This window comes from Zea mays, chromosome 6, assembly GCF_902167145.1.
Source record: "Zea mays cultivar B73 chromosome 6, Zm-B73-REFERENCE-NAM-5.0, whole genome shotgun sequence".
In the NCBI taxonomy this organism is placed as follows: domain Eukaryota; kingdom Viridiplantae; phylum Streptophyta; class Magnoliopsida; order Poales; family Poaceae; genus Zea; species Zea mays.
In genome coordinates, this window is record NC_050101.1 from 7,847,138 (window position 1) to 7,919,226 (window position 72,089).

General features: G+C 47.7%; 1 protein-coding gene and 2 long non-coding RNA genes across 3 annotated transcripts; 1 reads left to right on the forward strand and 2 right to left on the reverse strand.

Moving 5' to 3' along the window:
* Nucleotides 1-10,367: 10,367 nt before the first annotated feature.
* On the reverse strand, nt 10,368-11,687 carry LOC109940298 (uncharacterized). The gene is made up of 3 exons (XR_002262985.3): nt 11,554-11,687; nt 11,076-11,374; nt 10,368-10,490 (listed from the first exon to the last, which is right to left on the reverse strand). It is a non-coding gene; the product is annotated as an uncharacterized lncRNA (long non-coding RNA).
* Nucleotides 11,688-16,702: 5,015 nt separating this feature from the next.
* Nucleotides 16,703-19,238, reverse strand: LOC100279108 (uncharacterized). Its single transcript, NR_169293.1, has 4 exons — nt 19,145-19,238; nt 18,667-18,965; nt 17,959-18,081; nt 16,703-16,913 (listed from the first exon to the last, which is right to left on the reverse strand). It is a non-coding gene; the product is annotated as an uncharacterized lncRNA (long non-coding RNA).
* Nucleotides 19,239-23,108: 3,870 nt separating this feature from the next.
* LOC100384671 (uncharacterized) lies at nt 23,109-26,041 on the forward strand. The gene has a single exon (NM_001357546.1). It carries the CDS (start codon nt 23,210-23,212, stop codon nt 25,802-25,804), a length of 2,595 nt encoding a protein of 864 aa, NP_001344475.1. The 5' UTR covers nt 23,109-23,209; the 3' UTR covers nt 25,805-26,041.
* Nucleotides 26,042-72,089: the final 46,048 nt, after the last annotated feature.

The window sequence follows — 72,089 nt, forward strand, 5'->3', positions numbered from 1 at the left end:
AAATTTCTATTTCTATTTCCAAATTCAACTCAGATTTTAGGTTTAAAATTCAAAATAAATTGAAAGTCAAAACTCCATTATGAATGTGACAATATCTTATTAGTTAATTAATTTCCCTATTTAGACAAATGCTTTCAAATATAAAGCTCATACACACTAAAATAGAGAATAGGTATTTGAAAAATATCATTTCTAGTTTGTACTTTTCTTTAGTGAATAGTTATAAATATATTTCAATAAAGTAACAAATTTATATGGAGATTAATTTAAATCTTTATTGGAAACATAATTATGTTATGTGGTGTTGTCCCACATGTAAGAAAAATTTTTATTGGAGGATTTTCTAGCACCAGAAACCATTAGAGGGTTTATTTACTATTATTTTATTTATTTATTTTCAAATTTTTCAAAATGAGATTTTAGGTGCTACACTGGTCGACGGGATGATCCCATTGAATCATTGCTCGGACTTGAGTTGGAGGTGCCGGTTGTGCTTCTTCCTCCATTACATGTTCATCTTGTGCTCCCCCTTGATCACACGCCTCCTCTTGATGAACCTGTTCATCATCTTGAGTTGGGGGATGCGCCATTGTTGAGGAAGAAGGTTGATCTTGTTCATTTTGTTCCTGTGGCCGCATATCTCCAATCGCCATGGTTCGTATTGCGGCCGTCGGAACATCTTCTTCATCTACATCATCAAGATCAACAACTTGCTCTCTTGGAGAGCCATTAGTCTCATCATATACAACATCGCTAGAGACTTCAACCAAACCCGATGATTTGTTGAAGACCCTATACGCCTTTGTATTTGAATCATAACCTAACAAAAACCCTTCTACAGCTTTGGGAGCAAATTTAGAATTCCTACCCTTCTTCACTAGAATGTAGCATTTACTCCCAAAAACTCGAAAATACGAAACATTGGGTTTGTTACTGGTTAGTAGCTCGTATGACGTCTTCTTGAGGAGGCGATCAAGGTAGACCCTGTTGATGGCGTGGCAAGCCGTGTTCACGGCTTCCGACCAAAAGCGCTCTGAGGTCTTGAACTCTCCGAGCATCGTCCTCGCCATGTCTATAAGCGTCCTGTTCTTCCTCTCTACCACACCATTTTGCTGTGGTGTGTAGGGAGCGGAGAACTCGTGCTTGATCCCTTCCTCCTCAAGGTACTCCTCCACTTGAAGGTTCTTGAACTCGGACCCATTGTCACTTCTTATCTCCTCCACTTGAAGCGTTTGAGGGTCTTTTGAGTTTCAGACTTATCCTGCAAAAAAAACACCTAAGTGAAGCGGGAAAAGTCATCAACAATAACTAGACCATACTTACTTCCTCCTATGCTTAGATAGGCGACGGGTCCGAAGAGGTCCATATGTAGCAGCTCCAGGGGTCTTGATGTGGTCATCACATTCTTGCTGTGATGCACTCCTCCCACTTGTTTACCTGCTTGACAAGCTGCACAAGGTCTATCTTTTTTCGAAATGCACGTTAGTTAAACCTATCACGTGTTCTCCCTTTAGAAGCTTGTGAAGGTTCTTCATCCCCACATGTGCTAAACGGCGATGCCACAGCCAGCCCATGCAAGTCTTAGCAATTAAGCATGCATTTAGACCGGCCTCCTCTTTTGCAAAATCAACTAAATAAAGTTTGCCATCTAGTACACCCTTAAAAGCTAGTGAACCATCAAACCTTCTAAAGACAGACACATCTATATTTGTGAATAAACAATTATATCCCATATTGCACAATTGACTAACAGATAACAAATTATATCCAAGAGACTCAACTAAAAACACATTAGAAATCGAGTGCTCGGATGAAATAGCAATTTTCCCTAACCCTTTCACTTTGCCTTGGTTCCCATCACCGAATATGATTGAATCTTGGGAATCCTTGTTCTTGACGTAGGAGGTGAACATCTTCTTCTCCCCCGTCATGTGGTTTGTGCATCCGCTATCGATAATCCAGCTTGAACCCCCGGATGCATAAACCTGCAAGGCAAATTTAGGCTTGGGTTTTAGGTACCCAACTCTTGTTGGGTCCTACAAGGTTAGTCACAATGGTTTTAGGGACCCAAATGCAAGTTTTATCTCCCTTGCATCTTGCCCCTATATTCCTAGCAATCACCTTCCTATCCTTTCTACAAATAGCGAAGGAAGCATTTAAAGCATGATATATTGTAGAAGGTTCATTAATTTTCCTAGGAACATTAACAACATTTCTTCTAGGCATATGAACAACATATCTCCTAGACATATCTCTACCATGCATATAGGAAGAACTAGAAGCAAACATGGCATGAGAGTCAAAAGCATCATAGGCATTACAACTCCTATAAGACTGTCTTCTATCATTGTACATAAAAGCATGGTTCCTTTTAGCACTACTAGCCATAGGGGCCTTCCCTTTCTCCTTGGCGGAGATGGGAGCCTTATGGCTCGTTAAGTCCTTGGCTTCCCTCTTGAAGCCAAGTCCATCCTTAATTGAGGGGTGTCTACCAATCGTGTAGGCATCCCTTGCAAATTTCAGTTTTTCAAATTCACTCTTGCTAGTCTTAAGTTGGGCATTAAGACTAGCCACTTCATCATTTAATTTGGAAATTTGTAATACCCAAAAGTATTGTTTCGGATTTCTAATAAACAAAACAAAAATTTGAACAAGGATATCGTGATAATACAAATTATCTCACATATTAAGTCACATCTCCTAAAATAAATATAGCTTATAATAAAGGATTCAATGATCTTAAATAAGTTAAGTTATTTTTTTGGATAATGTGTTTAGAGATATTCTATGAGATGGTTAGGTTAAGCTAACCCTTAGCTTGGAGTTGTGTCTGTGCATTTAAAGTTAAACTCAAACTTTGATGAGTAGCTGAATCTAAATGAAATTTGAATTTGAATTTAAATAGAGATGAGAGAATAAAAATCAGAAAAACATAAAAATAATAAAAGGAAACCTAACTGGGCCGCCAGGGATAGATTTTGGCCCACTACCCCTTTTCCCTCGCGCGCCCTCAGCCCTGGACTGACCGACATGGCGTCCCCACTGTCAGGCGCTTATCACTCACACACGCACGCACGCGTGAATGTCTCGCCGATCGGTGGGCCCGGCGCGTCAAGACCTCCCCTTCCAACGGAGTATCGCGCATGGCGGGCAGGGCCGTTGCGAACCTCGCGCCGCTTGGACCGGGGAGTGGGGTTGAGGCTCCCCTCTACCTAGGGATAAGACCCCGGGGCACTTCTCCTTGAACCCCAAGTCCCAGCCGCCGCCTACTCTTCCCCTCTGCTTTGCTCTGCTCTACCTCGCTGGCGGCGGCGCGCAGATCGCTGTCCTCGCCCATGCTGATTCGCCCCTGCCCCCTCTCCTCATCACCTGTCGCGGGCCTCGTGGGCGTGCTGCCGAAGCTCCTATGCATGCCATCCTCTTCCGCTAGAACGTGCGCGCCCCTCCTGTGTTCGGTTCTTGGCCATCGGGACCGCGGGTCACCGTCGTTCGGCGTCTGCTACTTCGTTGTGGGGACATACGATCGTCTGTGGTCTTCGCAAGTTCACCTGGATGGTCCTCGTCGGCATCCCGTGCATGAACGATGGCTGGCTTGGCCGGAATTGCTCGCCGGGAGTGGAAGGCCGCCGCGGCTCCGCCATTTCCGGGAATCTCCGTCCTTGCCGCGCCCATCTTCGGTGAGTCGCTTCCCATATAGATCGTTGTGTTATTCCTTTTGCAGAACGCTACTCGGGGTGGGTAGTGGGTCACTGTAACGCCTTGTGGCGGTGCTCCGGTGAGCTCGCCGTCGTCGGCTAATCGCGCCGCCGCGATTGAGTTCGGATTGGGGGGAAGGCGCTGAGCCATTGATCCGCAAACGAACGTCCCAGATTAGAGGTGAGGGTATCGCTTCACGTGCGGAATCAGATCTGTTGGATCGTGATCGGATGGCCTCGTATGGATCACGATTATGTAAAATATGTGTCGTAGATCTTAGATCCATGGGCTAGCAGCACTTACGGATCCAGATCTAATCTGATCTGTTGATTTAGAATCGAACGGCCCTGAGATCCCGATACCCCTTCGTCGTTACAAATTCACAAAAAAGACCCCGTAGTTTTATAGAATGAACCCGCCGTCCACCCGTGACATTGGGTTGGGTCTCAGATTTCTTGCGCAAAAGTCCCTGCTGTTGCCTGTTTTAGTGCGCCCAGTCCAAGGAGTTAAGAAATCAGATAAAAGGTTTTAGAAAATGATTTTTAATGCAAAAATAAAGGCTAGAATTTGTTTAATTCATAAGAAATTCATATGAAGTGCAAATTAATCCATTCCAATTCCTATAATCCTATAATAATGTTGTTTAGCACCCTGTATCTTTCTTTTGACATGGAAATGGTATTAAAATCTATCTCTTAATTAATCTCGTAACAAATACATAAAACCTTAGGAAATTCATAACTCCTCCGTTATAACTCCGATTTGATTCGTTCCAGTTGTGTTAGTCTCGTATAAATATTTACTACGAAATAATAGCATTTATTATACCATGCCCCATTCTTTTATAATTAGATCTTTGTTTAACCTATGTTGGTTAGTCTCGTTAAACTACTTATCATTATAATCTACTAGAATATAATCTATGGTCAATTTATAACTTATATTTAAGTTGAGATAATTATTTATAATATAATCTATCATATAACCAATTTATAATATAGTTTAATATTTTAATCACACAGATTTCCTATATAATCATAACCCTTTAATTGTAACTCTGATCTTAGTGGTTCTCGAACCCGCGATCTCGTAGCAACGCATAGATCATTATTATGCAGGTTGTCCTTATGTTTGGTGTGTTGTTAATTTTGTCTATACCATGTATGTTTGTATTGCTACGACTGGCGTGAGGTCACAAGGATCTGAAGAATCACTCTGGTAACTGAAATCTCAAGTCCCAGGCAAGTTGTGCCCTTGATCACTTTCATTTACCCAATAATATTCTTTATTATCACTATTCAATGCATAGGTTTAATTTTGATGGGACCCAATAGGTCACCCTAGATTGATTATCCTTTTTACCTTGTTTATCCATGAATCACCTGGGTAGTTATGCTATTGCTCTATATGGTTTTGGGATTAATATTTTATTATATCCATGTTCCAATTATTCTGTTATGTTATTTATGTTCATGATAAGATCATTATATTAATTGGAACATGGAGCGACCACCCGGGAAAACAGTGCTACCACAAGGGTTTAATGGGACGCCCTTGGCTGATTAACTAGGAAAGCTAATGGAGGTCTTCCTTACCCGAAAGGGGCAAGGGCAGTAGGGGAGTGGTCACTGTAGGGAGGTCCTTGGGTTGATTTTGCTGCGATGGCGGTCAGGCGAGGGATTCCTGCACTGGAGCTTCCTATAAACTGTAGCGGGATTTCTGAAGCTAGTGGAACTTTGTAAAGGCCTCGTAGTGTTACCCTGCCTCGCTTCCTTGGTAGAGGTGTATGGGATTCATGACCCCTTGGCAGATGGGTAACACGGCTTGTGGGTAAAGATGCGCAACCTCTGCAGAGTGTAAAACTAGTATACTAGCCGTGCTCACGGTCATGAGCGGCTCGGACCCTCACATGATTAATTTATGGAACCTAAATTCAATTTGTCATTTGCATTTGCATGGGATTATTTATTAATTTTGTTCTATTACTTTTATTAAGGTTTGGTATTTACTTACACCTAGTAATTGCTAATAAAAGTTTGACCAACATTAAAAGCAATGCTCAGCTTTAACCATTTTCTTTGATAAGCCTTACACTTCATGAGCTCCCACCTTTGGCGAGTTCATGCACATTATTCCCCACAACTTGTTGAGCGATGAACGTATGTGAGCTCACTCTTGCTGTCTCACACCCCCCCCCCACAGGAGAAGAGCAGGTGGTTCAGGAGGAGCCACAAGGCGAGGAGTATGACCTGATCTAGGTGGCGTTCTCAGTTGACATTGGCGCCAACGATCCTTAGTTCATTTTATGTTTATTCTTTTATTTTGTAATAAGTCTTCCGCTATGTAATAAATACTCTGATGTTTTATGACATTTATCTCTATACACTCTATTATTATATATGTTGTCTTCTTGGCGCATGTATGAGATGCACCTGGCTTTGTTCCTTAAAGCCGGGTGTGACAGAAGTGGTATCAGAGGAAATGTTGACTGTAGGACGAAACCTAGATAGAAATGGACATAACCATTACCTACTTACCATACTCTGATTCTTTCTATACTTATCTTGATCCTTTTCACCTTCTACTGTTCTACTCTGATTAATCTTACCTTTGCTACCCTGATTCTTTCCTAAACTCTTCGTAATCTTTTCTCATCTATATCCGCTTTACTCTGGTTATTCTTACATTTTCCTTCTGAAGAAAAAGTGGATTTCACACTTTGAAATCTTGTGCCTAAAGTGATTTTAGGAATAGGAAACCTACTCTTAGGAACAAAAACAAAACTATTTTTATAATTATCCATACGCTTGAGTGTTTGTTCTTATGACACTTGTTTGATTTGGATCTTTGATTGAGTGTGATTAGTTGTGGAGTAATGTCCACAATTACATCTGCACATACATATAGGCATAAACAGAATTCCTAAGATAACTAAACAACTTAGATTATCCTCTATTAAAACGTATCTATTTCATAGAGATCCCTCTTATCTTAAAAGATACTCTCTTACCTTAATAGACTCATCTCATCTCGAAAGGATTCTCTCTTATCTTAATAAATCTAACTAATCTCAAAAGATTCTATCTTATTCTTAGGGACTCATCTTGTCCTAATAAGCATACTTATCGCCACCACTTTGTTTATCTCGTAATGGTGTGATCGACATATCTATTCTAAAATAAGATCTTATCTAGATTAATCTAGTCATGCCTAGACCCCATTCAACCTAAACTGATCCAAAATTAATTAGGTCTTATTTAGTCAAATCTAGTTATACTAAACTAATCTAGTTTCCATCTAATCTGAACTAACCCAATGTGACCCACTCAAACAGGTTAGTTAATACTTGTAACATGGATTAGACCCTATCCACCTGTTCTAACGTGATTCACGCGGCACTAAATTAAGAGTAACCAACCAACTTGGCCTTATGCAACTACCTTAACCATCTGAAGGTTGTATAACTCCTCTGTTTTAATTTAAATAGAAAATTCTGATCTACCTCAATTATTAACTAAACCATATTCCTATAAATGGGGATTAAACCTAAATTGATGTTTTAGACCAACTTGTTCGTGAAAGCACGACCTAGCCTATGTTATAGGTTGCCCAACCCAGTTATCCCAAAAGCAAAGTGAAACTCTGTTTAACCTACCTACCCCATGTACCCGCAATTGTCATCCCAACTAATATGATGGCATTTAACACCACGACCGATAGTCCCTAAATTAAGAAGGTTAGCCTCGACAATGAAGGATATGAGTAGAAACAGATCTTCAGATAAATAAAGATTTACCCCCGGAATAAGAGTCTCCATTACTTATCTTCCTTTTTCCTCCAAAACTTCTCTACACTTACCTTATAGCTAAAATCTGATGTACCCTTGTTTTTTTTATGCCACACCTGTTAATGGCATGAAAATTTTATGTGTATAAAAATATAATAGGAAGTTCCACTTAAAAAAATAATAAATACTAGAATTTCATAAAGATAAAGTCAGCTTGATATGCTCAACTAACTGGTATTCTCAATGATGGATAATATTGATGAGGTGACCGACAAGAGGATGATAGCTTTGGGAGCAATAGAAAAGGACAAGATCATGGTAGCCAGGGCCTACAACAAGAAGGTCAAAGCAAAATCATTTCAAGTAGGGGACCTGGTGTGGAAGACCATTCTGCCTCTAAGGAATAAAGACCGGAAGTTCGGGAAATGGTCGCCAAGCTGGGAGGGTCCTTATAAAGTAAAACATGTGATGTCTGGCAACGCCTATTTGCTACAAACATTACAAGGCAAGGATTTGCCTAAGGCTTTGAATGGGCGTTTCCTCAAACAGTACCATCCTAGTATGTGGCAAGATGCCTAAGAGAACCGATGTAATCACATCGAGTTAGTTGCTTTTGGTTTGCTCAGCTCCACCAAAAGGCAGGGGGCATATGTTGAGCACCGTTTTGAGCCTGGCGGACGGTTCGGCCCTGAGGCCGGACGGTCCGCGGTCCGGACAGTCCGCGCCTGTGGGCCGGACGGTCCGCGCATGCGCAGAGCAGTTTAGGGTTCCGAGTTTTGTGCTATGTTTGTTGGCTAGATTTGCGAAATTAGCTCGGAATCCAATCGTGTAAAGGGTCCTGCCCCCCTCCTCTATAAAAAGAGAGGTCTACGGCCGATTTGTAATCATCAATCGAATCAATACAACTTCTATTCGCATTTATTTCCAGTACAATTAGGAGTAGTTCTAGTCTAGTTCTAGTTTAGCTTCTCGATCCCCAAATTCTCCGCTTCTCTTCGACTCTACGTCGATTAGAGGAGTCTAGGTCGGCCTGCCCGAGCCTAGACAACTCCTAGGATCTCTCCTCCCCGACGGGGTCCCTCCTGGGAGCGAGATCCAGGCGCCGTCGGCGATCTTCCGCCGCCCCTGCGCACGCGCGGACCGTCCGGCCCTAGGGCGCGGACCGCCCGGCCGTCAGGCAGGGAACCCGAGCTCCTGCACCAGGTCGCGGACCGTCCGGCCCTGAGCGCGGACCGTCCACGCCTGACCAGAGAGCACCGCTGTGACAGCCCTCCCAAGTTATCAGGCCCACATGCACCAACTCTTGCCATTAACGGCCTCAGATGGCTGTGCACGTGTACCGGGTAACTTAACAAGGCTATCACGAGTTCAACAACTTGAACTCATTATCCCAAGGATCTCCCACATTCATGCATATTACAGTAATCACACTCGATACACACACACTTCGGAGATAGAGCGGAAGACTTTACAAAATATATTTTACATTTCCAAAGCTCAAGTTTTACAACATAAGAAGAATTGTAATTATTACAAGTCCTGATAGTACCCAAAGTGCATAACTTATTAAAATAGTTGGAAGGGTGAAGCCTTTCCATAAGATATATACATAAACATTCTAAGCTTCAAGGCCTCCACATGAAGTAACTAACCAAAAGATAAGGGAATAAAACTTCTCCTGCAAAAACAACAAGGGATAAAACCCTGAGTACGCAATTACTCAGCAAGACTTACCTGACTAAAGAAAAGACTCTCAAGGGTATGCTAGCTGATTGGGAATCAAGGTAAAGTTTAGAGAAAATTCCTGGTATGCCATCAGATTTTATACTCATCCCTTGTGTGCCACTGAGTGGCATATAGGTATATTTTTTGGTGTCTATGACATGTGGGGCCAGTGGCATACAAGGAATGAGTATATTTTCCAGTGGCATACAGGGAATTGGCCCTAAAGTTTATCAATGATCAAAGACTCCTTTTTGCAGAAAAGCTTGCTACCAGTTGATCCTTAAGCCAAATTTTATTTCACTAGTTAGGTTATTACCTGAATCTATATTTGCATGGTCTAGTTCAAGCACTTGGCCTATACTAGTTGCATTTTATTCATTCTCATATTTCACTTGCTAACTACGATGATGGTCACCGGGATGAGTCTCCATAACCGAGGAGCAACGACGATTCGAACCGATTATACCCAGCTGGGGATCTCTAACCACACGACATATGTAGCACTTAACCCTTGCATATGTCAACCGTTCCCACGGAGTCCTCCACTACATGAACAGGTCCGCGCCACCCGAGAGAACATTACCTACCAGGCGTGCTCTGTGCCAGGAGGGTACATGCTACTCTCGCCATCTCTCCACTCCCAGTGCGCGATTGTCCCTTCACGTATGGAATAGCCGGGTTCAAGCTTACCCTGTCCCATACCAGGGTATGTGGCTAGTTGCAAAGTCTCAACCACAACAGGCCAGTCAACGGTACAGTCCTTAATCGACACAGACGGGCGACTTTGTCTGCTCAGCGCCTGGTCTAGATTTATTAACCATTTTCCCATTTTTGGTACCCGACAGGGGTACTCTTTTCCAATGATGAGCCCACTCCGGCCGAAGTGGAGTCATCACTTAGTTTGCTTTGATTTTTGAATCAAAAAGCCCATAACCAATGTTCCACAATCATTCTTTTGAAAACAAATGATTTTTCAGTTTCTAAGCAGGGTTAAGCATTATCAGTTCTTTTTATAAATCAGGGATCAAGGTATAGTATTCAAATTCCAAGGAATGGTAATGCATCAATTGTTCATCACACAACTCCTATCACCTAATGCATCATTTAAGGTGATAAAGCATTTAAAACACAAGGAAGGGGCAAATGCACCGGGGCTTGCCTTATTACAGGAGGAGATCTGAGATCTTCTATCACGATAGGCAGTTAGATGGAGTCCACCACTGGATCAATAGCACTGGAGTAGGTTCCATCTTCACAAGGACCAATTCTTGTTCTTGGTGTTCTACATGAAATGATATGAATATGGATATTTACTTAAACTAGGAATATGCAACTTGCAAAGGAGACAACACATATTATTCCTAGACTTAACATATAAGCTATCATCACAAGCCATAACTACCAGGGAGCTACTTATCCTTAGAATTCATCTAACCATTCACAACTTGCTAAACAATTTCATCCTTTACTAAGACATCAGGTGCCTTAATTACCGAGGGGTAAAACTCTTTTTCTTTATTGAGCAATAATTAATTTACTAAGCAAATCTTGTCCAAACAGTTCCAAACTTTATCCAAGGGTTCATATGCTCAAGATAAGCTTACACAAATTTTCCTACAATTTTTAGTGCTCTATTTTTATTACTAAAATTTCATATAAGTTCATTTAAAGCAGGTTTTATTCATCTAAAAATATTTATTTGCTACAAAAACTCCAAAACTATTTTTACCTGGAACGCTACCAATTTACCTATCTAACCAAATTTGTTTTACTAATTTAGCACTTTTCCACAATTTTTGGTATAAATAAACAGACATTAGGTAAAAGAAAATGCTAAACACATGAACAGTCTCGGGCCAGAACTAACCCAGCCAGCCCAACTCCAGGCAAAACCGGCCCACTCAGACAGCGCTTACAGCCCTAGGCTCCAGCACCGCGCGCGCCCGCGCTTCCTCTGCGCGTGTCGGCGGCTTCCAACTTCGATGGTGTTAAGCCGGAATGACGATGCAGTAGAGTTCCCAACCATGGTGGAGCAGGCACTTGCGACTCACCACAGAGCAGACCAACCCCAGATCACGCACGCAACCGGCCCCAGACAAGGTCTGCCACGGCGAGACCGTTCCCAGCGGCGTTCACCGGCGGCACCGCGGCGTTCCCGACGAGACACTGCAGTAGAGATGAAAAGGGTAGTGCCATGAGCTTCACTGGCTTAAGGAGATTACTGAACGCGAGTGACACGGGTGAGCAACTCCTCGAGACGACACGGCCACAGTGAGATGAGAAACTGATGAGCTCAGTCACCAGAAAAGGGAGATTGGCATGCGATGAACAAGAGCAGATCGAACCTGATGGCCGGGGAGAGTAAACACCGACGTGAACATGAACCACAACACTCACACGATGCACTCTCGCTAGAACTCAAGAACGGGAAGAGACTTCACTGCCCTGGCCCTGCAGCGACTAGATAAAAGGGTAGTGCAAAGTGATTGAGCTCGGCCGGTTCACGGTAGAGAAGGCTTTGATGGCGCCAGCACAACATGGCTCAAACACGTGGCTAAGCTTCCAAGCCCCACGCCAACATGCAAGCAACACCAAAGCATCGAACTTGGGTTGGTTCACAGGCACACCACAAATATCCACTCTGCTCAGAAATTCAGACATAGAGGAGAGCAGATAAGGACCCACTGTTCCCAGACAGTCCAAAACTTAGATATTTCAGTGGGGAGAGGCATCTCCCTTGGCCACGCATTTTACTCTTATCTCCATCCACATATTTAAAGTAACATTTGCAGGGAAAAGGATCTTCTTTATTTACCAACTGAAACTCTGAATTCAACCAAATCAGGCCTGCTGCTCCCATTCCCCTCCTCACTGTTTAAGCCCTTTGATTTTAAATTCCCCTTAACAATAGACCAGACTTACTTAACCAAAATTACTCTCCAAACCAAGCTCTATCACTTTGGTATAACAACCCAGGGCTAAAAACGTCTTGGAACAAAAACTATGATGCCCAAAAGTAGAGAAAAACCAACACTGGCAGCTCAATCTCAATTGACTGAAACAGCCCATACCAAACTAACATTAAGTTGTGTAACAGAATTTTCTCTAATTTCTTCCGAGTAACAAGCCCAACTCTTTATATAAAAATTGTTCACCTTATAACAACCTCCAACATTTCTATGTACTTCTTAATCTGCAACTTGATGGAATGGTCGCAAGAGTGCCCCAAACTGATTCAAGTTTCAGCTATCAGCACCTGAATCCCACACTTTTCTGACAGAACCCCCATCTTAATCCCCTTAAATCTCATGATTCCAAATGGTAACAGTGAAACGACCACAACATAAATTGCTCTCCCAACATCCTTCTACATCTTTGCTGCAGAATCCCCAGTCCAAAACTCCATGGATTTGGTACTACAGACCTCCAAAGTCGAGCACAAATTCACAAAAACTCAGTTTGCAGCTAACTGAACCAGAGTTCAGACCATACCCAACTGACAGAGGATGTTTAGGTGCAGTTTATTCTTAGATTTGTACAGCACTAAGCCTACCTCTCCTTAGAAAACTTACTCACCTTACTTTGGTCTCCAAGTTCTCTACAGAAACTACGGCCTAAAAGTGCATGGATTGATCAACAAGGAGGTCCAAACTGAGCATCATACTGAACTTTCAGTTTCAGCTATTTGAACAAAAATTCAGTTAGTGCACACTGACAATCCATTTTTGGGCAAATTTTACTTTCCTTTTTGTTTGTGATCAAGCCCAACTCACTTAAAGGAGTCTGTTCACTATAATATGGTCTTCAACTAATCTACAGAAACCATAGTCCAAAACTTCCTAAATTAGCTACAATAGAGCTCCAAAACTGAACTAACAACACTGATTTCAGACTTAGGCTACTATTCAAAATCTGAAGATCCAGAAGTCTGACAGCCCTACTTTGAACACATTTTTTCTCCTAGTTGCATATGGTTTTAGGGCTGCCACATTTCATAAACGTTATTCTCCTATAGTTACTCTACAGGTTTGTTATAGCAACTGTTTCCAAAATAGTCATGGATTATAAGTTACAGGGATCCAAAAACAGATAAACAAAACTGTTTTGGGCTGATTCCAATTGACCCAAATCTGAACTTTTGCAAATTACTTCAAATTCTCCCACATCACTTGGAGAGCTCCAATTATGAAAATTGTTCACTTTCCCAAGCTCCACGACTTTTATATACGGACTTTTAGCAAAACATAGCTAAATCTTAAAATCCACTTTTGCGCTAGTTTAGAGTTGAAATTGGACTTGATCTGCTTCAAGTGCTTCATCAATTTATTGCATCCTACTAAAAACAAGGTTAACCTTAAGCTCAAACCCAACTTTGGTGTATAGAGCTTATGTCCAAATTTCCATTAGTTTAAAAGTTGCTTGTTTGTACTAGATTTCAAACAAGGTCTCTGAACTTCTCTTGCTCTCTTCGAAACGACACAACCTCGCCCTTTTCTCCAAGTTCCAAATGCTTCTGAGGCCAAGTTGCTTAATCAAATTGGTGCTCCACAAGTTTGGTACAATGACCCTTAGCTAGAACCATATGGATTCTAAACCATCAAAGCCCAAAGTTGGCATTAAACACACAGATTCAGACTTTGGTTTTTCACCAAGTTTGAAAATCCAAAATTAAACACTACATTTTTTACCACTGTTTCTACCAGTTCCAAATAGTTTCAGAGGTATGAACCTTAACCAAACTTATACCCCAACATGTGGTCTTCCACTTTGGTACATAAACTGTAACCCATAGCTGTATGGATTAGCCACCAACAGGCTTCCAAAGTTGCTTCAGCATATAAAATCTTCAGTTTCAGATATTGCAGTCTGAAATTCAGATTCTGACATTCCCACTTTGGACCAGTTTCCACCTAGTTCCATATGAATTTAGGGTTACGTAGCTTAAACAAATTTACACATCTAGTGTAGCTCTACAGCTTTGCTACTGTGACCATCTTCAAATTGCCTATATATCAAAAGTTATGAAGATTCAAAGACAACTACTTGATATTGTTTCCAGCCATCCAACCTTAGGTCCAAAAAGTTAATTTTTGAGTTTTCTCCACTTCTTCCTATAAAACATGGAAATCTCTATACCTGAAAGTTGTTTGGGTTGGAGAACTCTATAAATTTGGTAATTTGACCTTTTGGCAAATTATTGCCAAATCACAAGTTCCACTTTTGGAGCTCTAAACTGAGATTTTCAAAACCAGGTCCTTCACTCTTCATTAATCACAACATCATACTTAGATTATTTTGGATCCTAGTGAATGCATTCTAAGTGTATCAAGCAAGTTAATGCAAATGCTGATGATGACATGTCAGAGTTTTAGTAATCGTAACACCAGGGGTGTTACAGCCTTCCCCCCTAAAAGAAATCTTGTCCCGAGATTAAAAGTCTAGACTCAGTAATGGAAAAGAAAATGTGTCACCGGTTTATTTTCCATTTACTCCTACAAGGCAGGGGGTGTGCCCCCATCGAAAGACAACTTATACAAACCTAGGGTTTACAAGACACTAGGAACTCAGGAATATACTTTTCTAAATACTTCTCTGACTACTACGCGACTTTATCTTCTGGGTGTTAGTTCCACTGTATTTCGTAAAAGTCGGTAACTTTTCTTCGAGTGACCCGATCCTTTTGATCTAACACCTTTATGGGATATTCCGAGGAGGTTAAACCTGGTTTATGGTTAACATCTGAAATCTCAATACCATATTTGGGGACTCGAAGACATTTCTTCCATTGGGACACGTGGAACACGTCGTGCAGTGTTGAAGGTCCTTTTGGCAATTGTACCTTATAAGCTATAGGTCCACCAAAATCTCCGTTTCAAACCTTGGTACCTATTGCTACCTTCAAGGTGAATGGAGTCCCGGACTGCAACCCAATCGCAATTCCACATCCCTTTTTGGAGGCAACTAGTCAAATCTTCGAGGAACATATCCGATAACTCCCTCACATCAGGTATATCCTTTACTTCTTTCACTTAAACTCCTAATGTAGACAAATCTTATTATTTCCTAGAATATCCTGACTGACCATCTCCTTATATCCTTCAACCAAACTAATTGCCATCAGGAGCTAAAGTTTCACATTAAGATCAAGTAGGATGTATTACTTTTTTTTTCACTGGCATCCACATAATCCAAAACATACTGGGATAGGCGAGTAAACCTCTCAAATAGTCCATTACACTCGCTTCTTCACCTTGCTTTAGATCCAAAAACGCTTTTAACTTTATTTACATAGGGGCTTCTGGAATACGACGTGCCCGAAATACCTCACAGAACTCAACCCGAGAACTTAATGTCCTTCTAGCTGCAGCGCAAGGTATTCTGCCCGCCAACTAAACTTGGCTTCCAGTCTTCAAAAAAAGGAAAGGTAGCATAGAAAGGCAAAGACAGATAGCATGAACAGGGTAGACGAAACACGTACTAAACCTACTACATGGGGGTTTAACTTAAAGTTATATGTCATGATGCATGCTCGTCCTATTCGTCCTCACAATCTTGCCAGCATATAGTGGCTTGCACGCTCTATGGCGGTGGCATATCTACTCACTCTGGAGTTAACTAGTCGTAATTTTCTAGAGTTTAGTCAGTGTACCTGCAGAAAATTTCATTACAGCCCAAACCCCATGATGCAATTCACACATATAGTCACAGTTTATACTCCATATATTTCTATATAGAGGCCAGCTCCTCATTAAGCGCCGAGCCACGCATAGGCGCCGCTGCCACACTTTAACCACAGGGCAGCCCATTGTGGCAACTATTCATTACACTTCTCAGCACTCCCATGTTTGTATACCCATACACATCCATGGGGTACTGAATCCTAAAAAAAGTAATTACTCCACATTGCAACCTTTATATATACATATGTAGAATATGTATATAGTCTAGTGCCACATTTAAGCACTCCCCTAGACCGACGTTTGTTCGGTCATGCTCTCACAACTCACCTTTACCTGAGCGTCGATCCATTCAAAACTGAATGGCACTAAAAATAACATTACACATGTATGCATTACCCTTCCCAGGTTGTGGGTTAGTGGTTAGCATCTTAAACTAAGCCACCTGATAGTCCGTAGTTTTAACCACATACTATTTGCACTTGTACTATCAAGCCTTGATTATAGATTCTTAAGTTTATAAAAATCATTTAGACTCAAAATCATTTTGAAGTTTATCAAAGGATTACTTTAATATCCATGCTAATGGGGGATCGCTCCGATACCACACTGTGACAGCCCTCCCAAGTTATCAGGCCCACATGCACCAACTCTTGCCATTAACGGCCTCAGATGGTTGTGCACGTGTACCGGGTAACTTAACAAGGCTATCACGAGTTCAACAACTTGAACTCATTATCCCAAGGATCTCCCACATTCATGCATATTACAGTAATCACACTCGATACACACACACTTCGGAGATAGAGCGGAAGACTTTACAAAATATATTTTACATTTCCAAAGCTCAAGTTTTACAACATAAGAAGAATTGTAATTATTACAAGTCCTGATAGTACCCAAAGTGCATAACTTATTAAAATAGTTGGAAGGGTGAAGCCTTTCCATAAGATATATACATAAACATTCTAAGCTTCAAGGCCTCCACATGAAGTAACTAACCAAAAGATAAGGGAATAAAACTTCTCCTGCAAAAACAACAGGGGATAAAACCCTGAGTACGCAATTACTCAGCAAGACTTACCCGACTAAAGAAAAGACTCTCAAGGGTATGCTAGCTGATTGGGAATCAAGGTAAAGTTTATCAATGATCAAAGACTCCTTTTTGCAGAAAAGCTTGCTACCAGTTGATCCTTAAGCCAAATTTTATTTCACTAGTTAGGTTATTACCTGAATCTATATTTGCATGGTCTAGTTCAAGCACTTGGCCTATACTAGTTGCATTTTATTCATTCTCATATTTCACTTGCTAACTACGATGATGGTCACCGGGATGAGTCTCCATAACCGAGGAGCAACGACGATTCGAACCGATTATACCCAGCTGGGGATCTCTAACCACACGACATATGTAGCACTTAACCCTTGCATATGTCAACCGTTCCCACGGAGTCCTCCACTACATGAACAGGTCCGCGCCACCCGAGAGAACATTACCTACCAGGCGTGCTCTGTGCCAGGAGGGTACATGCTACTCTCGCCATCTCTCCACTCCCAGTGCGCGATTGTCCCTTCACGTATGGAATAGCCGGGTTCAAGCTTACCCTGTCCCATACCAGGGTATGTGGCTAGTTGCAAAGTCTCAACCACAACAGGCCAGTCAACGGTACAGTCCTTAATCGACACAAACGGGCGACTCTGTCTGCTCAGCGCCTGGTCTAGATTTATTAACCATTTTCCCATTTTTGGTACCCGACAGGGGTACTCTTTTCCAATGATGAGCCCACTCCGGCCGAAGTGGAGTCATCACTTAGTTTGCTTTGATTTTTGAATCAAAAAGCCCATAACCAATGTTCCACAATCATTCTTTTGAAAACAAATGATTTTTCAGTTTCTAAGCAGGGTTAAGCATTATCAGTTCTTTTTATAAATCAGGGATCAAGGTATAGTATTCAAATTCCAAGGAATGGTAATGCATCAATTGTTCATCACACAACTCCTATCACCTAATGCATCATTTAAGGTGATAAAGCATTTAAAACACAAGGAAGGGGCAAATGCACCGGGGCTTGCCTTATTACAGGAGGAGATCTGAGATCTTCTATCACGATAGGCAGTTAGATGGAGTCCACCACTGGATCAATAGCACTGGAGTAGGTTCCATCTTCACAAGGACCAATTCTTGTTCTTGGTGTTCTACATGAAATGATATGAATATGGATATTTGCTTAAACTAGGAATATGCAACTTGCAAAGGAGACAACACATATTATTCCTAGACTTAACATATAAGCTATCATCACAAGCCAGAACTACCAGGGAGCTACTTATCCTTAGAATTCATCTAACCATTCACAACTTGCTAAACAATTTCATCCTTTACTAAGACATCAGGTGCCTTAATTACCGAGGGGTAAAACTCTTTTTCTTTATTGAGCAATAATTAATTTACTAAGCAAATCTTGTCCAAACAGTTCCAAACTTTATCCAAGGGTTCATATGCTCAAGATAAGCTTACACAAATTTTCCTACAATTTTTAGTGCTCTATTTTTATTACTAAAATTTCATATAAGTTCATTTAAAGCAGGTTTTATTCATCTAAAAATATTTATTTGCTACAAAAACTCCAAAACTATTTTTACCTGGAACGCTACCAATTTACCTATCTAACCAAATTTGTTTTACTAATTTAGCACTTTTCCACAATTTTTGGTATAAATAAACAGACATTAGGTAAAAGAAAATGCTAAACACATGAACAGTCTCGGGCCAGAACTAACCCAGCCAGCCCAACTCCAGGCAAAACCGGCCCACTCAGACAGCGCTTACAGCCCTAGGCTCCAGCACCGCGCGCGCCCGCGCTTCCTCTGCGCGTGTCGGCGGCTTCCAACTTCGATGGTGTTAAGCCGGAACGACGATGCAGTAGAGTTCCCAACCATGGTGGAGCAGGCACTTGCGACTCACCACAGAGCAGACCAACCCCAGATCACGCACGCAACCGGCCCCAGATAAGGTCTGCCACGGCGAGACCGTTCCCAGCGGCGTTCACCGGCGGCACCGCGGCGTTCCCGACGAGACACTGCAGTAGAGATGAAAAGGGTAGTGCCATGAGCTTCACTGGCTTAAGGAGATTACTGAACGCGAGTGACACGGGTGAGCAACTCCTCGAGACGACACGGCCACAGTGAGATGAGAAACTGATGAGCTCAGTCACCAGAAAAGGGAGATTGGCATGCGATGAACAAGAGCAGATCGAACCTGATGGCCGGGGAGAGTAAACACCGACGTGAACATGAACCACAACACTCACACGATGCACTCTCGCTAGAACTCAAGAACGGGAAGAGACTTCACTGCCCTGGCCCTGCAGCGACTAGATAAAAGGGTAGTGCAAAGTGATTGAGCTCGGCCGGTTCACGGTAGAGAAGGCTTTGATGGCGCCAGCACAACATGGCTCAAACACGTGGCTAAGCTTCCAAGCCCCACGCCAACATGCAAGCAACACCAAAGCATCGAACTTGGGTTGGTTCACAGGCACACCACAAATATCCACTCTGCTCAGAAATTCAGACATAGAGGAGAGCAGATAAGGACCCACTGTTCCCAGACAGTCCAAAACTTAGATATTTCAGTGGGGAGAGGCATCTCCCTTGGCCACGCATTTTACTCTTATCTCCATCCACATATTTAAAGTAACATTTGCAGGGAAAAGGATCTTCTTTATTTACCAACTGAAACTCTGAATTCAACCAAATCAGGCCTGCTGCTCCCATTCCCCTCCTCACTGTTTAAGCCCTTTGATTTTAAATTCCCCTTAACAATAGACCAGACTTACTTAACCAAAATTACTCTCCAAACCAAGCTCTATCACTTTGGTATAACAACCCAGGGCTAAAAACGTCTTGGAACAAAAACTATGATGCCCAAAAGTAGAGAAAAACCAACACTGGCAGCTCAATCTCAATTGACTGAAACAGCCCATACCAAACTAACATTAAGTTGTGTAACAGAATTTTCTCTAATTTCTTCCGAGTAACAAGCCCAACTCTTTATATAAAAATTGTTCACCTTATAACAACCTCCAACATTTCTATGTACTTCTTAATCTGCAACTTGATGGAATGGTCGCAAGAGTGCCCCAAACTGATTCAAGTTTCAGCTATCAGCACCTGAATCCCACACTTTTCTGACAGAACCCCCATCTTAATCCCCTTAAATCTCATGATTCCAAATGGTAACAGTGAAACGACCACAACATAAATTGCTCTCCCAACATCCTTCTACATCTTTGCTGCAGAATCCCCAGTCCAAAACTCCATGGATTTGGTACTACAGACCTCCAAAGTCGAGCACAAATTCACAAAAACTCAGTTTGCAGCTAACTGAACCAGAGTTCAGACCATACCCAACTGACAGAGGATGTTTAGGTGCAGTTTATTCTTAGATTTGTACAGCACTAAGCCTACCTCTCCTTAGAAAACTTACTCACCTTACTTTGGTCTCCAAGTTCTCTACAGAAACTACGGCCTAAAAGTGCATGGATTGATCAACAAGGAGGTCCAAACTGAGCATCATACTGAACTTTCAGTTTCAGCTATTTGAACAAAAATTCAGTTAGTGCACACTGACAATCCATTTTTGGGCAAATTTTACTTTCCTTTTTGTTTGTGATCAAGCCCAACTCACTTAAAGGAGTCTGTTCACTATAATATGGTCTTCAACTAATCTACAGAAACCATAGTCCAAAACTTCCTAAATTAGCTACAATAGAGCTCCAAAACTGAACTAACAACACTGATTTCAGACTTAGGCTACTATTCAAAATCTGAAGATCCAGAAGTCTGACAGCCCTACTTTGAACACATTTTTTTCTCCTAGTTGCATATGGTTTTAGGGCTGCCACATTTCATAAACGTTATTCTCCTATAGTTACTCTACAGGTTTGTTATAGCAACTGTTTCCAAAATAGTCATGGATTATAAGTTACAGGGATCCAAAAACAGATAAACAAAACTGTTTTGGGCTGATTCCAATTGACCCAAATCTGAACTTTTGCAAATTACTTCAAATTCTCCCACATCACTTGGAGAGCTCCAATTATGAAAATTGTTCACTTTCCCAAGCTCCACGACTTTTATATACGGACTTTTAGCAAAACATAGCTAAATCTTAAAATCCACTTTTGCGCTAGTTTAGAGTTGAAATTGGACTTGATCTGCTTCAAGTGCTTCATCAATTTATTGCATCCTACTAAAAACAAGGTTAACCTTAAGCTCAAACCCAACTTTGGTGTATAGAGCTTATGTCCAAATTTCCATTAGTTTAAAAGTTGCTTGTTTGTACTAGATTTCAAACAAGGTCTCTGAACTTCTCTTGCTCTCTTCGAAACGACACAACCTCGCCCTTTTCTCCAAGTTCCAAATGCTTCTGAGGCCAAGTTGCTTAATCAAATTGGTGCTCCACATGTTGCTCCACAAGTTTGGTACAATGACCCTTAGCTAGAACCATATGGATTCTAAACCATCAAAGCCCAAAGTTGGCATTAAACACAAAGATTCAGACTTTGGTTTTTCACCAAGTTTGAAAATCCAAAATTAAACACTACATTTTTTACCACTGTTTCTACCAGTTCCAAATAGTTTCATGGGTATGAACCTTAACCAAACTTATACCCCAACATGTGGTCTTCCACTTTGGTACATAAACTGTAACCCATAGCTGTATGGATTAGCCACCAACAGGCTTCCAAAGTTGCTTCAGCATATAAAATCTTCAGTTTCAGATATTGCAGTCTGAAATTCAGATTCTGACATTCCCACTTTGGACCAGTTTCCACCTAGTTCCATATGAATTTAGGGTTACGTAGCTTAAACAAATTTACACATCTAGTGTAGCTCTACAGCTTTGCTACTGTGACCATCTTCAAATTGCCTATATATCAAAAGTTATGAAGATTCAAAGACAACTACTTGATATTGTTTCCAGCCATCCAACCTTAGGTCCAAAAAGTTAATTTTTGAGTTTTCTCCACTTCTTCCTATAAAACATGGAAATCTCTATACCTGAAAGTTGTTTGGGTTGGAGAACTCTATAAATTTGGTAATTTGACCTTTTGGCAAATTATTGCCAAATCACAAGTTCCACTTTTGGAGCTCTAAACTGAGATTTTCAAAACCAGGTCCTTCACTCTTCATTAATCACAACATCATACTTAGATTATTTTGGATCCTAGTGAATGCATTCTAAGTGTATCAAGCAAGTTAATGCAAATGCTGATGATGACATGTCAGAGTTTTAGTAATCGTAACACCAGGGGTGTTACAACCGCCGCCTCACGCCAGGTCGCGGACCGTCCGGCCCTGTGCCGCTGACCGTCCGCGCCTGACCAGAGAGCACCGCCGCCGGTTCTTTTGAAGTGATTGGCGCCTCCAAAAAGGCGTCAACACACAGATAGTTGCTCTACAGCGAGACGTCGCTCGAGACCATGCTGAGGCCGAGATTATGGAGTTGAATTAAGTTTAGTGTTTCCATTTTAGGATGGATGCTTTTGGCGAAGATAGGAGGAAAGCTAAAATGCTTAATTTTTTCCATTGCTTATGGAAAGACAGTTGTGGGGCTATCTAAGGATTGGAAGGTATGATAACCTTATTGCTGCCCAAGTACCAACCTAGATCTGCATTTTAAACTAGGATTCTTGGGTCAGCAATCTAATCAAAGTATGACGGAATTGATCATTTTCTTTTTAGAGTTGACTTTAGTGATTCTTTTTATCACCACTGTCCAAGCAAGACGACAGTAGTTGCGTTGGGTCCTATGGCAATTTTCATAACTTTGTCTGAGTCCTACTGCGGCTAAGGAACGAGGATGCTTTTGCTCCTTAATTTCTTTCCTTTCCTTCTTTTTTTTTTGACAATTTGTGAGATGCATGGCATATTATTTCTATTTAACATCATTCGAATAACATTGGTTTCAATGTTTGCACGTCAGGTGCATGATATGAAGTGATATTGGAAGGACGGGGCCTTCAGAATCTGCTGAGGCGGCCAAGGCTATGTCCAAACCTTTCTACGGAACCAACATTTTGAAAGAAAGAAAGAAAAGGTATAACGCTAGAAAAGTTCAACGGAACCGCGTTTCTTTCCCTCCAACGCGGCCCACCACCCCACCTACTAGAAAGAAACAAAAAGCCAAATCCAAGCAAAGCCCAAGGCAGCGGCGGCAGCAGCAGCACCCACCCACTCTCCCCTCCTCGATTCCCGATTCCTCCTCGCTCTCGCGTGCCATCGCCGTTCACCGCGCGCTCATGTCGTCTTCTCCCTCCGGATGCCAATGTCTTGCCATGACCATGCGGCCGGCCACCGCCGTCTTTTCCAGCTAAGAACCACCACCACCACCACGAGGCTTTTTCTTTCCCTCCTCGTCGCCGTCCTCCTGGTCGCCGACGTCTGCTCGGCGGCGCGGCAGTTCTCCACGGTCGCCATCTCGCACGCGCCCAACGCCACGCTCGTCTGCGCCCTCGTCACCGCCGCCGCCGATGACGACGCGGGGTCGCCGGGCTCCAAGCAGCTGCGCTGCACGTCGCTCCCCGACGGCGAGCAGTTCGTGTACCCCTCCGCCGACATCCCCTACAACGCGATCGCGGCCGGGACCGACTTCCTCTGCGGCCTCATGGCGCCGCTCGGCGGCCACGCCGCCATGCGCTGGTGGTCCTTCACCGAGGAGTTCGCCGCCAACCGATCCCGCCCCGTGGGGCGCCGCCTCTACTGGGGCCCGTCGCTGCGCTCGCTCAGCGCCGGCGGATCCCACGTCTGCGGCCTCTCCGACGACCACGACCCCACCTGCTGGGAGTGGCCGCACCTGGACCTGCCCAAAGGCCTCGACTTCTCCCGCATCGCGCTGGGCCACGACTTCCTCTGCGGCATCGACAAGCTCGACAACACCAGCATGAGCTGCTACGGCGCCATGGCGGCGCCGTCGCTCGCGCCCGACCCCGCGCCCTTGAGGACCGTCGCCGCCGGCCACCGCCACGCGTGCGCCGTCGACGCGGAGGGCGGCTTCGCCTGCTGGGGCGACGGCGACGGCGACGTCCCCGAGGTGCCGGCACACGAGCTGCCGGACGACATGTTGGCCATGGCGCTCGGCAACGGCACGACCTGCATCCTCTCCGGCAGCGGCAGGGTCCGGTGCTGGGGCGCCGTCCAGGTGCCGGACCAGTACAGGACCGCGGATTTCCTGGCCATCGAGGCCGACGGCGACGCGGTGTGCGGCATCCTCAACAGCAACTACTCCGTCGCGTGCTGGGGGAGGAGCGACCGCTTCGGCGCCGGCGGTAGCCTAGTCTACAACAGCACCATGCCCGGCGCGTGCGCGCGCAAGAAGAGCTGCCCCTGCGACATCATCTCGGGCTCCGGCGCGCTCTGCGGCACCGGCGGCGCCGAGGGCGGCGAGGAGCTCGCCGTCTGCCGGGCCTGCGCGACGCCGCTGAACGCGTCCAGGATCCTCATTGCCAACGGCAGGGCGGGACCGGCAGCCGGAGGCGACGCCGGGAAGAAGAAGGCCAAGACCCTGGCCGTCGCGGTCGGCGTCGGCGCCGCGGTACTCGCGGCGGCTGCGGTGGCGCTCTACCTCGTGGCTTACAGGAAGCCGGACAAGAAGAAGAAGACGCTGACGCTGCGTCTAGGGGAGCGGTCGTCGCGGCGCCCGTGCCGCGACGTGGAGGCCGCCATGGTCATGCCGGCGCCACAGGTCTCGCCGCTGCGGTCGGCGCGGCCGCTCGGGTGCGAGGAGTTCACGCTCCGGGACCTGTCGCGCGTCACCGACGGCTTCTCGAACGAGAAGAAGATCGGGTGCGGCAGCTTCGGGTCGGTGTACCGCGCCAGGCTCCCCGACGGGCGCGAGGTCGCCATCAAGCGGGCGGAGCGCAGCAGCAGCGGCGGACGCCGGAGACGCCGCTTCGACGCCGAGCGCGCGTTCCGCGCGGAGCTGCGGCTGCTGTCGCGCGTGAACCACCGCAACCTGGTGCAGCTGCTGGGCTTCTGCGAGGAGCGCGGCGAGCGGATCCTGGTGTTCGAGTTCATGCCCCACGGCGCGCTCCACGACCACCTTCACTGCAGCAGCAGCAGCGGCAACGGCGGGCGCTCGCCGCTGTTCACGTCGTGGGAGGCGCGGCTCCGGGTGGCGCTGGACGCGGCGCGCGGCGTGGAGTACCTGCATTGCTACGCCGTGCCGGGCATCATCCACCGGGACGTGAAGCCCTCCAACATCCTGCTCGACGGCGACTGGACGGCCAAGGTGTCGGACTTCGGGCTGTCGCTAGCCAGCGGCAGCTCGGCGGCGGCCGCCGCCGCGTCGTCGTCCGCCACGGCCGGCACGGTCGGGTACATCGACCCGGAGTACTACCGGCTGCAGGAGCTGACGGAGCGCAGCGACGTGTACAGCTTCGGCGTGGTGCTGCTGGAGCTGGTCACCGGCCGCAAGGCCATCCACCGGACGAGCCAGGACGGCAGCGGGTCCCCGCGGAACGTGATCGAGTTCGCCGTGCCGGCGGTCGAGACGGGCAGCATCGCCAGGATCCTCGACGAGCGCGTGCCTCCGCCGCGCGGGCACGAGGTGGAAGCGCTGGCGCGCGTCGCCAAGATCGCCACGGAGTGCGTCCGGCCACGGGGGCGCGCGCGGCCGATCATGTCCGAGGTGGTGGCGGAGCTGGAGTGGGCCGTCACGCTGTGCGAGGAGTCCGTCGTGGCCAGCGACGCCGCCGTGGGAACCGTCGGCGGGCAGCAGAACAGCTCGCGGCACGGCGGCTCCGACCTGCCGCGGTCCGAGTCCGACGGCCCGAGCCCGTTTCACACCCGTGAACTGGGTTTCGGCTTCGGGCCGAGCCGACCAGTCACCCATGGCAGGTCCCACTCGACAATGTGAAATCATTGTTTTTTGTCTCTTCTTTTCTCTTCGCCGTCTTCCACGGTTGGTTGGTATACTGTATACATTGTATAGGCTGAATTAGTCGATGTGCATAAAAAAAATCAAATTTTGAAAAGAAAGAAAAAAACAGAGGGAGAACAGTTCTTCGGATGGATCGTTTCTTATGTGAATAATTAAAAGTTTTGACTTGTATAGATGAGGAAAAAATTCTCAGTGTGTTTGACCAAATCTAACATATAGTAAGTATTATAGTATGCAGAGAAGAGATTTGAGGTGTGGGGAAGGTGTAAGTAGGTGATAGAAAAACAAGCTAACTTTGATTTGATTTGATTGATTCTCTGACAGGTGCAGTGTGCCTTGTAGTAGTAGTACTATGACAACACTCCTAACTTTGATGTAAAAGCTTCGCTAGATAAAAATCTGAAAACAGCTGGGAATGGGATTCCGTCCACACCGCGCGTCTTTCCTTCCAGAACAGAACAGAACAGGTCAGGTCAGAGGAAGGGGTCCTCCGTGATCGTGGTCTGGCCAGGGCTCCAAGTCAACGCCACATCAGACGCGGTTTCGCCAGCAGGAAGCCACTCGTTTGCCAAGCAAGGCACCGTAAGGTCTTGTTCGTTTGTACCGGATTGATAGGTTGGAACGATTTCTAATCGGATTGCTTCTCTAATTTATATAAACTTTGATTAGCTTGAACGATTCCATGTGCAATCCGACGGAAACGAACAAACTCTACATTGGATTGAAGGCAGAGTAATTGAATCCGTTGCACTTGCGCCAAATACGTAAATCTCTAACTAATCTGACGAGAAATACATTAACACGGAGGTTCTCCCCTTAATATCACACCCGGATTTAAGTGTAAAAACGGGCATGAATCTAATGTGTAATAGGATAAGTCTCATACATATGATAATAAATAAATCAAATGTTACATCTTTATTATATAATAGAGGTTCTATATAAAATATCTAAATAATTACATCATACGACGACAACGATTCTCTACAACCATAGTTGACTGTGAGACAACGACCTAGATCTCTTACGAACTCTTCGCGACATACTTCATACTCCTCATCTTGTTGTACTTGTTCTTGACCCGGGTGTGAGTACAGAAAGAGTGCGCTCACATACGTTCATCGTTCAACAAGTTGTGGGTAATAATGTGTATGAAGTCATTTACGGTGGGGCTCATGTGAAATGTAAGACTTATCCACAAATAATGGTTAAGGATGAACATTGCTTTGAATAAGTTGGTCAAAAAAATTAGCAGTTATTAAGTATAAGTAGATATTATTCCAATTAAATAAGAGATCACAGTTAATAATAAACTCCACAATGCAATGCAAATGACATATTAAGTTTAATTCCATAAATTACTCATGTGAGGATCCCAGCCGCCCATGACCGTGAGCACGACTGATATACCATTTTTACACTCTGCAGAGGTTGCACATTTTTACCCACAACCCATGATACACATCTGACATGGGGTCATGAATCCCACTACGAGGTTTTTACAAAGTTCCACTAGAGGAGATAACCCACTACGGATTTCGGCCCGTAGGCCATATAGGAATCCCTCGTCTAAAAAGCTAAAAAGACAATCCGACCCGAAGGGCTCGCCATTGTGTATAGCTCGGCTAAAGACTTGTGGGCTCGGATGATCGGGTGAGGGGCTTCAGTCCTCCTCATTGTCGTAGAGGTCACCTCGCCGAGGGTGGTAGCTTCGAGTGGCGTAGCGGCGGTCGTCATTGAGAGCACCTAGAGGGGGGTGAATAGGTGATCCTGTAAAAATCAACAACTAATAGCCACGAAACTCGGTTATAGAAATGTTAGTATGGCTAAGTAGCGAGCTCTTGTGAACACACAAGTAATCACAGAAAAGCAATCATAAGAGACACGTGAGTTTATCCCGTGGTTCGGCCAAGTAACACTTGCCTACTTCCACGTTGTGGCGTCCCAATGGACGAGGGTTGCACTCAACCCCTTTCAAGTGATCCAATGATCAACTTGAATACCACGGTGTTCTTCTTTCTTAGACTTTCTCCCGTTTGCGAGGAATCTCCACAACTTGGAGCCTCTCGCCCTTACAATTGATGATCACAAAGAAGCACGGAAGTAAGGGAGGGGAGAGCAACACACACAAGACTCAAAGCGAGAGCACAATCACGCACACAAGTCACAACTCGAGCTCAAAACACAACACAAGGAGTTCTCAACTCAAATGGAGCTCAAGTCACTATCTCAAAGAATCAAATGCGTGAGAATGGAGTCTTGGAGTCTTAGGATCTTTCTTGTAAGCTTGGGTAACTTCTCCATGCGCCTAGGGGTCCCTTTTATAGCCCCAAGGCAGCTAAGAGCCGTTGGAGACAATCTTGGAAGGCTAATCTTGCCTTCTATCGGGTGGCGCACCGGATAGTCCGGTGCGCCACCGGACAGTCACTGTAGTGCGCCACCGGACAATCACTATAGACGGTCCGGTGCGGATCTCCTTCCTTTTATAGCGCAGACGATCGTTGCACCGCGGCGTCGGTTGGCACACTGGACACTGTCTGGTGCACACCGGACAGTCTGGTGCCCCCTTCCGACCGTTGGTGCGGGCCACGTGTCGCCCGCCGATTTCACTGCCGACCGTTGCGCAGTCGACCGTTGGCTCACCGGATAGTCCGGTGCACCGCCGGACAGTCCGGTGAATTTTAGCCGTACGCCGTTGAACTTTTCCCGAGAGCGACGACTTCGCCGCGGATGACTCACCGGACAGTCCGGTGAATTATAGCCGTACGCCGCCGTCGAGTCCCGAGAGCGGCAGGTTCACCTTGGACTCGTCTGGCGCACCGGACAGTCCGGTGCACCCAGACCGGGCAGCAGTTGGCTGTGCACAGTCAACTCTTTTCCAATCTATTTTCTCCTGTTTCTAGCACTTATACACAATACATTAGTACCCAAATCAATGTACTAAGTCTAGAAATGTACCTTGTTACATGATTTGCACTTCTTCAATCTTTGGCACAAATTAACACTTAGAGAATATGTGTTGGACACTTAATCACCAAAACACTTTAGAAAATGGCCCAAGGGCACATTTCCCTTTCAGTCTCCCCCTTTTTGGTGATTTATGCCAACACATCTAAAAGCAACAAAAAGAAGTGCAATATCAATGCAGAAGATAACCAAATTGTTTTTGACTCTAATTTGACATATTTGGATCATACCTTGCCACCACTTGGTTTCTTTTTGCAAATCAAATTCATTTTCCAATCTCTAAGTCAAACTCACTTGTTTGGGCATTAAGAGAGATAATCCACGAGTGAAAATGATCAAGATCCAAAAACTCCCCCTTTTTCTCATAATCAAAAATTCTCCCCACAAGAGACCAAATTTTGACAAATCAAATTCTAACTCTACTATTTTCAAAATTCTCAAGTGGTAGCTGATCCATTTGCTTTAGCCTTAATTTCTCCCCCTTTGGCATTAAGCACCAAAACGGGATTATTATTGGCCCTTTAACCCCATTGCCTCACCAAAAATGTCAATTAAGAGCAAAAGGCAATACGAGTATAAGAATGAACTTGGAGGTGAGTACACTAATACCGGAGTGCAGTGGAAGTCTTTGCATGGTCCAAGTTCACCTTTCCCTTTCAATTCACCTTTGAGACTACATTAAGTAAACTCAAACACAAAGGTTAGTCTTCAAAGGGTCAAGTTGTAGCACTTCTCCCCCTAAATATGTGCATCACTCACACATGGACTTGTGAGGTCCGGGGATCCCTTGAACAACTTGAGCCCAATAAATAAACAACGAATCTCATAAATGCATAAAGTAACATGATCAAAGGCATAAAACACATGTATGCTATAGATCAATCCAAGTTACGCGAATCTAAGACATTTAGCTCACTACGCAGCCTACAAAAGGTTTTCTCATCTAAAGGCTTGGTAAAGATATCGGCTAGCTAGTTCTCGGTGCTAATATAGAACACTTCGATATCTCCCTTTTGCTGGTGGTCTCTCAAAAAGTGATGCCGGATGTCTATGTGCTTCGTGCGGCTGTGTTCAACAGGATTATTCGCCATGCGGATTGCACTCTCATTGTCACATAGGAGTGGGACTTTGCTTAGATTGTAGCCAAAGTCCCGGAGGGTTTGCCTCATCCAAAGTAGTTGCGCACAACACTGTCCTGCGTCAACATACTCGGCCTCATCGGTGGATAGGGCAACAGAGGTTTGTTTCTTAGAACTCCAAGACACTAGGGACCTTCCTAGGAATTGGCACGTCCCTGATGTACTCTTCCTATCAACCTTGCATCCAGCATAATCGGAGTCTGAGTATCCAATCAAGTTAAAGGTAGACCCCTTTGGATACCAGATCCCAAAGCAAGGCGTAGCAACTAAATATCTAAGAATCCGCTTAACGTCCACAAGGTGACATTCCCTTGGGTCGGATTGAAATCTAGCACACATGCATACGCTAAGCATAATATCCGGTCTACTAGCACATAAATAAAGCAATGACCCTATCATAGACCGGTATGCCTTTTTATCAACGGACTTACCTCCTTTGTTGAGGTCGACATGTCCATCGGTTCCCATCGGTGTCTTCGCGGGCTTGGCGTCCTTCATCCCAAACCTCTTGAGAAGATCTTGAGTGTACTTTGTTTGGGAGAGGAAGGTGCCGTCCTTGAGTTGTCTCACTTGGAACCCAAGAAAGTATGTCAACTCGCCCATCATCGACATCTCAAATTTCTGTGTCATCACCCTTCTAAACTCCTCACAAAACTTTTGATTAGTAGAACCAAATATTATGTCATCAACATAAATTTGGCACACAAAAAGGTCACCGTCACAAGTCTTAGTGAAAAGAGTGGGATCGGCTTTCCCAACCTTGAAAGCATTAGCAATTAAGAAATATCTAAGGCATTCATACCATGCTCTTGGGGCTTGCTTAAGTCCATAGAGCGCCTTAGAGAGCTTAAAAACGTGGTCGGGATACCTGTCATCCTCAAAGCCAGGGGGTTGTTCCACATACACCTCCTCCTTGATTGGCCCATTAAGGAAAGCGCTCTTTACGTCCATTTGGAACAACCTTTTGCCACAAGTCGAGCCTTGTTTCTTCACCACCCTGTGCTCGTCTTGCTTGTTGCGGAACACCCACTTGGTTCCCACAACGTTTTGCTTTGGACGTGGCACCAGGCTCCAGACTTCATTGCGCTTGAAGTTGTTAAGCTCTTCCTGCATGGCTAACACCCAGTCCGAATCTTGCAAGGCCTCTTCTACCCTAAAAGGCTCAATAGAAGAGACAAACGAGTAGTGCTCACAAAAATTAGCTAATCTTGAGCGAGTAGTTACTCCCTTGCTTATGTCACCCAGAATCTGGTCAACGGGGTGATGCCTTTGAGTCGTCGCTTGGACTTGAGTTGGAGGGGCTCGTGGTGCTTCTTCCTCCATAGCTGGTTCTTCTTGTGCTCCCTCTTGATCACACGCCTCTTCTTGAGGAACATGTTCATCATCTTGAGTTGGGGGATGCACCATTGTTGAGGAAGAAGGCTGATCTTGCTCTTGTTGTTCCTATGGTTGCACATCTCCAATCGCCATGGTATGTATTGCGGCCGTTGGAACATCATCTTCATCTACATCATCAAGATCAACTTGCTCTCTTGGAGAGCCATTAGTCTCATCAAATACAACATCGCTAGAGACTTCAACCAAACCCGATGATTTGTTGAAGACTCTATACGCCCTTGTATTTGAGTCATACCCTAGTAAAAACCCTTCTACAGCTTTGGGAGCAAATTTAGAATTTCTACCTTTCTTCACTAGAATGTAACATTTGCTCCCAAATACACGAAAGTATGAGACGTTGGGTTTGTTACCGGTGAGAAGTTCATACGAGGTCTTCTTGAGGAGGCGATGAAGGTAGAGCCGGTTTATGGCATGGCAAGCCGTGTTCACAGCTTCCGACCAAAACCGCTCAGGCGTCTTGAACTCTCCAAGCATCATCCTCGCCATGTCGATAAGCGTCCTGTTCTTCCTCTCTACCACATCATTTTGTTGTGTTGTGTAGGGAGCGGAGAACTCGTGCTTGATGCCTTCCTCCTCAAGGTACTCCTCCACTTGTAGATTGTTGAACTCGGACCCGTTGTCGCTTCTTATCTTTTTCACCTTGAGCTCAAACTCGTTTTGAGCCCTCCTCAGAAAGCGCTTTAGGGTCCCTTGGGTTTATTATTTATCCTGCAAAAAGAATACCCAAGTGAAGCGGGAAAAATCATCAACAATTACAAAACCATACTTACTTCCCCTGATGCTAAGGTAGATGACGGGTCCGAAGAGATCCATATGGAGAAGCTCCAGTGGTCTTGATGTGGTCTTCACATTCTTGTTGTGATGAGTGCTTCCCACCTGTTTCCCTGCTTGACAAGCTACACAAGGTCTATCTTTTTTTCGAAGCAGACATTGGTTAGTCCTAACACATGTTCTCCCTTTTGAAGTTTATGAAGGTTCTTCATCCCAACATGTGCTAGACGGCGATGCCACAGCCAACCCATGCTATTATTAGCTATTAAGCATGCATCTAGATCGGCCTCCTCTTTCGAAAAATCAACTAAGTAGAGTTTGCCATCTAATACGCCCTTAAACCCTAGTGAACCATCACTCCTTCTAAAGACAGAAACATCAACATTGGTAAACAAGCAATTGTAGCCCATGTGGCACAATTGACTTACAGACAGGAGATTATATCCTAATGACTCTACTAAGAATACATTGGATATGGAATGCTCGCTTGTGATGGCTATCTTTCCCAAGCCTTTAACCTTGCCTTGGTTCCCATCTCCAAAAATAATCGTGTCCTGGGAATCTTTGTTCTTGACGTAGGAGGTGAACATCTTCTTCTCCCCCGTCATGTGGTTTGTGCATCCGCTATCGTAATCCAACTTGAGCCCCCGGATGCATAAACCTGCAAGGCAATTTACACTTGGGTTTTAGGTATCCAACTCTTGTTGGGTCCTACAAGGTTAGTCACAATAGCCTTTGGAACCCAAATACAAGTCTTATCTCCCTTGCATTTGGATCCCAATTTTCTAGCAACCACTTTTTCATTTTTACATGAAAGTACAAACGTAGTGTTGCAAGTATGAAAGACAGTGGTAGGTTTATTACACATTTTCTTAGGAGCATGAGACACAATTTTTCTCCTAGGCCTACCATTAAAATTAGAATTTGAAGCAAACATAGCACGTGAGTCATCAACATAACTCCTATTAAAATGATTATTTCTAGAAAATTTCCTATCATAAATGAAAGCATGATTCTTTTGATTGCTACTAGCCATAGGGGCCTTCCCTATCTCCTTGTTGGGAATGGGAGCCCTTTGGCTTGTTAAGTTCTTGGCTTCCTTTCGAAAGCCAAGTCCAGCCTTAATCGAGGGGTGTCTACCAATTGTGTAGGCATCCCTAGCAAACTTTAATTTATCAAAATCAGCCTTTCAAGTCTTAAGTTGAGCATTAAGACTTACCACCTCATTATTTAATTTTGTAATAGACGCAAGATGTTCATCACAAGCATTAATATCAAAATCCTTGCATCTATTGCAAATGACTACATGTTCTACACAAGATTTGGTAGTATTAGCTTTCTCTAGTTTAGCATTTAAATCATCATTTAAACCCTTTAAACTAGAGATTGATTCATGGCACATAGACAATTCAGAGGATAACATTTCATTTCTTTTAGTTTCTAAAACAAGAGACTTTTGTACACTAACAAATTTGTCATGTTCTTCATATAAAATGTCCTCTTGCTTCTCTAAAAGTCTATCCTTTTCATTTAAAGCATCAATTAACTCATTAACTTTATCTACTTTTGCTCTATCTAAACCCTTAAATAAATCGGTATAGTCTACTTCATCATCACTAGAATCATCATCGCTTGAAGTAGTATACTTAGGGGTTTCTTGAATGCTTACCTTTTTCTCCTTTGCCATGAGGCAAGTATGGCGTTCGTTGGGGAAGAGAGAGGACTTGTTGAAGGCTGAGGCAGCAAGTCCTTCGTCGTCAGAGTCGGAGGAAGAGCAGTCTGAATCCCATTCTTTGCCAAGATGTGCCTCGCCCTTTGCCTTCTTGTAGGTCTTCTTCTTCTCCCTCTTCCCGCTCTTTTCTTGTACCTGGTCACTATCATTATCGGGACAATTTGCAATAAAGTGACCAGTCTTACCACATTTGAAGCAGGAGCGCTTTCCCCTTGTTTTGTTCTTGTTGGGGTACTCCTTGCGTCCTTTAAGAGCGGTCTTGAAGCGCTTGATGATAAGTGCCATTTCACTCTCGTTGAGCCCGACAGCCTCTACTTGTGCTACCTTGCTTGGTAGCGCCTCCTTGCTGCTTGTTGCCTTGAGCGCAACGGGTTGCGGCTCGTAGATGGGCATGGGTCCGTTTAATGCATCATCAACATACCTTGCCTCCTTGACCATCATGCGTCCGCTCACAAATTTTCCGAGTATCTCCTCGGGTGTCATCTTTGTGTACCTGGGATTTTCACGGATGAGGTTCACAAGATGAGGGTCAATAACAGTGAAAGACCTGAGCATTAGTCGGACGATGTTGTAGTCCGTCCATCTCGTGCTCCCATAGCTCCTAATCTTGTTGACCAGGGTCTTGAGCCTGTTGTACATCTGTGTTGGCTCTTCTCCCCTGATCATAGCAAACCTTCCCAGCTCGCCTTCCACCAACTCCATTTTGGTGATCATGGTGGCGTCGTTTCCCTCATGTGTTATTTTGAGGGTGTCCCAGATTTGCTTGGCGTTGTCCAAGCCGCTCACCTTGTTGTACTCATCCCTGCACAAAGATGCTAGCAAAACAGTGGTAGCTTGTGCATTTTTATGAATTTGCTCGTTAATAAACACATGGTTATCCGTACTATCAAATTGCATTCCATTTTCAACTATCTCCCAAATACTAGGATGGAGAGAGAATAGATGACTACGCATTTTGTGACTCCAAAAAGAGTAGTCCTCTCCATCAAAGTGTGGAGGTTTACCAAGAGGAATTGAAAGCAAATGAGCATTGGAATTGAAAGGAATACGAGAATAATCAAATGAAAAATTTGGGTTAACCGGTTTCTTTTTCTCGTCGTCGTCGTCTCCTGGTGAAGAGGAAGATTCGTCGCTGTCGTAGTAGATGATCTTCTTGATGTGTCTCTTCTTCTTCTTGTCCTTCTTGTGACTCGAGCTAGAGTCAGTGGGCTTGTCATCTCTTGGCTCGTTGAAGATGGATTCCTTCTCCTTATCGTTGACCACCATCCCCTTTCCCTTAGGATCCATCTCTTCGAGCGATTACTCCCTTACGTGAAGAGAACGGCTCTGTTGGGGGCCTTCGGCTTCCGAAGGTCCTCAAAAACAAGATTTAACAGTGTTTCTGGAGTATAATGTGTGAACAGGTATCTTTGGACTCGAATCGATATCACAGTAGGAGAAGCCCAAATAATACGAAGGTTGATACAGCGCCGAAGATGTGAGCAGGAAAGCTTCGGCGTGGTAGCAGAAAAGGAAACCGACTTAAAGATGAAAAGGCTATTCAGACCTCGGTGAATTACTATAGAATTACTACCAAATGTAAAGGGCATGGATGTAATTTTATACGGGCTGTGTCCCGTGCCTATAAATAGGTGAACAATACCCCCATACTGTTCACGTGGATTTGACATTTGCTTTTGCGTCACGCTTGTACTTTCGCCTTCTTTCAAGCCGAAGGTACATTTGTAATTTGATATTATTTCTACTTTTCTATAATAATAATACAGAAATGAGTTGATAATAATACATAATGGTTTATGCTATCTTTTGCGTCTCATATGATTCCTTCTTCATTATTATATGTTGAATTTATGAAGGTATGTCCTTCATAACCTTCGTTCGAAAATCATTATGTCCTAAGGGAAATAATGCTTCGGAGGACGAAGGACTTTAACGTTTAACATTTCTTGTGTTGCCTTGTTCTTAGTTCATAGCATTTGAGAACAAGTCCCCAACATTGGCGCCCACCGTGGGGCTCGAACCCACGACCACAAGGTTAAGAGCCTTGCACTGTACCTCCGGTGAACTCACTTCCACTCTTTGAGTTTTGAACACCTTCGGCGATCATAAACCTTCGTTATGGCACCGAAGAAAGCTTTAGCAACTGGGGCTGCAGCTCTGCAACCGCTAGACCCCAATCAGGAGACTCTCTCCCTTCGGGAGGCCCGAAGCCAGAAGAGGAAGGCTGTCAGCCCGACACCGCCAGAGGATGAGCTAGACCAAGAAATCAGAGACATGGAGATGCTTCATCAACAGGTGCAGAGGAAGAAGGAAAAGATGGCTAGGCTAGCTGAACTGCAAAGGCAGATAGACGAAGCCTCTGAAGAAGTTCGTCATCTTACTCAGGATGAGCAGAACCGCAGGCCTCAGAATAAAGACCTTCATCAGGAGGGTTTCCTCAACGAAGATGACTGGTATGAGAATTTTCATCATGGAAATTTTGCTTTTGATGATGCTTCTCCTCTGTCCGCTGAGCTGCAGGCTACACCTTGGCCTCCGTCCTACAAGCCGCCTCAGCTTCCCATATTCGACGATCATTCAGACCCAAAGCAGTTTTTGATGAGCTACGAAGCAACAGTATCTTCGTATGGTGGCAATACTGCAGTCATGGCAAAATCTTTTGTTATGGCTGTCAGGAGTGTTGCTCAAACCTGGTATTCCTCCCTTCGGCCAGGAACGATCACTTCATGGCAAAAGCTGAAGGACATGTTGTTAACCAGCTTCCAAGGGTTTCAGACGAAGCCGGTCACTGCTCAAGCTCTATTCCAGTGTACCCAGGATCACGAAGAATACCTTCAGGCGTATGTCCGGAGGTTCTTGCGTTTGAGGGCACAGGCACCAACAGTGCCCAATGAAATTGTCATTGAGGCCATGATCAAGGGACTTCGGCCAGGACCTTCAGCTCAGTACTTTGCTAGGAAGCTTCCTCAAACTTTGGAGAAGCTGCTCCAGAAGATGGACGAGTATATTCGTGCCGACAATGATTTTCGTCAAAGAAGGGAGGAGGCTCTCAGGTTTTCTGAAATGACCAGGGGATTCGGAGGAAGATTTTATCCGAGGCATGTTAGGACAATTCACAACTCTACTCAAAATGATGATAAGGGAAGTCAGCAGCAAAGGCCACAGTGCTCCTCACAGGCTTCGGGGCAACAGCAAAGCACCTTCCGGCCGCCAGCTCCAAGAGGCAGAGGCGCCAGGGGCTTCGGCGGAAGGTTTGGAGATCAACCAAGGAGAATATTTTGCTTGTTCTGTGGTGAAAACAAGGGCCATACCACCAGGATGTGCCATGTTACCATCCAGAAGCAAAAGGAGATAGCCGAAGCTGCAGCACAACAGGCTCAGCCGAAGCAAATCATGCACACTGCTTCGTATCATTCGCCTTACATCCCAGAATATGTAGGCAACCACCCTGCAGTTTCTGTTGCTTCGGCGAGTCAACCTCAAGCTTCCTGGCAACAGCCTCCGCCTCCACCACCGTTGCAACAAGGCCAGCAGCCAGAAGGGGGCCAATATGCTCAACACCAAAGGGACTTCAGAGAACAGTCCGAAGCTCGCACAGTTAATAGCACTGTGCCAGAGTCGAAGCACATCTATTGACAAATATCCTACCTTGATAGTAGTCTTTTCCATTCAGTTTTATTTTCTGTGTAATAAAGGATATTTTTTAAATTTTCATGTAATAGTTTCGTTGTTTGCCACAAGGAAAATATATTTTCTCCACAGGCTTAAGTTGTTGAAGCTTAAAGATTTGCGATAACAAGGAGGACCTTCGAATTATCAAAAATTCTTCGAAGCAACAAAAAGTCGTTCTAAGGAACGCAGAGTAAGTTTGCTGAAGTTACAAAAAGCCGTTCCAAAGGGAGCGCAGTGTAAGTTTTCTGCTCCAAAGTCGTTCCAAAGGGAATGCAGAGCTTACAGCGGAAAATAAACGCTGATACCACCTAAGTAAAAGGCGAAGCGCGAAAAGTCAACGCGAATACCGCTGAAAGTAAAAGGCGAAGAAGCTCCTAAGGGAGGCTTACAGCGAAAAATAAACGCTGATTCCGCTGAAGTAAAAGGCGAAGAAGCTCCTAAGGGAGGCTTACAGCGAAAAGTCAACGCTGATTTAAAAACATTATGTGTTTTATTACAGGGATGTGCGTGTATCTTCGGAATAAATACCATTTTACATAGCATAACATCATCACATCATTTCGCATGGCATAAGCATCATACATCATGCTGCATATGGCACAAGAAGGGGACACAATATCGATCTTCAGAAGAATGTTTTGAAAAAGGGGAAAATCATGCTAAGTCGCAAGGAGATACACTATTGATCTTCGGAAGTGTAGCTTCGGAAAATATCTTAACGAAGCTTGGATATTCTTCATCAGAACACTACAGATATTGTTGTGATAAATGAAAATTCTTCTTCACGAAGCATGAAAAGAAGGGAAGGTGTTTTTCGTCAAAGACTCAAAAATGGTACGTATGTAAAATTTCATGCATCGTAAAGAATTGAACCATAAAAAAAAGACAAGTATATTACATTTAGGATTACAAGATATTATACATATTATATTTCAGATGTTTTTACAATAGCACCTAGTCTTCCCTAAGTACTACTTCCGCAGCTTCATTCAGGAGTTGATTAACAACTTGATCCATGATAGCTTCAGCCATCTTTTTAATTTCATCGTCATCTTTCGGGGGAGGGCCCGGAGACGCTTTAGTAGAATCTGAGGGAGGACAGGATACAGCTACATTGCTATTACAAATTGCGAACGAAGTTTAAAATCAAAAATTACAACACAATAAAAACCATTAGTTAATACCTATTTGCCCTTCGAGCTCTGCGCTTTTCTCAGCAGCCTCTGCTACTTTTCTTGCATCATGGATGCCCTTTTCGCTTTTTTGGATAATTTCTCGGGCCATTTCTCGGCCACCATTGTCCCAGACATCGGTGAAAAATTTTCCACCAACCATGCTAGCTTCGGCTGAAGGATCTTTTGCATCTTCGAAGGACAAGGTAGCTTCGGATTGCGCTAAAATCTTTACATGCTCGCAGCCCTTTTTCTCCAAAATGGTGGCAATCCCTCTGGCACCCGAAAAAGCGCATATGTCTCCGCGGCTATTTAAAATTTCCTCAAAGGCCTCAGCTTCGTGATTAATCCATTCGATGGGACCTTCGGGGTTGCCTCTTGTAAAGTTTTCTTCGCTCGAGAATGCGCCAACGCTGGCGAAGCTAGCTTTCATTTTCTTAACACACTCCATAGATTTGACATAGCATCTTTTCTTGGACAAACGAAGCTCTTCAACAGTTCCTTCTAAATGATTTGCCCATTGGTCGCTAAGTTCTCGCCTCGTTTCTTCAAGTATGCGTTCCTCTTTAGCTCTGGCTAGTTGTTTTCGAAGATCTTCAATTTCACGCTTCTGAGCCTCAGCTTGACCTTTAAAAGTAGCTTCGTCTTCTTTTATTCTATTTATCAATGAATGTAATATTTTATCTTTTTCGAGACCTTCGTTCCTTAGTTCAATTACTTCAGAACGAAGGTTGCTCAGGGCCATAACACACCCTTCGTCTTCGGCATCTTTTTGGGCCCTGAGGGCATTGCTAAGTATAAGGCCCTGCAAAGAAAAATGTGTGTGCGTCAATAAATTTAAGCAAACGAAAAATTTTGGTCTCAAGAAAAAATACAAAGACTTCATTTTTTGCACCTTTAAGCTATTGTACGCCAAGCTGTCGGCCAGCTCGTTTTTCGACAACACCGAGAGCCCGTCTTCTAGTGTTGGGAATCCGAAGCTCTTGCTCATCTCCCGACAGACAGAAATCTCCTTGCTGTCAGGGAGACAATACAAGAAGTCTTCTTCTCCGCTGCCGTTGAATACTAACGCCCCCTTTGGATATTTCAGTTTTTGGGCGTAAAACTGGGCCTCTTGCTTTTCTTTTTCAAACAATTTTTTCCCCGAAGCATGTCGAACAATATAATCAAGGACTTTAGGGGATGCTTCGGGGGCAACATCACTGATTTCTTCAACAAGAATTGGCTCCGTCATTTTTTCTTCCTCGGTTTCCAAGGATTTTACCTTCGTGGGCTCTGAAGGCCCAGCTTCAGCCTCAGTTTGTTGCTTTGGAGCTTTAGTATCAAAAATTTCAGTTTCCGCTTCGGAAGTTTCAACAGTCTTTTTCGGGGTTGTGCTTGCGGACTTAATTGTCTCCAGAACATCTAGCACATTGACCATTCTTTTTCTTTTCGGAGTCACCGCTGGACCCTTTTGGTTTTTTATTGTCTCAACACTTGCTGAAGGACTCAAAATTTCCAACACTTTCGTTCCCTCAGTCGATCCTTTTGATTCTTCCATTTTTTCTGTCGATGGCGCTTCGGCCATCTCTTTGGTTTCTGGTAATAAAATTTTTGGCTCCTCCAATTCTGTTGTTGTTGGCGCTTCGGCCATTTCTGCGACTTCTGGCAGCAAGGTTGGCTCTTCAGCCTCGGTGGCCGAAGAGGTCTCTCCGGTGAACTCAGGCACCAAGGCTGATTCAATATAGCATGGCCGATGTGTGAGGACCTTTATCCTTTTTCTTTTCGGTGCTAGCTCACTAGGAGCAGCTGCAGCTTCTTCTGTCGCAGGAGTCGTGCCTTTTCTTTTCTGCCCTCGAATGGGATAACGATAGTCAAGGTAGACAAACCCAATTGCGTCAAACACTCGGTTCAGTCTTTTCTTTTTCCGGCCTCCAAAGGCTGCCGACAATGCAGTATCTTCGGCCTTTGAATAAGCCCCAAGTAGTTCATCACTTACATTTTCAATGTTTTTTAGCCAGTCATCATCTGGCTCAACAAATTTATCTCCGAACTTGAAAGTATACTTCAGCCTGACAAGTCCACCTTCGTCAGCCTCCTTTATGGTCTCTTGCGGCATTTCCCATTTTTCCGCGAGCGGCCATACTCTGAAGGCAATATGCTCTTGGACCAAATCCCTCGTTCCAATAAAAGAGCAAACAACTCCGAAGGCTCTCTGGCATTCTTCGGCTGCTTCGTTCATTTCCACCTTCGACCTTCGCAGGCCGAAGCTTTGCCAGATGAGGCGCATAATGACCTTCTTTATATCTTCTCGAGAGTTCAAATCATTTTTCACATAAAACCATTCTGTCATCCAGTCGCTGGGCCATCTCTTCCGAAAGGTTGGCACGGGACAGCTTGACCCAGACCGAGAAACGAAACTGTAGCAGCCAAAATTATTGTGATACTGTTCCTTACCCCAGGGTTTTGTCTCGTATGACAATTCGTGTATATTGCAGAAACTTTTTGCATCAGGTTCCAGACCTTGGCTTCTCGCGGCCCACACGAAGATATTCATCCTTATGATTGCTTCGGGGGTAAGTTGGTGAAGATAGACTTCAAATATTTTCAGCACCTCTACGGCAAAGTTGCTCAGGGGAAATCGTAGTCCAGCTTTCAAAAAGCTTCGGAACACTACGACTTCATTTTCCTCAGGGGACGGGCAAGTCTTCTCTCCTTCGTCGGCCCTCACAATGGATAAGTCCCGGAAATATCTTCCCTTCATGTTGACAAGATGATTTTCTTTGATACTTGATTTGCCGAAAACCGAATGGCTTGGTCGCCAAGGGCGATCTTCGGAGTCTTCACCACCACTATCCACATCATAACTGTCGCTGTCATCAGTATCTTCAGACAAACCTTCTAAAATCTCTTTGGTGATTTTTTCTGTATTGGTCTTCAACATTGCTATAAGAAACCCCATGTTTTTCTCTTCAGAGAGACTCAGCTTCATCTCGGTAGCAGCCTTCTTATCTTCAGACATCTTCGGAAACACTAAAAAACTGTTTTCAACGCCGAAGCTCAAAAACTTAACAAGCTAAACAAGTCTTGGTGCGCAAGAGCTAAAAATTGAGTGAGCAAGAGCAGATGGCAAGAGAGCGTACCAAATGAGCTCGCAGTATGCTCTTATTTATACGCCCAGTGCGTTGAAAATTGGAAGACCCCGCTTGTCAGGGAATGTTGCTATTCTAGCAAAGGAAAGGTGTTTTTTCGGACCTTCGGCTTAAGGCCTTCGTCCATGTCGCAATCTAAATTTATTATTCTAACAAATTAATATTGCGAGGGGCTACTTGTCACACCCGGTTTTGGAAGGCAAACCGAATGCGAACTATGTACGTGCCAGGATCAGAACTCACGTACACAGCGATTACATAAATGAACATCATCACACAATGCTCGAATAATAACATAAAAGAGTATTAACTTATTACATCACAGAGTCATAGACATCCACATAGTCATTGTCTTAACAGGTCAATCAAAGTACTAGCGAAACGTAGTAAAGATAAGGCCTCCACAGGCAGCTGACTGGGGGTTGCCGCCAACCCACACCTAGAATTCGTCGTAGTCTTGGAACTCCTGGAAGTCTCCTTCCACGGCTTCGCCTTCTCCTGAGCAGTGGTTACAATGCGGACAACCTGGTGTTTTGTGGTAAAGCAAGGATGAGTACACATCAACGTACTCAGCAAATGTCCCGTTTGGCTGAAGTGGACTAGCTTTATGTGGGGTTAGGCTCAAGCAGTTGCTTTTAGTTGGTCAGGTATTTATCATTAGTAGAAGCCAGAATTTAGCATTAACCAACCCGTAAACCATTTCCTCATCGAGGAACATCATCATCATAGTCGAACCGAAACCATAACATAATCCTTGTATCTCGAACCATCTGTATCTCTAATCAAAGAGGATCCCAAGGCTGCTCATAACCGTGAGCACGGCTGACATATCAGTTTCACTACCCTCTGCAGAGGTTGCACACTTTACCCATGAGTCATGATTCCCTTTCTACCCGGGGAGAGCTAATCCCCATTGACCACTACCTAGGTGGTCCGGCAGGGCATCACTACGTAGCTTTTACAAAGATTCCCTAGAGATCATAGCTGCCCGTTAGGTTTCTCCAGTTTGATAAACACAGTACCCCTCCCCGCAGGAGAGTGACTAACAAAGAGCAAAACGAAAGAACCTCGGCACTCAGCCTCGGCAGAGCAAGCACTGTGCCTGGACCCCATTGACGGCACGACGGCTAAGCAACTACACCTCTAGTTCATCCAATTAATCAGCTAAGGGCATCCCATTTCACCCTCATGGTTGCACTGTTATCCCGGGTGGTCTCTCAACGAACAGGTCCTTACGGAGAGGTACTCAGGAAACAGCATGAGCCCCCTAGAGTATCACAAGATCATCAATATCATCAGGATAACAGTATCGTATCATAAATAATCACATCATGTTCATTGATTAGGTTAAGGCAATAGCAAAATGCTAACCATAATGATAACCCAAAAGGTCATCAAGGATAAGGTAAAGTATAAAGCTAGTCAATCCTTAGGTTTCAAGTAAGTAATGCGGGGTAGTAAGTTATAAATGAATAGGACATAATGGGACAGAGGACACTTGCCTTCACCAAACTGCTGATCAGGGACTTCCTCTGCAACCTCCTCGGGAAACACAGACTGCTCGTTGTCTACGTAAAGTAATCATTCACACTATGCACTTGGGAAGATAACAAACAAAAAGCAACATGCCAAACATATGCAGCAGAGAGATCACAAGTTCATAGCAGAAAAGGGATAGGCACTCTGGTGTTCCCTAGGTCTGGGGTAGAGGACTATACAAAGTGATTCACTATCCACTAATCAGGTTTAAGTCAGTGGTGGGATTAAATTATTACATGGTTTTAAGTTCCTAAACTTAGGTGTTTAAGTCCCTAATCTTAAGTATTCTAACTTTTATTAAAGTCTACCAACTTCTAATTATTTCAAATAGGGTTCCAATAACCTTAATCCTATCCTAATGATTAATTATTAATTGGTACATGGAAACAGCAGGGAAACATTGTTTAAATGGATAGACAAAAACATCATGAGCATTTTGCAATTTGAAGCACCTAATTTGGAGTTCATATGACAAAGTTATGAATTTTACAAGTTTAGGGGTTAAAAATATACCCTAAATACCTATTTTGAATTAAATAAAAGGTCCAGGGACCTAACTGAGAGAAACCAGGGACGGCGGGTTCAAATTCCAGAAAACCGGGGGTCTCTTTAAGAAAACGCGCGGGCGAAGGGGTATCGGGCTGCTACGGCCGTCAGATCTAAAGCGAACGGTCAGGATTAGATCCTGCGGGCGGGCGCGCGAGCGCGCGGCGGCCTGGGCGGCTGACAGGCGGGACCGGGCGGGCAGCGCGGGGCGCGGGCAGGCTGACAGGCGGGGCCGGCGGGCAGAGCGAGCGCGCGGGCGGGCTGACAGGCGGGGCCGGCGGGCAGAGCGAGCGCGCGGGCGGGCTGACAGGCGGGGCCCAAACGGCAGGGAGACGGGGTGAGGGGGAAGCGGGCCTGGGCCGCTGGATCTCCGGCGGACGGCCAGGATTGGGCTTGGCCTAATTAAAACGGGGCCGCCCGATCTGGGACGGACGGTGGGGATCGGGTGGCCGGCCTAGGCTTCTCCTACGGCTAGCTGGGGCGGCGGCGCTCGTCCCCGCGGCGGAGGACTCGCCGGAGACGAGGGGCGCGGACGCTTGGCGGGTCTCTGGGGCGACCTGAGTAGCCGGGAAGGTTGGGGAGGGCACGGGGAGTCCTCTGGTGGGGTCTGGGTCGGGGCAGGGGCACCGGAGGGGGGCGGTCTACGGCGGAGCGGCTCGGCGGCGGCATAAAACAACTCCGGCGAGGAATTACACAAGGCAGAAGGCAATACACGGGTCGATAGGGGCGGGAGAGGTTCTTTACCTCAAGGCGGGCTCCGGGGACTCCTCGGCGGCGGCAATGGCGCGACGGTGGCCCGGGGCGGCGGTGGCGGACCTCCGCGGCTGCACGGGGAACGGCGGGTGAGCACGGGCAGAGAGAAATAGGGAGGGGGAGAGGGAATTGGGGCGCGTCCCGGGTTGCGGACGCCGGGGCGAAGCTCACCGTGGCAATGGACACGGCGGAGCTCCAACGGCGGCCGGGAAACGAGCTCGGGACGACGGGGATTTGTGGCGGCGGCGCTCTGGCGTGCGCGCAGCGAGGGAGAGGTGGAAGAGGGGTCTGCTCGTGCGCAAAAGAGGGAGGGGGAGAGGGCGAGTGGGGCTCTGGGCTCAAGTGGCCAGGGGCGGGGCGGTTGCGAGCTCCACGCGCGACGTGGGCGCGGAGAAGGCGGTCGCGCGCAGCTCGGGCGGCGGTTACGCGAGGACGACGGGGCTGACAAGCCGGGCCCGCGAGCAGAGAGAGAGAGGAAAGCGGGGGCGGGCGCGCGGAAGGCGGCTGCGCTGACGGGCGGGCCCGCCAGGGCAGAGAGAGCGGGGGAGGGAGAGCGCGCGCGCGGGGGATGGGCTTAGTGGGCCGAAAGGCCGAGGGGGCGGCGGGGTTGGGCTTCTTTCCTCTTTTCTTTTATTCTGGAATTGTTTTCCCTTTTTCTTTTATTTTCTCTATTTGATTCAAATTCAAATAAGCCACAAATTCAAATTAGACTTTCCAAGAATTATGCACCAAGCAAAAGTGAAATCTAGGGTTCAACATGATGCAACAATTCATACTCCCTTAGGGTTTAACCTATTAAACTATAATTACAAATAAAATAAGCACTTTTCTCCTATAGAAATGAAAAAGAAAAGAATAAGGAAGGATGAGAAAAGGGAAGTAACACCTGAATTTGTGAATATGAGCAAAGAAATTTTATACCCCCAAATTCTGGGTGTTACAAACCTATCCCCCTTAAAAGAATCTCGCCCCGAGATTCAAGGTTGGTCAGCAAAGAGTTCAGGGTATTTGGCCTTTAGATCATCTTCTCGTTCCCAGGTTGCTTCTTCCTCAGAGTGGTGACCCCATCTGACTTTGCACATTCTGATGGTGTTCCTCCGGGTGACTCTGTCTGCAAACTCCAGAATCTGCGTTGGCTTCTCTATGTATGTCAGATCTTCTTGGACTTCCAAACCCTCCACTGGCAACTGTTCTTCTGGTACTCGCAGACACTTCTTCAATTGCGACACATGGAACACATTGTGCACTGCTGACAAGCTCTCTGGTAGGTTGAGCTGGTAGGCCACTTCTCCACGCTTTGCTTGAATCTGATATGGTCCAACGTACCGGGGTGCTAACTTGCCTTTAACTCCGAACCTTCTGACTCCCCTGATAGGTGACACCTTCAGATAGACGTAATCTCCCACTTCAAAACTCAGTTCTCTTCTCCTTCTGTCAGCATAGCTTCGCTGTCTTGACTGAGCTGTCTTCAGATTCTCTCGAACCATTTTGATATTCTCTTCGGCTTCAAGCAAAATGTCAGGGCCGAACACTTGTCTCTATCCAGGCTGGTCCCAATGCAGCGGGGTCCTACAACTCCGCCCATAGAGTGCCTGAAATGGCGACATCTTCAAGCTGGCCTGGTAACTATTGTTATAGGAGAATTCTGCATAAGGTAATCTTTTGTCCCATCCTGACTTGTCTTGCAACGCATAGGCTCTCAACATATCTTCTAGGATCTGATTAGTTCTTTCAGTCTGACCGTCTGGCTGCGGGTGATAAGCTGAGCTGAAGTTCAAATGTGTGCCCAAAGCTTCTTGTAGCTGCTGCCAAAAATGAGAGGTGAACTGCGTTCCTCGATCTGACACTATCTTCTTCGGCACACCATGAAGGCAGACTATCCGTGACATGTATAACTCAGCTAACGTTGCTCCGGTGTATGTCGTCTTCACGGGTATGAAATGGGCCACCTTTGTTAAGCGGTCCACGACCACCCAGATGGAATCATAGCCGGCCCGGGTACGAGGTAGGCCAACTATAAAATCCATCCCGATCTCATCCCACTTCCATTGAGGGATCCGCAATGGCTGCAACAATCCGGCAGGCCTCTGATGCTCTGCTTTGGTTCTCTGACAGCTATCACAGATGGCGACATATTCTGCGATCTCTCTTTTCATGCCATACCACCAAAACCTCCTTTTTAAATCCTGGTACATCTTCTCACTCCCTGGGTGTATGGAGTAGGCTGTCTCATGAGCTTCCTTGAGGATCAGTTCCCGAATAGGTTTGAGGTCGGGAACACACAATCGGTCCTTGAACCATATTACCCCCTCTTCATCCTCTCGAAAGTCTTTGCCTCTTCCTTCTAAGATCAGCTGCCGGATCTTGTTGATGTTTTCATCATCCTTTTGCCCTTCTTTGATCTCCCGCTCTAGGGTGGGCTCCAATTCCACTGTTACTCCTTGCGTACTGTTCAGGAAACCGAGGCTCAGTCTGTCGAACTCTTTGGCTAACTCATACGGCATCGGGTACGTGGCCAACATATTGACTTGACTTTTCCTGCTCAGAGCATCTGCAACAACATTGGCTTTGCCTGGATGGTAATGTATCTCCAACTCATAGTCTTTGATCAATTCCAACCATCTTCGCTGCCTCATGTTTAACTCTGACTGGGTGAATATGTACTTCAGTCTTTTATGATCTGTGTAGATGTCACACTTCTGCCCATACAGGTAATGTCTCCAGGTCTTTAAGGCATGAACCACTGCTGCCAACTCTAGGTCATGTGTGGGATAATTCTTCTCATGGATCTTCAGCTGTCGAGATGAGTATGCTACCACTCTTCCTTCTTGCATTAGCACACATCCCAATCCGGTGTACGAAGCGTCGCAATACACTGAGAATGACTTGTGGACATCAGGCAGGACTAACACAGGAGCTGTAGTCAATCTATTCTTCAGTTCTTCAAATGCTTCCTGACACTTTTGGGTCCACTTAAACTCAACTTTCTTTGCTAGTAACGCTGTCATTGGCCTAGCAATCTTTGAGAAGCCTTCAATGAAACGCCTGTAATATCCAGCCATTCCAATGAAGCTCTTGATCCCCCGAACATCCTTCGGTGCTTTCCAGTTCAGGATATCTGCTACTTTCTTTGGATCCACTGCCAACCCATCTTGATTTATGATGTGACCCAGAAATAAGACTTCATGAATCCAGAACTCGCATTTGCCCAGCTTGGCATACAACTGATGCTCTCGAAGTCTTTGCAACACCATCTTCAAATGCTCCACATGATCTTCCTCACTTTGAGAGTATATGAGAATGTCATCGATGAACACTACCACAAACTTGTCTAGATAGTCCATGAACACACTGTTCATCAGATACATGAAGAAGGCTGGCGCATTTGTCAAACCAAAAGACATAACTGTGAATTCATATAACCCATACTTGGTGATGAACGCTGTCTTCGGTATATCCGAGGGTCGGATTCTGAGTTGATGGTAGCCTGATCTCAGATCTATCTTCGAGAATACGCTGGCACCTCTGAGCTGGTCGAACAAATCTTCTATCCTTGGCAGGGGGTACTTGTTCTTGACAGTGACTTCATTCAAGGCTCTGTAGTCTATGCACATCCTTTTGGTACCATCTTTCTTCTCTACAAACAACACTGGAGCGGCCCAAGGCGAGGTGCTTGGCCTGATGTAACCCTTCTCTAACATCTCATCTATCTGCTTCTTGAGTTCCACCAATTCTGGTCCAGACACTCGATAGGCTCTTTTGGAAATGGGGGCGGTACCAGGGATAAGCTCTATGGCAAATTCAACCTTTCTCTCGGGTGGCATGCCCGTTAGTTCCTCGGGAAACACATCCGGAAAGTCTGACACAACCTTAATAGCCTCGAGCGGGTTGGGCTCCTTACTATCAACTGAAATCTGGTGACAGACTCCCTCTTCTGACTTAGGCATCCTTAGCTCGGCCACTACCTCTTCTCCTGACGGGGACTTCAATGTTACGGTCCTCTTGTCACAACTAACATTTGCTTCATACTTCATTAACCAATTCATCCCTAGAATAACATCTATCCCAGGGGTGTCTATTACTATTAAGTCACTGGGGAATCCTATCCCCCTTATTTCCACCATTATATTTGAACATATTTTATCTGTTTGCACTTTGCCACCAACCGAATTAATCCTCATGGGCGGCATCATTGCCTCTACTGAGATGTTATGCAATTCTACCCATGTTGCAGTGACAAAAGAATGAGTTGCACCAGTATCAAATAGCACTTTTGCGGGATGAGATTCGACTGAGAACATACCTACTGCCACATCTGGTGCATCCTGGATTGCTTCGGCCTCCAAGTGGTTCACCTTTCCACGGTTGTACGCTTGGTTACGATTGCCTGCTGCCGGCTGCAGTACACCTTGCCTTGTTGGAGCATTGGGGTTGGTCTGCTGCTGTGCCAACTTCTTTGGGCACTGCATCGCCCAGTGGCCTTGATCTCCACAGTGGAAACATCCTCTGCCTCCTCCTGGTGCTGGGGCTGCTTGGTTGCTCTGATTTGCTGCTGGGGCAGGAAGGCGAGGTGCCTGGTTGTTCTGCTTCTGATACTGATTACCTCTTTGCTGGCTGTGCTGTCGATACTGCTACTGCTGCTGCGGGTACTGCCTCTGAAACTGCTGCTGATGCGGGCGCTGATTCTGATTCTGATATCACTGTGGGTGACCAGGCCTGCCTTGCTGAGATGAACTGCCTGAGAAACGTGGACGGCTGATGCCTCCGGACTGGGGTCCACTCATCTTGCGCTTCCGATCTTCCATATCCTTACGCTTCTTCTCAGTCATAACTGCCCTATCGATCAGGTGCTGGAAGGTGGGGAAGGTGTGATTCATCAGCTGGTAATGCAGGGGATCCACCAAACCCCTCATGAACCTGTACTGCCTCTTAGCATCAGTGTTGACATCCTCGGGTGCATAGCGAGACAGCTGCAGAAACTTGTCTCTGTATTCACTAACGGACAGGGGTCCCTGCTTCAGAGCCAGAAACTCCTCCTTCTTCACGATCATCAGTCCCTCTGGCACATGGTATCGACGGAAACTCTCGCTGAATTCCTCCCAAGTGATAGCTTCAGGGTCAGCATGGGTGGCGAGGTAGGACTCTCACCAGGACTGGGCTGCTCCCCTTAGCTGGCGGGGACCATACAAAACCTTCTCCCTGTCGTCACATTGGGCGGTGCGCAGTTCCCTTTCCACTGCGCGCAGCCAGTCTTCTACATCCATGGGGTCAGCAGAATGGGCGAAGGTAGGAGGGTGCCCTCTCATGAACTCACCACGCTTATCTCGTGGCATCTGGGGCATCTGCACTTGCAATTGGGGTTGCTGTTGAGCCTGTTGCATGGCTGCCAGAGTCTGCCCAATGGCCTGCACTGCCTGAGTCTGCATCAAGAACATCTGCTCCACTGACATCGGGGGTGGTGGGGGAGGCTGCCTCTGTTGTTCCTCCTGCTGGTCATGCTGCTCTTGCTGAGCATGCCTGTTGCATCGGCGCCTGTTGTCAGACATCTGTGGAAGACATTCACACATCAGCATTGATCTTACAACCCTTCAGCATAAGAAAAGAGAATACAGAATTCTTCATGACACTGAGTGAATAAAGAGCTTCACTGATCCTCATTTATGATTCAACACAGCTTCTCAGATAAGAAAGGAAAGTAGAAGTAAATGGTTTCCCAACTAAATAATTGACTTCATTAACATTACTAGCTAGGCCAAACTGCAGGGGAAACCCACAGGTTGGCAACAGTCATTACAAAGATTCGAATCCAGCACAAGTTCATCATAACAAGCATGCAAGCAACTGATAAGCAAACTAAACTAAATGGAAGCAACTGATAAGCAAACTAAACTGACTACCTAAGACTGAGACATCTGACTTAAGAATTATTACAAACTCCGACGCTAACGATCTAAGGATCTAGATCTATCCTGGTCTTACAGGCAGGGGAACCATAAGTGTGGTGACCACGTGGCGGCGAGCGGTATGGGTGTTGAGTCCCAACAGGAGCGGGGGAACCACCCTCCTGGTGATGGCGCTCTGCCAACTCAGCACGCAACTCCGCAATCTCCGTTCGAGCCCTGCTTAGCTCGTCCAGAGAGTGATCCAGCTCAGTGTTAAGCACTGCGACTAGGTTGACTGTGCTGCTCAACCTAGGGTTAGCCTCACCGACAGGTGAGACAACCACACTCTCTGTGCTGCCAGTAGGACGGCGGGGGTAGTACCGAAGGTTAAGACCGTCGGCCACCCCACCGAACAAAGAACAGTACTGGGAGAGTGCACGCCGTGCTGCATCCTGCATAGCCGCCTCTGCAGTGTCCCTCTCGGAGATGGAATAGTGCTCCGAAACAGCCTCCGCACCCCGGAGGTCATCCTCCAGACGGCGAACTAGGCAGGTAGCCTCCCAGCGGTCCGGGTACCTCCCGCGACTGTGCTGGTAGACTACACAACGATACTCGATCGACCAGGTGTGCCGGTCGAAAGCCTGGCGCAGCAAGGTGTCGAGTGCGTCGTGGAAGTGACAACCGCGAGCGGCGTCACGGGTGATGGGTCGAGCGACCCATCCTTCCGCCTCCTGCGGCTCAGAAGACTCCGTGCTGTGGTCTGAGTCATCGTCGTCGGGGTCTCCTCCAGAACCTCCTCCAGTAGCTCCTCCAACAGCCGGGGCGTCCCGCGGTGGTGCAGGGGGCGCCTCCAGCTGGGCAACAGAGGAACGGGGCCTCACGGACTCCACCTCTCGCTGGGGTGGGGAGGAAGAGCCCTGCTGCTCTCTGTGCTGGCGCCGGCGTTCCTGCTCCTCACGCAGGCGGTGGTGCAGTCTCTCCAGGTGACTCGACTGACCGGACACGGTGCGGTGCAGAGGACGCTCCGCAAGTCGAGACGGCAGGAAAGGAATCACCGACTTACGTGCAGTGTGTCTAAGACGAGCCATCTACAAAAGACACCGTAAGCATAAGAGTAAGAGCAGAACTAATATGACAAGTGAATGAACCATAAACATAACCAGATAAAATTTTTAACAAGGTATAGTATAGTATATATATGTAGTAAAACATAGGGTTGGTCGAGGTGACCGACTTTTGAAGTAACATCAGAGGTCAAGGTGGGAGGGAAGGTCAATAGTCCTTAGTACGACCAGCGCTACTCTAGGTCAGAGGTCCTACAGTCAGCACGGCTTTGATACCACTTATGTCACACCCGGTTTTGGAAGGCAAACCGAATGCGAACTATGTACGTGCCAGGATCAGAACTCACGTACACAGCGATTATATAAATGAACATCATCACACAATGCTCGAATAATAACATAAAAGAGTATTAACTTATTACATCACAGAGTCATAGACATCCACATAGTCATTGTCTTAACAGGTCAATCAAAGTACTAGCGAAACGTAGTAAAGATAAGGCCTCCACAGGCAGCTGACTGGGGGTTGCCGCCAACCCACACCTAGAATTCGTCGTAGTCTTGGAACTCCTGGAAGTCTCCTTCCACGGCTTCGCCTTCTCCTGAGCAGTGGTTACAATGCGGACAACCTGGTGTTTTGTGGTAAAGCAAGGATGAGTACACATCAATGTACTCAGCAAATGTCCCGTTTGGCTGAAGTGGACTAGCTTTATGTGGGGTTAGGCTCAAGTAGTTGCTTTTAGTTGGTCAGGTATTTATCATTAGTAGAAGCCAGATTTTAGCATTAACCAACCCGTAAACCATTTCCTCATCGAGGAACATCATCATCATAGTCGAACCGAAACCATAACATAATCCTTGTATCTCGAACCATCTGTATCTCTAATCAAAGAGGATCCCAAGGCTGCTCATAACCGTGAGCACGGCTGACATATCAGTTTCACTACCCTCTGCAGAGGTTGCACACTTTACCCATGAGTCATGATTCCCTTTCTACCCGGGGAGAGCTAATCCCCATTGACCACTACCTAGGTGGTCCGGCAGGGCATCACTACGTAGCTTTTACAAAGATTCCCTAGAGATCATAGCTGCTCGTTAGGTTTCTCCAGTTTGATAAACACAGTACCCCTCCCCGCAGGAGAGTGACTAACAAAGAGCAAAACGAAAGAACCTCGGCACTCAGCCTCGGCAGAGCAAGCACTGTGCCTGGACCCCATTGACGGCACGACGGCTAAGCAACTACACCTCTAGTTCATCCAATTAATCAGCTAAGGGCATCCCATTTCACCCTCATGGTTGCACTGTTATCCCGGGTGGTCTCTCAACAAACAGGTCCTTACGGAGAGGTACTCAGGAAACAGCCTGAGCCCCCTAGAGTATCACAAGATCATCAATATCATCAGGATAACAGTATCGTATCATAAATAATCACATCATGTTCATTGATTAGGTTAAGGCAATAGCAAAATGCTAACCATAATAATAACCCAAAAGGTCATCAAGGATAAGGTAAAGTATAAAGCTAGTCAATCCTTAGGTTTCAAGTAAGTAATGCGGGGTAGTAAGTTATAAATGAATAGGACATAATGGGACAGAGGACACTTGCCTTCACCAAACTGCTGATCAGGGACTTCCTCTGCAACCTCCTCGGGAAACACGGACTGCTCGTTGTCTACGTAAAGTAATCATTCACACTATGCACTTGGGAAGATAACAAACAAAAAGCAACATGCCAAACATATGCAGCAGAGAGATCACAAGTTCATAGCAGAAAAGGGATAGGTACTCTGGTGTTCCCTAGGTCTGGGGTAGAGGACTATACAAAGTGATTCACTATCCACTAATCAGGTTTAAGTCAGTGGTGGGATTAAATTATTACATGGTTTTAAGTTCCTAAACTTAGGTGTTTAAGTCCCTAATCTTAAGTATTCTAACTTTTATTAAAGTCTACCAACTTCTAATTATTTCAAATAGGGTTCCAATAACCTTAATCCTATCCTAATGATTAATTATTAATTGGTACATGGAAACAGCAGGGAAACATTGTTTAAATGGATAGACAAAAACATCATGAGCATTTTGCAATTTGAAGCACCTAATTTGGAGTTCATATGACAAAGTTATGAATTTTACAAGTTTAGGGGTTAAAAATATACCCTAAATACCTATTTTGAATTAAATAAAAGGTCCAGGGACCTAACTGAGAGAAACCAGGGACGGCGGGTTCAAATTCCAGAAAACCGGGGGTCTCTTTAAGAAAACGCGCGGGCGAAGGGGTATCGGGCTGCTACGGCCGTCAGATCTAAAGCGAACGGTCAGGATTAGATCCTGCGGGCGGGCGCGCGAGCGCGCGGCGGCCTAGGCGGCTGACAGGCGGGACTGGGCGGGCAGCGCGGGGCGCGGGCAGGCTGACAGGCGGGGCCGGCGGGCAGAGCGAGCGCGCGGGCGGGCTGACAGGCGGGGCCGGCGGGCAGAGCGAGCGCGAGGGCGGGCTGACAGGCGGGGCCCAAACGGCAGGGAGACGGGGTGAGGGGGAAGCGGGCCTGGGCCGCTGGATCTCCGGCGGACGGCCAAGATTGGGCTTGGCCTAATTAAAACGGGGCCGCCCGATCTGGGACGGACGGTGGGGATCGGGTGGCCGGCCTGGGCTTCTCGTACGGCTAGCTGGGGCGGCGGCGCTCGTCCCCGCGGCGGAGGACTCGCCGGAGACGAGGGGCGCGGGCGCTTGGCGGGTCTCTGGGGCGACCTGAGTAGCCGAGAAGGTTGGGGAGGGCACGGGGAGTCCTCTGGTGGGGTCTGGGTCGGGGCAGGGGCACCGGAGGGGGGCGGTCTACGGCGGAGCGGCTCGGCGGCGGCATAAAACAACTCCGGCGAGGAATTACACAAGGCAGAAGGCAATACACGGGTCGATAGGGGCGGGAGAGGTTCTTTACCTCAAGGCGGGCTCCGGGGACTCCTCGGCGGCGGCAATGGCGCGACGGTGGCCCGGGGCGGCGGTGGCGGACCTCCGCGGCTGCACGGGGAACGACGGGTGAGCGCGGGCAGAGAGAAATAGGGAGGGGGAGAGGGAATTGGGGCGCGTCCCGGGTTGAGGACGCCGGGGCGAAGCTCACCGTGGCAATGGACACGGCGGAGCTCCAACGGCGGCCGGGAAACGAGCTCGGGACGGCGGGGATTTGTGGCGGCGGCGCTCTGGCGTGCGCGCAGCGAGGGAGAGGTGGAAGAGGGGTCTGCTCGTGCGCAAAAGAGGGAGGGGGAGAGGGCGAGTGGGGCTCTGGGCTCAAGTGGCCAGGGGCGGGGCGGTTGCGAGCTCCACGCGCGACGTGGGCGCGGAGAAGGCGGTCGCGCGCAGCTCGGGCGGTGGTTACGCGAGGACGACGGGGCTGACAAGCCGGGCCCGCGAGCAGAGAGAGAGAGGAAAGCGGGGGCGGGCGCGCGGAAGGCGGCTGCGCTGACGGGCGGGCCCGCCAGGGCAGAGAGAGCGGGGGAGGGAGAGCGCGCGCGCGGGGGATGGGCTTAGTGGGCCGAAAGGCCGAGGGGGCGGCGGGGTTGGGCTTCTTTCCTCTTTTCTTTTATTCTGGAATTGTTTTCCCTTTTTCTTTTATTTTCTCTATTTGATTCAAATTCAAATAAGCCACAAATTCAAATTAGACTTTCCAAGAATTATGCACCAAGCAAAAGTGAAATCTAGGGTTCAACATGATGCAACAATTCATACTCCCTTAGGGTTTAACCTATTAAACTATAATTACAAATAAAATAAGCACTTTTCTCCTATAGAAATGAAAAAGAAAAGAATAAGGAAGGATGAGAAAAGGGAAGTAACACCTGAATTTGTGAATATGAGCAAAGAAATTTTATACCCCCAAATTCAGGGTGTTACACTACTGTTGGGGGCCTTCAGCTTCCGAAGGTCCTCAAAAACAAGATTTAACAGTGTTTCTGGAGTATAATGTGTGAACAGGTATCTTCGGACTCGAATCGATATCACAGTAGGAGAAGCCCAAATAATACGAAGGTTGATACAGCGCCGAAGATGTGAGCAGGAAAGCTTCGGCGTGGTAGCAGAAAAGGAAACCGACTTAAAGATGAAAAGGCTATTCAGACCTCGGTGAATTACTATAGAATTACTACCAAATGTAAAGGGCATGGTTGTAATTTTATACGGGCTGTGTCCCGTGCCTATAAATAGGTGAACAGTACCCCCGTACTGTTCACGTGGATTTGACATTTGCTTTTGCGTCACGCTTGTACTTTCGCCTTCTTTCAAGCCGAAGGTACATTTGTAATTTGATATTATTTCTACTTTTCTATAATAATAATACAGAAATGAGTTGATAATAATACATAATGGTTTATGCTATCTTTTGCGTCTCATATGATTCCTTCTTCATTATTATATGTTGAATTTATGAAGGTATGTCCTTCATAACCTTCGTTCGAAAATCATTATGTCCTAAGGGAAATAATGCTTCGGAGGACGAAGGACTTTAACGTTTAACATTTCTTGTGTTGCCTTGTTCTTAGTTCATAGCATTTGAGAACAAGTCCCCAACAGGCTCTGATACCAATTGAGAGCACCTAGAGGGGGGGTGAATAGGTGATCTTGTAAAAATCAACAACTAATAGCCATGAAACTCGGTTATAGAAATGTTAGTACGACTAAGTAGCGAGCTCTTGCGAACACACAATTAATCACAGAAAAGCAATCACAAGAGACACGTGAGTTTATCCCGTGGTTCGGCCAAGTAACACTTGCCTACTTCCACGTTGTGGCGTCCCAATGGACGAGGGTTGCACTCAACCCCTTTCAAGTGATCCAATGATCAACTTGAATACCACGGTGTTCTTCTTTCTTAGACTTTCTCCCGTTTGCGAGGAATCTCCACAACTTGGAGCCTCTCGCCCTTACAATTGATGATCACAAAGATGCGCTGGGACGATGGACGTTGCTGACGTTGTATGAGTGTCCTCGAACATGATGTATGTTGTGGAGTAGCGCATCCGGTGGTGCAACGGCCAGGGGTACTACCTCGCTGATGAGCCTGGGGTGCACTTCGTTTGGCAGCCCAACCAAGAGTCATTGGTACTCGTCATGTCGCGCGCGTTCGACGACTACTATATCGAGGATTATGGCGTCATCTTGGCGCCGGAGGTGACGCAGAGGTGGATCGACAACAGTGACCAGTTCGTCATCCTCGCCACCGTCAAGGTAGCTTTTGTACCTGCCTGCCTTTAATTCTCTTCACAAACACACACACACTTACCTTTTTGTTTAAGCAAGAGCGTATGGTGGTGTGTGTCTGATGACTAACGATGTACGAGGGAATTTCTTCCGGCATGTGTGGAACGTGCTCTCCAATAATGAGACCATACAAATCGTGGCATATATCGAAGTCTGCATGATACTGATGGTTGCAATGTAGTGGTGAAACAACTAGATTAAAATAACAAAATTTATGTATAGCTTGGATCACAAATTGATCATGAAACATTTTCTCATAACAGTATAACACACATTTTGTATATAAGTTATCGTAGTATACTGGTGTCGGGTACCGTAATTAGGGGTACCCCCAATGCTCCTTAATCACGGCCGAAAAACATCTTCAGAACAAACCATACACGGCTGATAAAGCGCGGTTCAAGTCAGGGCCTCGTCTGCCCAGGGACGCGACCTCATCCGAGCCCAGCCTCGGGCGGGAACAGTAGTCTCGGACGGATTCACGCCTCGCCCGAGGGTCCCCTCAGCCAGCAGACGCACCCTCGGCTCGCCCGAAGCCCAACTTGGGCAGACTTTGTCGTGCAGCGACCTTGGCCAAATCGCCTTACGAGCCGACCGTATCGCATGCGCATTTAATGCGAGGATCGCCTGACACCTTATCCTGACACGCGTGCCTCAGTCGAAGTGACTGCAGTCACTTCGCCCCTTTACTAATAGATCTGATAGGAAAACAGCGTTGTTCGCCCCGCTCCGGCTACTGTGCCAACCACCAGGATAAAACAGAGTCACGATCTCCCACGAGTTTGGCCTCGGGCGCAACAGGGAGCTCCGCCTCACCAGAGCTCAGGCCTCGGCCTCAGCCTCAGCCTCGGAAGAAGATCTCTGCCTCGCCCGACCCTAGGCCTTGGCCTCAGCCTCGGCCTCAGGAGGAGTCACAACCTCGCCCGAGCCCAGCCTCGGCCTCAGGAGAAGTCTCCGCCTCGCCCGACCTGGGCCTCGGACCGACTACGCTACAGGGGATACATCATTACCCTACTCCTAGCTAGTTGCCTCAGGCTATGAAGGAACAAGACCGGTGTCCCATCTAAGGTTACTCCGGTAACAGGTAATGATGGTTCCCCGCGTGCGCCCATGACGTCGGTTGCTCTCAAACCCCCTATGGAAGCAAGACAACGTCAGCAGGATCCATGTCGCCCGACAGTTGTGCTTCTACAGGGCACAAGGTGCTTCTCCGACGGCCACGTTAGCCCGTCTACAGGGCTCAAGGCGCTTCTCCGCCAGCCACGATAGCACATAGCTACACCCCCTTGTACAGATGGGCATCTCCTTGTATATATAAAAGGGGATGTCCAGGGCCTTCCTAAGGCACGTCGTGGACACACGTTGGACGTCGTGGGCAGACGTTGCAACACTGACAACGTGGGACGTCGGGGGCAGACGTGGAGACACGCAGGGACTCTCTCTCTCTCTCTCACCCGCTCTCGCCCTCGCTCCCTCACGACGCTTGTAACCCCTACTATGAGCACCCCGGTGCGAGATAACATAAGCCTCATTTCCCTCTTGTGTTCCATCTTGCATCAACCCATCTGGGCAGGGACACGCAGCAACAAATTACTGGTCGGTTGACGGTCCTCGCGGGTCCGAAATACCGACAGTTGGCGCACCAGGTAGGGGCTCGTTGCGTGTTAACGAACACTTTCCCGTTGAGTTCCAGATGGGTAGCCTCCAGCAACCTCTTCAGCCGGGGACACTGCTCCACTTCGGGAGTCTCGAGTTCATGTCCCTTGACGGCAACTACGACATGGTACTCCTCCCCCCACGGTCGTCGGCTCGCCCGGCAGCGGCAAACTCGACGACGACTTCCCACCGTGGCAGAAGAGGAACACCCAGGTTTGCCCCGCCACCCTCCTCGCCGGAGGAGGAGACGGGGCAACCGTGGCTATGCAGGAGGCAGCACCTCGTCGGCTGTCAGGCCAGAGCGAGTCGATGACGCCGGCACCCCCGCGGGGGCCATGTCGGGTGTTGTCCTCGCACCTGAGACAACGACGGGTGTCGCTTCCCCGCAACGCGCCAACCCCGAGCGGACTGATGACGCCAGCACCCTCACAAAGGACTTGTTGGGCGTTAGCCTCGTACCTGAGATAACGGTGCAGTCCGTCCCCGACGCGACTTCGCCACCGTCCATCGACCAAGAGGTACCGTCCGTTTTTCACCCTGTCCCTTTTAGATTCAGCCTCGATCCACCAAGCGACCTCGCTTTGGTGAGCACTTTCGCCAGGGCATACCCTGACCTTCCAGGGTGTCATATGTGGTCATCTTGGGACCGACTGGCGGCTGTCTCAACCTCCGAAACCGCGGGTTCCGAGGAAGACGATGACTCCGACTTCGGTTGGGATTTCTCCGGACTCAGTGATCCCAGTGCCATGCTAGACTTCATGTCCGCATGTGACTACTGCCTCTCCGGCTGCTCTGACGATGGCCATAGCCTCGGTGACGAGGGTTGCGACCCAAGCCGTGAGTGTTTCCACATCGATCAGGGGGATCACGGCGAGGACAACCACCTCGGCATGTCGCAAGATGACAACGCCCCTGTGCCTGCGTCTCGCGTTGGCATCCCGCGGGAGCTAGCTGTGGTCCCAGTCCCTGCGGGGGGTCAGGACACACAGCTCGAGCAATTCCGTGAGATGCAAGCCAAGCTCGACGAAGAAGCAGGGCGGCTTGTGCAGCTCCGACAAAACATCGAGCAGGAGTGGGCAGGCCGAGCACTTGCCGGAGGAGCGCCTCATCGGGCCCGAGACGTCCAGCACCATATCGTTGACGACGCCAGGGCAGGGCTGCCCCTGGCCTTCAGCGGGGTCGGCCAGAATCTAGCTGCAGAGGCGATGCTACTCCGAGCAATGCCGGAGCCATCCACCACCGAGGGGCGGCGTATCCAGGGTGAACTCAAGGGTCTCCTGGAAAACACAGCGGTCCGACGAGCCGAGAGCTCTGCCTCCCGAAGGCAAGGGTGCCCCTCGAAGCATCGTGCAACGTCCTCCCGACTCATGCGGAAGGCCTCGGTCCGCACCGGGCGCACGCGGAATGGAACGCCTGCAGCCCCGGATTGCCTCGGCGATGAGCACCACCGCCGCGACCGTCGAGCCCGCCTCGAAGAGAAGGTGCGCCGAGGCTACCACCCTAGGCACGGAGGACGCTACGACAGTGAGGAGGACCGGAGCCCCTCGCCCGAACCGCCAGGACCGAGGGTCTTCAGCCAGGCCATACGACGGGCGTCGTTCCCAGTCCGGTTCTAAGCCCCGACTACCATCACCAAGTACTTAGGGGAGACAAGGCCGGAGTTGTGGCTTGCGGATTACCGACTGGCATGCCAGTTGGGAGGGATGAATGACGACAACCTCATCATCCGCAACCTTCCCCTTTTCCTCTCCGACGCTGCCCGAGCATGGTTGGAGCATCTGCCTCCTGCGCAGATCTCCGACTGGGACGACCTGGTCAAGGCCTTCGCGGGAAACTTTCAAGGTACGTACGTGCGCCCTGGGAACTCATGGGACCTCCGAAGCTGCCGCCAGCAGTCAGGGGAATCCCTGCGGGAGTACATCCGACGGTTTTCAAAGCAGCGCACCGAGCTGCACAACATCACCGACTCGGATGTCATCGGGGCATTCCTCGTCGGCCCTACGTGTCGGGACCTGTTGAGCAAACTGGGGCGCAAGACTCCCATTAAGGCGAGCGAATTGATGGACATCGCCCCCAAGTTCGCCTCTGGTCAGGAGGCGTTCAAAGCCATCTTCCGGAAGGACAAGCAGCCTCAAGGAAGACAGAAGGAAGACACCCCCGAGGCGTCTGTCTAGCATGGCTCGAAAAAGAAGGCCAAGAAGAAGGCACAATCAAAGCGCGACGCCATTGATGCGGATCTCGTCGCTACTATCGAGCACAGGAATCCTCGGAAGCCTCCCGGAGGAGTCAACACGTTTGACAAGATGCTCAAGGAGTCATGCCCCTATCACAAGGGTCCCGTTAAGCACACCCTTGAGAAATGCGACATGCTCCAGCGTTACTTCATCAAGGCGGGACCCTCAGCAGAAGGTGGCAAGGACCAAGGCAACAACAAGAAGGGGGGCGACAAGGATGAGGAGTTCCCGGAGGTCCACAACTGCTTCATGATCTACGGCGGACAGGTGGCGAATGCCTCGGCTCGGCACCGCAAGCAGGAGCGTCGGGAGGTCTGCTCGGTGAAGGTAGCGGCGCCGGTCTACCTAGACTGGTCCGACAAGCCCATCACCTTCGACCAAGGCGACCACCCCGACTATGTGCCGAGCCAAGGAAGGTACCTGCTCGTCGTCGACCCCATCATCGGCAACGCTAGGCTCACCAAGGTCCTCATGGACGGAGGCAGCAGCCTCAATCATCTACGCCGAGACCCTAGGGCTCTTGGGGATAGATTTGTCCACGATCCGGGCCAATGCAGCACCCTTTCATGGGATCGTCCTCGGTAAGCGCGTCTTGCCCCTTGGGCAACTTGATTTGCCCATCTGCTTCGGAACTCCCTCCAACTTCCACAGGGAAACCCTCACGTTCGAGTTGGTCGGGTTCCGAGGAACCTATCATGCGGTGCTGGGGAGACCGTGCTACGCCAAGTTCATGGCCGTCCCCAACTACACGTACCTCAAGCTCAAGATGTCGGGCCCCAAGGGAATCATCACCGTCGGATCCACGTACCGCCACGCTTACGAGTGCGACATGGAATGCGTGGAGTACACTGAGGCCATCACCGAGTCAGAGGCCCTCATCGCCGACCTGGATTGCCTCTCCAAGGAGGCGCCTGATGCGAAGCGCCACACCGGCAACTTCAAACCGGCCGAGGTGGTTAAATCCGTTTCTATCGACCCCAGCAACGACGCAGGCAAGCAAGTCAGGATCGGCTCCGAGCTCGACCCCAAATAGGAAGCAGTGCTCGTCGACTTTCTCCGCGCAAATGCCGAAATTTTTGCGTGGAGTCCCTCGGACATGCCAGGCATACCGAGGGATGTCACCAAGCACTCGCTGGATATCCGAGCTGGAGCCCGACCCGTGAAGCAGCACCTGCGCCGCTTTGGCGAAGAGAAGCACAGGGCCATAAGCGAGGAGGTCCACAAGCTGATGGCTGCAGGGTTCATCAAAGAGGTATTCCATCCCGAATGGCTAGCTAACCCTGTGCTTGTGAAGAAAAAAGGTGGGAAATGGAGGATGTGCGTAGACTACACTGGTTTAAACAAAGCATGTCCGAAGGTTCCCTACCCTCTGCCTCACATCGATCAAATTGTGGACTCCAATGCTGGGTGCGAAACCCTGTCATTCCTTGATGCCTATTCAGGTTATCACCAAATCAAGATGAAAGAATCCGACCAGCTCGCGACTTCTTTCATCACACCCTTTGGCATGTATTGTTATATTACTATGCCCTTTGGCTTGAGGAATGCAGGTGCAACCTACCAAAGGTACATGAACCATGTGTTCGGAGAGCACATCGGCCGAACGGTCGAGGCTTACGTCGATGACATCGTTGTCAAGACAAGAAAAGCCTCCGACCTCCTCTCCGACCTCGAAGTGACTTTCGGGTGCCTGCGCGCAAAAGGCATAAAACTCAATCCCGAGAAGTGTGTCTTCGAAGTCCCCTGAGGCATGCTCCTGGGGTTCATCGTCTCCGAAAGAGGCATCGAGGCCAATTTGGAGAAAATCGCAGCCATCACCAACATGGGACCCATCAAGGATCTAAAAGGAGTACAAAGGGTCATGGGATGCCTTGCGGCTCTGAGCCGCTTCATCTCGCGCCTCGGCGAGAAAGGATTGCCCTTGTACCGCCTCTTAAGGAAGGCCGAGCGCTTCACTTGGACCCCCGAGGCCGAGGAAGCCCTCGAGAACTTAAAGGCACTCCTTACTAACGCGCCCATCTTGGTGCCCCCCCCCCCCCCCGCTGCGGGAGAAGCCCTCTTGATCTACGTAGCCGCAACCACTCAGGTGGTCAGCGCCGCGATCATAGTCGAGAGACGAGAAGAGGGGCATGCACTACTCGTCCAGAGGCCGGTCTACTTCATCAGTGAGGTGCTGTCTGAGACCAAGATCCACTACTCACAAATTCAGAAGCTAATGTACGCAGTAATTCTGACGCGGCGGAAGTTGCGACACTACTTCGAGTCCCATCTGGTGACTGTGGTGTCATCCTTTCCTCTGGGAGAGATCATCTAGTGTCGAGAGGCCTCGGGTAGGATAGCAAAATGGGCAGTGGAACTCATGGGTGAAACAATTTCATTTGCCCCTCGGAAGGCCATAAAGTCCCAAGTCTCGGCGGACTTCCTGGCTGAATGGGTCGACACCCAATTGCCGACAGCTCCAATCTAGCCCGAACTTTGGACCATGTACTTCGATGGGTCGCTGATGAAAACAGGAGCAGGTGCTGGTCTGCTCTTCATCTCACCCCTCGGGAAACATGTGCGCTACGTGCTGCGCCTCCATTTTCCGGCGTCAAACAACGTGGCCGAGTACGAGGCTTTGGTTAATGGGTTGCGCATCGCCGTCGAGCTAGGGGTTCGGCGCCTCGACGCTCGGGGCGAATCATAGCTCGTCATTGACCAAGTCATGAAGAACTCCCACTGTCGTGATCAAAAAATGGAGGCCTACTGCGACGAAGTTCGGCCCTTGGAGGATAAGTTCCACGGGCTAGAACTCAACCATGTTGCTCGATGGTACAACGAGACTGCGGATGAGCTGGCTAAAATAGCCTCGGGGCGAACGACGGTTCCCCCGGACGTCTTCTCCAGGGACATATATCAACCATCCGTAAAACTCGACGACGCGCCCGAGCCCAACGAGACCTCGGCCCAGCCCGAGGTACCCTCGGCCGCCGAGGGTGAGGCCTTGTGCATCGAGGGAGAGCGGAATGGGGTTGCGCCAAACTAGAACTAGCAGACCCCGTACCTGCAATATCTCCTCCGAGGAGAGCTACCCCTCAACAAGGCTGAAGCTCGGCGACTGGCTCGGCGTGCCAAGTCGTTCGTTTTACTGGGTGATGAAAAAGAGTTGTACCACCGCAGCCCCCTCAGGCATTCTCCAACGATGCATATCTGTCGCCCAAGGACAAGAGCTGCTACGGGAAATACACTCGGGGGCTTGCGGTCACCATGCAACACCTCGGACCCTTGTCGGAAACACTTTCCGACAAGGTTTCTACTGGCCGACGCCACTAGGATTGTACGCTCCTGTAGAGGGTGTCAATTCTACGTGAGACAGACGCACCTGCCCGCTCAGACCCTGCAAACAATAACTATCACTTGGTCGTTTGCCGTATGGGGTCTGGACCTCGTCGGTCCCTTGCAGAAGGCACCCAGGGGCTTCAAGCACCTGCTGGTCGCCATCGACAAATTCTCCAAGTGGATCGAGGTCCGACCCTTAACCAGCATCGGGTCCGAGTAGGCGGTGGCGTTCTTCACAAATATCATCCATCGCTTTGGGGTCCCGAACTCCATCATCACCGACAATGGCACACAGTTCATTGGGAAGAAGTTCCTGGACTTCTGCAAAGACCACCACATTCGTGTGGACTGGGCCACCGTAGCTCACCCAATGACAAATGAGCAGGTGGAGCATGCCAACGATATGATTTTGCAGGGACTGAAGCCAAGGATCTACAACAACCTCAATAAGTTCAGCAAGCGATGGGTAAAAGAGCTACCCTCGGTGGTTTGGAGTCTGAGGACGACGTCGAGCCGAGCCACGGGTTTCTCGCCATTCTTTCTAGTCTATGGGGCCGAGGCCATCCTACCCACAGACTTAGAATACGGTTCCCCGAGGACAAAGGCTTACGACGACCAAAGCAACCAGACCAACCGAGAAGATTCGTTGGACCATCTGGAAGAGGCTCGGGACGTGGCCTTACTACACTCGGCGCGGTATCAGCAGTCCCTGCGACGCTACCACGCCTGAAGGGTTCGGCCCTGAGGCTTCCAAGTGGGAGACTTGGTACTTCGGCTGCGACAATACGCCCGAGGGTGCCACAAGCTTACCCCTCCCTGGGAAGGGCCCTTCATCATCGCCAAAATTTTGAAGCCCGGGACATACAAGCTGGCCAACGATCAAGGCGAGGTCTACAGCAACGCTTGGAACATCCAACAGCTACGTCGCTTTTACCCTTAAAATGTTTCAAGTTGTTTATGTACCTCGCTTTCTTTACATGCATAAATAAAAACTAACCATCAAGGAAGGATCAGCCTTGCCTTGGCAAAGCCCGACCCTCCCTCGGGGGCTAGAAGGGGGGAACCCCCTCTGCGTCAAAAATTTTCCTCGGAAAAGTCTTTTGCCAGAACGTCTTTCGTGCTTTTCGACTGCGTCGGTAACAGAATCCTAAAGATGAACGAGAGAGACCTTGAACGGCAAGGCCGACCGAGCCGAGGGACTCCTACGCCTCCAGGATACTGATACCTCACTTATCACCTTCCGCGAAAAGTAGCTCACGCTCGGATAAGCGATTCTGCTACCGAACAAGTCCTAACGCTCGGAAACATTTCTGCCAGAATGACTTTCGTGCTGTTTCGACTGCGTCGATAACAGAATCCTAAAAACGACGAGGGACCGCATAAGCGGCAAGGCCAACCGAGCCGAAGGACTCCTACGCCTCTGGGATACGGATACCTCACTCATCACCTTCCGCAAAAAGTGACTCACGCTCGGACAAGGGATTCTGCTACCGAACAAGTCCTAACACACGAAACGAGAGGAAAGAAAACACAGCTTTATAATCTGACGTTAAAATGTTTAGGCCTCAGCGGCCGCAAAAAAACATACGCATACTTCAAGCAAACTGTTCTTGTAGGCTCAGACAGTGGCAGGGGGAGGAGCGGCACCCTCGGCGTCGTTTCCACCCTCGGCAGAATCCGGCACGGCCCCAGGCGGCGACACGGGCGGAAGGACCTCCACCTCAAAGGAGGAAGTCAGCGCCGCACTTGGACCCTCGACGGCCGCGTCAAGCCTCTGGACCTCGGCAAAGGCGGCCTCCTCATCGTCGGGTAAGCAGTACCCCTCGCTAACCCGCTCCAGATCCACGTCGTAGTGGGAAGCGAGCACGGAGACGGCCCGCCTAACGCCGTGGTGCAGCGCCCTGCGGAGTCTATTGCGCACATGGCCGCCCAAGGCCCGCAGATGACTCTGGGGGGAGCTACCCGAGGGGACGCCGTCGAGGCCAAAGGCCTGGCAGAAAGCCGAGATGGCCTCGGACATGGCCACACGCTCAGCCTCCTTCTGCTCAGTCGCCTCGGCAAGCGCCTTGCAGTTCTTGACGGCCTCGTCAAGGGCCATCTCGAACCCTGCAGACAGCTGGACAACATTCTTCAGACGAAAGGAGAAGAATGGAGACAAAAACAAAGTCACAAAGCAGGGAAAACATACCTTCGGCCCGGACACGCTGCTGCGAGGCCTCGGCTTGGGCGGACTGGGCAGACCCAAGGGCCTCGGTCAGGCTCTCCGCAAGGGTCCTGGCCCGAGCGGACGCCTCAGCTAACCGCTCCGTAGCCTCAGCCAGCTGACCCCTAAGGGCCTTAGCCCGGCTCATGGCCTCGGCAGCTTGGCTCCGAGATTGGTCCCGCTCACCGATAGCCTGGCCAAGCTCCATTTGCCGCAGCCGCATCTCCTCGGCCTAGGAAGCCACCTGCTCCCGGGACGGCAAAGCCTCCACTCGTGCCGACACCGCCTCCGACTTCAGCTCATCACAGAGCAGCCGAAGGTCCACCACCTCGGCGCTCCGTTGGGCGAGGCGCTCATTGGCCTCGGTAAGCACGACTCGCTGAGACCGCAGCGAATCCCAGACGTCGCTCTCACGGCGGAGGAACAACGACTTGGCGGTGCTCACGTCCGCAAGTTCCTAAGGAAGGAAAACAGGATATTACAAAGAATGCCCTGGTCACGCAAGGTATACATCTAAATTCTTACCTGGAAGACCCTTGGAACGTCCCTGGAAAGGATCTCCATGGTCGACCGAAGCGACCTCATCGCCGCCTCGGTATACTCACGGAAACTATCCTGGGACCTCTCCTCCAGCTCATCGTTGAGGGAGAGGAGGGGTTCCGAATCCGAGGTGCCGCGGCTCCAGAACAGGAGCGGCTGCCCACCCCACTCGCTGGGGTTGAGCTGCGCGGGGATAAGGCCGCTGCTCCCCAAGACAGGCCACAGCTCTGCACGCCCCTCGACCAAGGCGTCGGGTCCCCCTGCAGCCGATGCATCGGGCACCACCGCCGTCGACGTACTAGGCCCCTCCTCGGCTAAGGTGGCAGGCCTCCGATCACCGACCTCGGCAACAACGACCGCCCCCTCCTCTTGGCCGAGAACGGAGAGGTCGGGGATGACCACGGGCGGCTCCACGGGCGAATCAGCGACGACCCCGGTAGGAGTCGACGCCGACACCAGCAACAAGTCAGCTAGGCCTGGGGCCGCGACCGCGTTAGCAGCCTCCCCCGGCGTGATGGCCGCTCCAACATGGGGGTCAGCCTGGGAGGCTTGCCCCATGGCAACTCGCACCGCCTGGACCCCCCGCTGGAGAGCACCTTGTGCGGAGGCCAACCAACCGGCGTGGCACGCCGCAGCTGTAATACCTAGATTTGTAACTCATATGATAATAGAATATTTCCTTTATCTATATGTGTGTACCATCTCTAGTTACTATCACATGTGAATAAACACTATCAAAAGGGGATTAAATAACCGGTAACACCTAAATAAAGCATGCATCATGCTGAGTTTTTACTTGATTGTGCATTTATGGCTAATAAAATAAAGGAATTATTAATATGTTAATAGCCACATGGAATTCAAATTCTATTTTGGAAAACAAAACTCCAAAGAAATATGGAGGGGGAGGAAAAGAATTACTAAAAAGGAAAATATATACAAAATAAATATTATAAATAAAAGCAAGACTAGTATGTCCAAATTATACTTTAAATCTGAGGAGAATTTACCAAAGAATTTGAGTTTGAACTTTGGACTCAAATGAAAAGGGAAAATATAAATAAAGAAAAGGGAAAGGAAAATAAAAAGAAAGAAGAAAGAACCTGAATGGGCCCAAACCTTCCCCTTGGCCCACCGACTCCTCGCTTCGCGCGGCCCAATACCAGCCGACTCCAGTCCGCAGGCGTGTGCTCCAGCTCCTCAGTGGGCTGACCATGCGGGCCCGCTGCTCAGCCTCTCCACCGGTGCTTACGCGTGGGTCCGGATCATGGGGGTATCTTCTTCCTCCCTGCTTCCGCGTCAATCGGATGGTAGGAACCGTCCGCGGCATGTGCGGACCAGCTGACCGCCTGGGCTCCGAGTTCGTAAATGGGGAGGTTGGATTCCAGACCACGATTTCGTCCGTTCCGAACCTCGACCACAATTGCCGTAGAACCAGGAAAAGCGAGAGAAAGTGGAGACGATCTCGCCGCTGCCCTGCTCTTCGCCTCTTTCGCCGCTGCGCTCGCGTCGACCAAGCCGTCGGGCTGCGCACAAATAGCAGGACCGTTGCAACCACCGCGGCTTCCCTGGGATATTTACACAGTGCGCCCAACGATTCCTCCCCTCTCCTTTATGTCGTGATCTCAAAGCAAATTGCGGGGTCCCTAGCCGCCGCCGTCGATGCTTGTCTGCACTGGCGCTTGGCGACCGTGGAGTGGCGGTGTGAGCTCGCGGGTCGTCTCTGGGTTCGCAAAACCTCGCGACCAAGTGCTCGAACGCGGTGTTCCGCGGGTGGCCGAAATTTCGTCATCGTGCCAGCGAATCCGCCGTCGAACGCCGCCGGGACAACCTGCGACGTCTGTTGCGGTATGTTTGCAATTATCGCACTTAGCTCCTTGTCTAGTATCTACCGCACCTACATTTTGCGGAATCGGTTCATCAGGGGCCGCGAATTTGTCACCGGGGATACTCCGACATCCCATAGCCGCACGATGGCGTGGCCTGTGACGGGTGGTGTCCAACTGTAGAAATTGAGGGTAGGAACAAGTTCGTCATGCTTTGCCCGAGGTTTTGGGAGCTAGGCGGGTCACGATTGGGGCGTGTACGCGCGGATTAGTCACCTCGCCGGTGAGCCTCACCGCGGTGGAGGTGTGATTTGCCGCCGCCTGGGCGCAGGTTGGGGATGACCTGCGTGCGCCGTTGGATCTGGTATCTACGTTTGTGATTAGATTCAAACGTACCGCTTCGGTTGGGTAATCGTGCGTCGTCCGATTCTGATCGGACGGTAGAGGATCAGAGTAAGCACTTTAGATCTGGGCCGTACATTAGGAATCCGATGGTGTCTGGTGAGAGTGGGAGTTTAAAATGGTTTGATCTAATCGTGGTCGTTCGCAGTCGATCGGACGGCCAGAATTGACCTATACCCCTTCGCGGGCACAGATTTGCACATAGGTTCCTGAAGTATTTAGGTATTAACCCGCAGTCCTGGCTACTGGAGTCTGAGTCTTGAACCCCTTTTGCGCTCTAGCCCCTAGAGTTTCTGTTAATAATGCGCCAAGTCCAGAGACCAATAAAAATAGAAAATTAAGTATAGAAAATGAGTTTTAATAAAAAACAATACTAGAAACTTGTAAAATGCATAGAAAATTCATTTTAACTTCAAATTGAGCCATTCCAGTTTCTAAAATTTTGTAATAATATTCTCTATCATTTAATGTCTCTGTTTTGACATGAACTCTGTTAGAAAATTTATTTATCATTTAACCATATTTCTAACACATTAAATCTTAGGAAATCCATAACTTGAATTTTATAACTCCAAATTTAGTGATTCCAGTTCCTATGATTTCATTTTAATGTGTAGATGTTTACTGTATATTTTATTTATATGTTTGATGTGATGTTAATTCATGCTATACTATGTATGTATTGTGTTGATGCGAGTAGACGAGCAAGCCACTGTGGATTCTGAGGTTCAGCAAGTAGAGATAGCTGAGCAGGAGCTCATTGAAGGCAAGTTGTGCCCTTGATCACTTACTTTTTCCCAGCCATGTTCTTATTAATTATAATGATCTGCATAGGATAATTTTGATGGGACCCAATAGGTTACCCTAGTTTTGGCTATCTTTATACCTTGTTTACCACTGAAATATTTTTGGGTAGTACCTGCTATTGCTTTATGTGGATTTGGGTATGAAGATACTTTATTCATAATTACTCTTTTATTCTCTTTTATTATTACTGTTCATGTTAAGATCATTATGTTAATGGGAACATGGAGCGACCACCCGGGAAAACAGTGCTACCACAAGGGTATAATGGGACGCCCTTGGCTGATTAACTAGGAAAGCTAGTGGAGGTCTTCCTTACCCGAAAGGGGCAAGGGCAGTAGGGGAGTGGTCAGTGTAGGGAGGTCCTTGGGTTGATTTTGCTGCGATGGCGGTCAGGCAAGAACCCTGCACTGGAGCTTCCTATAAACTGTAGCGGGATTTCTGAAGCTAGTGGAACTTTGTAAAGGCCTCGTAGTGTTACCCTGCCTCGCCTCCTCGGTAGAGGTGTATGGGATTGGCCATCTCTTGGCAGATGGGTAACATGACTTGTGGGTAAAGATGCGCAACCTCTGCAGAGTGTAAAACTGGTATACTAGCCGTGCTCACGGTCATGAGCGGCTCGGACCCTCACATGATTAATTTATGGAACTTAAACTTAATCTGTCATTTCATTGCATTTGGGATTATTTTATTATTACTTTTACTTATTATTTCTAAGGGTTTGGTATTTACTTACACTTAGTAACTGCTAATAAAATTTTGACCAACTTATAAAAGCAATGCTCAACTTCAGCCTTTATTTCATTGATCAGCCTTACACTTCATGAACTCCCACCTTTAGTGAGTTCATGCCACATTATTCCCCACAACTTGTTGAGCGATGAACGTATGTGAGCTCACTCTTGCTGTCTCACACCCCCCACAGGAGAAGAACAGGTGGTTCAGGAGGAGCCACAAGGCGAGGAGTATGATCTGATCTAGGTGGCGTTTCTCAGTTGACATTGGCGCCGACGATCCTTAGTTCGTTTTATAATTATTATTTTATTTTGTAATAAGTCTTCCGCTATGTAATAAATACTCTGATGGTTTACGACATTTATCTCTATACACTCTGTTATTGTATATGTTGTCTTCTTGGCGCATGTATGAGATGCACCCGGCTTTGTTCCTTAAAACCGGGTGTTACAGAAGTGGTATCAGAGGAAATGTCGACTGTAGGACGAAACCTAGATAGAAATGGACATGCCCTTTCCTACTTACCTTACTCTGACTCATTCTATACTCATCTCATCTTGATCTTGTCTCACCTTTTGCTGTTCTACTCTGATCATTCTTACCTTTTCTGTTCTAAGACAAGACGGATTTCACACCTTGGAATCCTACCACTATGATCTTTTAAGAGATAGGGAACCCAAGACAAAATTTAAAACTATTTTCTTTATTTAAAAAAAATTGGTTGATTGTGCTGATGATAAATGTCTGATTTGCTTCTTTGATTGATTGAAATAGTATAGACGGGCATCTTAGCATGTACCACCCTAAGGTAATGTATTAGCTTTAGTGGATAACACACTAATCTACTTAGCTAATAAATCCCCTGCAGTAACATTTCTCGTAATTACTCGCCTTGTCTGCAATTCTTCCTTTCTTACCCTGTATTTCTAACCCAGATGAACTACCCCTATAGTGTTAGAAGAGAGCACTATAGACGTGATCCTTGGTATGTCATGGTTAAGAAAGATAAAGGCAGTTTATACACTAGTGCTAAAGGAACTATAGAACTCACCAGTTCCAAAGGACAAAGATTTGAAGTTGAAGATGCAGTAACTACCACCATCAGACTAGCGGCATTCTTAGTAGATGAGAAGTTTGTGGGTGACAACATCCATGCAATTAGAGATTTTCCGGATGTCTTTCCAGAGGAGTTATTAGGGATGTCACCAGATATTTTAGTTGAGTTGGTCATTAATCTCTTACCTGAGACTGCTCCTATTTCTAAACGGCTGAAAGGGAATTAGGCTTACACCTAGTTCCTATATAATTTTGGTGGTTGAATTGCCCAAACACAAATCTTCGGACTAACTAGTTTGCTCTAGTGCATAAGTGATACAGGTGTAAAAGGTTCACACTCAGCCAATAAAAAGACCAAGTTTTGGATTCAACATAGGAGCAAATGGGCAACCGAAGGCACCCCTGGTCTGGTGCACCGGACTGTCCGGTGTGCCAGGGGGACTCAGACTCGAACTCGCCACCTTCGGGAATTTCCA

Coding starts and splice junctions, on each gene's coding strand:
- LOC100384671 (NM_001357546.1), top strand. CDS start 23,210: ATGCCAATGTCTTGCCATGACCATGCGGCCGGCCACCGCCGTCTTTTC.